Source organism: Glycine max, chromosome 3 (genome assembly GCF_000004515.6).
Source record: "Glycine max cultivar Williams 82 chromosome 3, Glycine_max_v4.0, whole genome shotgun sequence".
Taxonomy (NCBI): Eukaryota; Viridiplantae; Streptophyta; class Magnoliopsida; order Fabales; family Fabaceae; genus Glycine; species Glycine max.
In genome coordinates, this window is record NC_016090.4 from 34,091,575 (window position 1) to 34,162,299 (window position 70,725).

The following is a 70,725-nucleotide window of genomic DNA, read 5'->3' on the forward strand; positions in this document are numbered from 1 at the left end:
CGCTACCTCTGTCAACACTTGCAAAAACAACCCCCAACAACAGCAACCGGACCAAAGTGGAAAAAACACAGCTTCAAACATAAAAGAAATCGCAAACCAGTGCCAAAATAAAGAGAAAACTGCCAGGGGCAGAATTGCCATTTAAAAAATTTGCTGGGTGCACCAGCAATACTGCTGGGTGCATTTAGTAACACCCATCTAATGGCCCACCAGGTTAAAAAATGGGCAAGCCTAGTCCCATGCCATGCATCCGATCGAATGACAGCAAAAGTAACCTTCTTCTTCTCACTCAAATCTCACGCAGTCTCTGTTCCAATTTCAGCTTCCCTATGATGACTCATTATCATTCCTTGCCCACCATGGCCAACACTTCCTCCAACCATATTCGCTTTCTCCTCAGCACCTTGAACGAAGTCAACTTTGACTCCGTTTTCCATCAACTCTCTCAGGTCATTTCTTCTTCTATTTTCCTCCTCAGAACCCCATCTTCTTTTTCACACTTAATTTTTTTCTAGGTTTCTCTCGAATTTCGTGTTCGTTTGTGTCCTTGATAAAGTTCCCCTTTTTTTATTTCTCACGTGGGGGTTTTGCGGAAAATACCCCTTTACAGAATCGGATTTTAAATTGAATTCACGTGCTTGTGTGCGTGTGTCTGTTGAATGCTTTAATTCTGCGACTGTGGTGTGTGCGGCTGTTGAATATGTTGTGTGTGGAAATGATTTTTGTGATTTGTGTCGTTGGGATGTTTTTAGGGTTTATGTTGTTATTGCCTTTTCAATTGTACTTTTTATGCGTATGATGTTGAAATGCTACATTAGGTGTTGCTATCTTCCTGTGACATGGAGAATAATCAATATAGCATTTTACTATTTTTTTTTATTGTTCACTATTGTATTTTAGTAAATTGGAGTATGAAATGATTAACTGTTGAACTTTGCCCTTTGTAAAGATGATGCTGTGTGTACTGATAATCAATATTTTTTTTTCTGGTGTTTTGAGTTTATGCACAGCTGAAGAGCAGAGGGATTCCTAAGAGAAGTTAATGGTTTTAGTGAACAAATATAAAAATATAATATGCTAAGGCTGTTGTTTTCTTGTTTGATAATGGTCCAGCATTCCATATTCTTGCTCTAGGGGTTCGTAATATGACACGTTTCACTATGATTTGTGTATATCTGAATGCTTTATAGACTTGCACATCTTTGTTTATCTCCTGTCTTGCTCAGCCCACACTTTTTGTATTTTGTTCTCCTGTGAATTACCCTAATTTAGTTAATCTTGGTGGCAGACCTTAGTAGATTGCTTTGGGGTGCTCTTCAATTTTTAATCAATTCATATTTGTAATCTTCTCTGCATTGTCATATTATTGACATGTAATTTCTTCCGCTGGCAGTTCACGGAATTTGGAACTACTGGATGCATTTTGCTGCTTCAAACTTGCTTGGATCACTATGGTTATGTCAGAAGAGATATGAAAGATGTGCAGCATGAACCAATTCTTGGGGCAGTCATTAAGCACCTCTTGGACAAACCAAACTTCAGCACAGTGTTTTCTGAGTCAATGAAGAATATAGAAATTAATGAAAGCTTTTTAGAAAGTTTTTGCAATGGATTGCAGTTATCTTTATTGGAAAAAATTATAAGCAGTCTTGCTTTATCTGATTCTGAGAATTCCGATGTCAGGCTGTGTGGTAAGTATGAAGTTAATTTATAGTTTCAGTTCTTTCTTATTGTTTTTCCTACGTGCATTTTACTTGACAAATAATGTTTAGGTAAATGCTAATTTCATGGCCATATATATATATATATATATATTTTAATTTTGACTGGAAATGTGGCTCATGTATAGGCAAAATTTTTTGCATGGCTCAAATTGAGGAATTGTGTGCCAACCCCGGTTATCTGAGTTTCCATGAGCAAATTCACAATGTTATCATGTTCCTAAAGCAGTCTGAGGGTCTTTCCAAGCACGTGGATTCCTTTATGCAGATATTGTCACTTGTGCAGTTCAAAGACACACCACCTTTTGTCTTGACTCCATTGCTTCCTGATGAGATGCATGAGGCTGATTTTTTAAGGTGGTAATTTATTTAGTTATCCTTTTTGAATTATATGGCGACTGTGATACAGTTATGGTAAAAAAGTCATGGTAATCACATATCACTGACTGATTAACATTTTATTAAGTTAACTACTCATCATTCTGTCAATAATATTGAAAGCTTGTTTGATTTAATGACTGAAATAAATGGTTAACACAAACCCTTTTAATCATTAATTAAATTTAAAATGTGGGTAAAATAAAACTGGCAACCACTTTTGAATATAATTGTATGTTTGTTTTATATTATTAATTATTAATAATATTTAATTCAATCAAGAGATTATGATGTTGCTATATCTGCAATTGATGTTTAATTACATGCCTGCTTAGTAGCTTTCCCTGTCTCTTTACAGGAATATGGAGTTGTTCCATGACAGTGGAGAAAATGATTTTGATGCTATTTTGGCTGACATACAGAAGGAAATGAACATGGGTGATATCGTGAAGGAACTAGGCTATGGATGCACGGTGGATGTCTCACAGTGCAAGGAAATATTTTCACTCTTCTTACCTTTAACTGAAAATACACTCTCTAAATTGCTTGGTGCTATTGCTTGTACCCATATTGGGCTGGAGGACAACCAAAACACATACTTAACTTTTCGTGCAGCCCATGGATACAATGTGCCTGAGTTGCCACCGCTGAACTCTTGGAATATTGATGTCTTGATTGATACACTTAAGCATCTTGTGAGTTTTCTTTAACAAAACTTAAAATTCCATCTTGTTATAGGCTTGTATTCCAGTTATTAGGACAAATGAAGTAAATGACAAGATGCTTTCATTTTTCTGTGCTTTCTGGTACAGGCACCTCATACTAATTGGGTACGTGTTATTGAAAACCTTGATCATGAAGGGTTTTTTCTTCCTAGTGAAGAAGCGTTCTCTTTTCTCATGTCTGTATATAAGCATGCCTGTAAGGTATAATATCTGAGCTTTACATATGCTTTTCTGGGAGCTTAATTGATCTACATGCAAACTCTGGCATAAAATTCTGAGTGTATGAAAATGATCTAGCAGGAACCATTTCCTCTCCATGCCATCTGTGGGCCAGTCTGGAAGAATACTGAGGGTCAGCTGTCTTTCCTTAAATATGCTGTATCAGCACCACCGGAAATTTTTACCTTTGCACACTCGGGAAGGCAGCTGGTATGGTGACCTGTTTGCACATTGGCTGTTTCTTGTTCCCATCTACAAATTTTTATGACAAGAAAATTCTGTGCAGGCATATGTTGATGCAATTAATGGCCACAAGCTTCAAAATGGACATGCAAATCATGCATGGCTGTGTCTTGATCTTTTAGATGTCCTCTGCCAGCTAGCTGAAAAGGGTCATGCCAGTATTGTTCGATCAATCTTTGATTATCCCCTTAAACACTGTCCTGAAGTTTTGCTTCTTGGGCTGGCACATATTAATGTACAATTTAATAGATTCGTATTTGTTGGTTCTCCACAGCATCCCATTTTATGTCTTTTCTTGATATGAAGTTTGCATTGTTGTTCTTGCAGACTGCCTACAACCTCTTGCAGCAGGAAGTATCTCTGATTGTTTTTCTCATGATTGTAAAAAGTGGTGTAGGCAGTGGGATGATTCTACACCTTTGGCATGTTAATCCCAATCTGGTATTGAGAGGGTTTGTTGATTCTCAAAACAATGATGCAGACAGCATTGTAAGAATTGTGGACATCTGCCAGGAGCTAAAGGTTGTTCTCTTGTAAAGTGTCTATTTTTCATTTTGGATGTTTTCTGGATAGATAGATTTCACTGTTAGGTATCATTATTATTCTTGTTAGGTATTATTATTTCTGGATATCCCTAACTAGGAGCATCTGGCACCAAAGGAATAGGATTGTCTTCTCAAATGACAATTTCAATGCCAACAAATTGATGGAGGATGCTATATATTTCTTTGCTGGACATGGTTTAGAAACTGGGGAAAAGGATTTGACTTACCTTTCTATTACTGGTCCAGTAATATCAGGGATGCTTTTTGTAATGAGGGGGGGGGGGGGGGAGTATGCTATAGGTATTGGGTAGTCATATACCAAGTTTACAGTCAGATGTATGGTAGCCTAATTCTTGTACTGCTGTTTATATCTAATATATTAGTATTTTTGCTGATAAAAAAAATATTTTTCTTGTTTGAATCTAAATTTTGTTCAATTAAGCAGTTCTCACTTTTCTTGGGTCCCTTTTGTTACTTTGCAATAAACTTTTGACTTTGGTTTAATGCTAATCTTTTGTCTTTGTTTTTGTTTTTTTTGCCTTTTTTAACCTATGTCATATTTGTTTACAGATTCTATCATCTGTGGTGGAAATCATGCCCTCTTATTATAGTATAAGGTTAGCAGCTGTAGCATCAAGAAAAGAATTTCTTGACCTTGAGAAGTGGTTGAGTAGCAACTTAACTACATACAAGGAAGCCTTTTTTGAGGTAATAATGCCTTCCCTCATGCCTTGATGTTTTAAGTTTTAAAGACAGTATTACATATTTATGCAGTCTTTTGGCCTTTTGTATTTTTAGTTGCACTCTGAACTTATTGTAGCAGAAAAGTGTTTGACATTGTTAGTCTTACTTTGCAGGAGTGCCTCAAGTTCTTAAAGGATTCCCATTTTGGTGGATCACAGAACCTTTCTGGCAAATCGTTTCATCAGTCTGGTGCTATTCTGAGTCTATATGCTGAGGCAGCTGCTACCATCTTGAAGGTTATACTTCAATAATTTGGTTTCTCTGCCTGTCCTAGCCTCATTTGATTTTCATTTTTACTGTGGGATCTGACCTTTTCTGATTACAGGTTCTTAAATCTCACACCGACTTGGTTGCTTCTAGACAACTTTCTGAGGAGTTGGAGAGACTGCACGTATCTATTATAGATACGAATCCAAGGCTTCAAAATGGTGGGACAGCTGATTCATCTACTTCTGATGGATATGCGGATGACATTGAAGCTGAAGCAAACTCTTACTTCCATCAAATGTTTTCTGATCAGTTAACCATTAATGCAATGGTACAGATGCTCGCTCGATTCAAGGAATCTTCAGTGAAGAGGTGATATTTTTTAAAATTTTCATCTGGCCAATCCATTACTGCAAATACATTGTAGTGCTGTATTATTTTTGAAGCTGTAATAAACTAAAAACTTGGAAATTTTTTTGGATGTGATAGGCAGTAATTTTTGTATTGAGGTTTTTTTTATGCTCACTCTATCTATTAATGGTCAAATTCATATCTGTATGTTTTTGTCCCTTGCTTGCAAATTCTGTCAAAGGCATCTTATGTATTCTTTTATCTCTACAACTTTAGATACTAGATATTGAACTATCTACTTTTGAATATTTTTGCAAGTCATTCATTAAAAAATGCAGTAAATATTATTTGATCCTTGAACCTGTTGAAGATCACAATTGTTAATCAATTATCTAAGTTTTCAACTTAATGTTATATATGATTGGACCTACTAAAATTCTGTCTTGTGGGCTGTAACTGATCTGTATATTCTTGTCCCATTGTAGATTGTTACGAACATGCTTGAGTTGAGAATGTGCCTGAATTCTTTATAATAAGAAAGTTGAATCTTACTATGTGGGTTCATTGTTAATTAGGTATATTGTTATGATATTTAATGTAAAGAAAACTTTAATTGGAAGTTTTACAAGAATTATATATTAAGGAAAAGGTGTGTAGGGAATGTTTATATGATCTCTTTGATATCTTTTGTTTCCAGATCATGTAATTATTATTTGGTCTACTGTTAAGTGCTAAAATCGTGTCAATGTTGGTGTGAGTTAACAGGGAGAAATCAATTTTTGAATGCATGATTGCAAACTTGTTTGAGGAGTATAGATTTTTCCCAAAGTATCCTGAAAGGCAACTCAAAATTGCTGCAGTTCTCTTTGGTAAGTTTTGCTTTTGGCATTGCAGATGGTGAAATTTAAGTTCTTTTTTATGATCACCAATGTATTGGGGTTTTTGATTGTGTTTCAACTAGGCAACTTTTGATCTGAATTGGTAAATTGCAATTTATGGATGATGTTTTGAATGGTGGTTTATGTTCGTATGTGTTCATCTTGTAAGCATTTTAAACTTTGGGATTGAATCTATCTTGAGCTTGAACAAGAAATAACCGAATTCGATTATGAGCCATGCCTTTTTGAGCTTGATTTAAATTTGGAGATTTTCCAAATTTTTTAAGCAATTTAAGATGTTGGACTTTGAGGTAATGAGTGAATGACTACTAATGAATCATGTCATTTAATTAGTAATATTAAATATGTGTCTAAGACTCTAATTTAATTTATTATAATGAATGTAGAAAATAAATTATATATAATTGTGCAAACTTGAGCCTTTTACCAAGCCTACTGGAGCTCAGCCCATATTCATCCTTTTGAAATACTTCATTCCTGCACTGCTACTGTTTGACATTTCCTTCACTTATTTGTTGAGGTGTTTTTATTAAACATTAAACATATCTTTTCTGTAATTATTAGTGCATACATTGAACTGAGGTGAGCTATTATATGCATAAGGCAACATAATTGCATTTAGATGGTAATGTGTTTTAGTAATTCTGCTTGCATGTATGCAAACATCTCTTGCATGTATAGTGCATACAAATTAAGAGAACTTCTTTATCATACTGGTGTGTTTTTATTAAACTTGATGTTTTTGAGCATGCTCACTACTTGCTTTAGCTATCGTTATCTTTGCACGATTTTGGAATTATATGCGTATTCTCTAATACCTTCTTTTTTTAATCATTTTACAATCCATTTTTGTTTTTTAACATGTTTCAGGTTCTGTGATCAAGCATCAGCTTGTAACTCATCTATCTTTGGGGATTGCTCTTCGTTATGTTCTTGATGCATTGCGCAAGCCTGCAGATTCGAAAGTTTGTGTTGTTTTGAAGAGTGAATTTCTTTCAAGTTTTCATTCAATATCAGGGTTGACCTTGCTTTCATATGTTACAGATGTTTTTGTTTGGAAGTCTGGCATTGGAACAGTTTGTGGATCGTCTTATTGAGTGGCCTCAGTATTGCAATCATATTCTTCAAATTTCTCATTTGCGCAGTACACATTCAGAAATAGTTTCTTTCATTGAGCAGGCTCTCGCCAGGATTTCCTCTGGTCATTTGGATGTTGATGGGGCGAGTCATGCTTCTGTTATTAGTAACCATCATTCTGCACAGGCTACAATAGGACATGTGGAGGTAAAAGTAAATTCTTTTTTCCCTTTGTATTTGACCTGTATGCTCTTTTCTAACTTAAGGCTCAAATTTAAGATTTTGATTTTAATTTTATGTTTGAATCTGTTGTGTGCTGTGATGTTAAATGAGTTCTGCCACCCACCTTCAGTATATATTTTTTTGTAATACTTACAATTTACAAACCATTAATTGTAAACATTTTATACTATCTTTGTTTTCTTATATCGTCCTACTGGTATCTGAAACTCTTCTTAAACTAACCTGGATGTTTGTGCAGACTGTTCATTTTTTTGTTATTAACTCGTCTGTTGTTTAGCTTGAGCATTAGGTAAGATTGGTGTGAGCATAGCTTTCGAAGTATATTTGTATATCCATTGTGTTTTTATTAGATTAGATGTTGAGAGTATTACGTATTTCCTTCAGTAACTGATGTTTTCATTTGATTAGATATGGTCATATGGAGTATTGTGTATTTCATTCAGTAACTCACTGAAAAATTGTTTTATAATCTCGTTCATATTATAGTCGTTTGCTTCACGTATGGCTGGAAGCCCAGCTAGATAGCTTTGAGTTGTTTTTGTTACCCATTTACGTGTGACTATCCTTTTATGATAGGTTGTTAATGATTATTCTGTGGAGACCTATTGCAGTGGTATTTGTTTTTCTGTGCTAATTGTAGGGAAAGAATCCTTATTAATACTTGTCACTTGATAAGTTTATAGCTGAATAACAAGATTATGTTCTGTCTTTATAATAGACAAGTTATTTGCTTATCCTTTCACTTTCTGTCTATTTATCTGTTTAAGTTAACAGTTGTTCATGCTGTATCCTTGTAGCAGCTCAGTGGCTCTAGTGTTATACAACCTGGGCAGCAACATTTGTCACTGCAGCTTCAACAGAGACGTGAAAATCCCTTGGATGATCGTCACAAAGCTTCTGTTGGTTCATCTACTGATGTAAAGCCATTGTTATCTTCTCTAGGGAAATCTTCAGTACTAACACCTACCGATGCTTCTAGTACCAATAAGGTATAATACTTTTTTTAAAAGCATGACGTGAATGATGTGCCTCTCCCTCTCTCTCCCTCTCCCTCTCGTAGTCTTCTGTATTTTTGCTTTTATTGTGTTAGAGACATACAGGTAGCTGAGAAGGCTACTCTGCAATTCAGTTAAATAAGCTGTTAGAATCTATTGTAACTCTTAGCTGTTGGTTGTTACATACTCTGATTTTCATATAGTTTCTATTGAACTGCAAATTTTATGTTATTTTCTCAAAGAATACACTCCAGTTTATACTAATTCAATTTCTCTGTCTCCGATGCTTTATTGTATTGCTATTTGCTCATGCTCATATTATTTTATACTGGGACTTAATTTTGTTGCTATAATTGCAGTTACATAGCACAGTTAGCACTTCGTCAATGCTATCTTCATCTTCTCCTGGTTTTGTTCGTCCTTCCCGTGGAACTACTTCTGCCAGTATATTTCTGTTACTCATGAACAGTTCCTCTTGATTAGCATAAAGGCATAAATATTAGCCTTTATTTCTGCTTTCATTTTCTGAATATATGTTTTGCTCCTTTGATATGTGCATCTGATGTAGGGTTTGGATCTGCCTTGAACATTGAAACTTTGGTTGCTGCTGCTGAGAAAAGAGAAATTCCTATTGAGGTGATCTAGCCTTTTACAATAAATTGATCGGATTGGCTGCTTTCTTGAGTTTTGCTAATGGATTTGTTCAGTTGTTTAGATTCTCAATGATTTTACATATCTGCTTGCTTACAGATAGTTTTGAAGTGTTTCATTTTTTCCTGGTCCCTGTTTTACTTTAATTTCTTATGCAAATCTAAATTTGGATTTCATTTGCTGTAATTTAACCTTCATTTTTATGCTGTTTACAGGCTCCGGGGTCAGAGGTTCAGGACAAAATATTATTTATTATTAATAATGTTTCGGCTGCTAATGTTGAAGCTAAAGCAAAAGAGTTCACTGAAATTTTGAAAGAGCAGTACTATCCTTGGTTTGCACAGTATATGGTTATGAAAAGGTTAGATTGATCAAAAATCATGTATCATGCAATTGCTTGAAAAAAGTTGCATCCATGTAGATATGAGCAAGGGTATATATACGGTGCAGATAGGGAGTGTACTTGGGGTTTTACGGTGATTTAAGTGCTGCAGGGAAGTTTAAATCTGTTGGGTTAAGTAGAGAAATAAAGAGCATAGGGCACTTAAACAGATATTAGAAACTCAGAAATTAGGTTTTGGATCTTTTCTAAGTCCTGCTTTACTTTGTTAACCAGAGTATAATTAGGGTATAAAATCACATGTAGTATTCTTGCGTCATGGACTATGTTGAATTCAGTTTACTTTGTGTATAATTTTTAGGGTATATTTTGCCATTTCTCTCAGTGAATTTTAAGTGTACTAAATTTGCCATACAAAATATACTGAACCAAGAATTAACTGATTTTGTTGACTCAGCTTAAAAATGGAAATAATGAGTATTTTAGATGAAAGAAACAATCCAATTGTTAATATTTTGCCATTTCTCTCTAGAGTGAATTTTAAGAAAGAACTGAATGTTAGAAGTTGAGAGAGAACAGGAAGTCATTAAAACTCATGATCTGAAGGGAGTTGCTTGGGGAATTGAAGGAGGAAGTTTTTGTTATACTAGGTTTTTGTTCTTATATGATAAATCCTTTTTTGTTTCAATTCCCTCTGTTTTTTGGCACATCCTACAACACAGCTGCTATATTTATCCTTTTCTAATTGATACCTCCATTTACTTCCGCTTATACCAATTGATACTTCTTTCTAGAGCAAGCATTGAGCCAAATTTCCATGACTTGTACTTGAAATTCCTGGATAAAGTTAATTCAAAGGCTTTGAACAAAGAGATTGTCCAGGCAACTTATGAAAATTGCAAGGTTTGAGCATTGTTACTGTTCCCTGCTTGATTGAAGTGAAGATGTGTAAAATTTTTGAAATAATACTCGATGTTTGCATATTCTTCAGGTTCTCTTAGGATCAGAGCTCATAAAATCAAGTTCAGAGGAACGCTCTTTGCTTAAAAATTTGGGGAGCTGGCTTGGAAAGTTAACAATTGGCCGGAATCAGGTTTTGAGGGCTCGTGAAATAGACCCAAAGTCTTTGATTATGGAGGTATTTTCCAAATTAAATATATTTCAGGAGCAGATGACATTTCAAGTGAACATTTGCTTATCGAATTGCTTTTCATGTTGCAGGCATATGAGAAGGGGCTAATGATTGCTGTTATTCCATTTACGTCAAAGGTATATTTAAGATGTGATTATCTGTTTCATTGATGTTATTCAATAGTGTGCTACATTATCATTCAATTTTGTTTTATAGGTCCTTGAACCATGCCTAAACAGTCTTGCATATCAACCTCCTAATCCTTGGACTATGGGCATTTTGGGATTGCTTGCTGAGATTTATTCAATGCCAAACTTGAAAATGAACCTCAAGTTTGACATAGAGGTTAGTTTGTTTTGTTTGCTTGTTGGAGTGTCTTTGGCATAATTTTGTCTCTCTTCCAGTCTTCCACCTATTTATTGCGTAATATTTGTGCTATACAGGTTTTATTCAAAAATCTGGGTGTTGATATGAAGGATGTCACACCAACCTCTCTCCTGAAGGATAGAAAAAGAGAATTTGAAGGAAATCCTGATTTCTCTAATAAAGATGTTGGGGGATCTCAATCACAAATGATTACTGATATAAAATCTGGCCTCGTACCTCCAGTAAATCAAGTGGAATTACCACTTGAAGTCACCAATCCATCCAACACGGGGGCTCATCCACATATACTCTCTCAGGTTTGTTCTTACATTCTTTTTTTTTTGTTAATTTATAAATTGTAAATTATTTATTGGAATATTTCTGGGTGGATAGTATGCCGGGCCTCTTCATATTTCCTCGGGAGCATTGATGGAAGATGAAAAGGTTACACCTCTGGGATTGTCTGATTCACTTCCCTCTGCTCAAGGACTGTTACAAGCAAATCCTGGCCCAGTTCCTTTTTCTATTAGCCAGGTTTGGATCTCAAAACTTGTTTCCCCTCTTTGTTGAACCATTTTTAGCTTAATTGCATGCTATTTTTAAGCATAACCAATTACTACTTCTTGTGTTTATAGATTCCAACACAGATACCTAATATTGGGACTCACGTTATTATCAATCAAAAGCTCAGTGGTTTTGGGCTGCAAATGCATTTTCAGAGGTATGGTGCTCTGTTTTGCTTCTTGTTTGAATCTATATGTCTGAGTTACTATTTTTATTTTTAATTTTTAATTTTTTTTACAGAGCTGTACCAATTGCAATGGATAGAGCTATCAAAGAGATAGTGTCTAGTATTGTGCAGCGTAGTGTTTCCATAGCAACACAAACAACCAAGGAGCTTGTTTTAAAGGTTTACTTATCAGTGAAGCCTTGCTTCTAACTGCTTGATTATTCGTATTTCCTATTTTAATCTTTGCTACAGTGGACATATTTAGGATGTTATGGTTTATAATGTCACTTTTTTTTTAATGTTGTCAATATTGTTTTTACTGTTTGATTAATTGTGTTAATATAGAAATAGCTGTTGTAGTCTTGTTTTAACTGGATGCCTTCAACAGACAAAGCTTGTACCCAGTTTGTTTTGCTTGAATTTAATTTATGTAATTAATTTGCAGGACTATGCCATGGAATCTGATGAGACACGCATATTAAATGCGGCACACTTGATGGTCGCTAGTCTGGCTGGAAGTTTGGCTCATGTTACGTGCAAAGTAATTCCCTTAAAATGATGTCTATATTGTTGCTTTATATCTTAACAAATTCTTTTAGGATTATATGCTTTTAGGCTCAATTGTTTTATTTTCTTTTCCCTAATGTATCTCTATCTCTTCTAGGAACCATTACGGGCATCAATATCTGGCCAACTGAGGACTTCACTTCAGAACTTAAATATTGCTAATGAAATTTTGGAGCAAGCTGTGCAACTTGTCACCAATGATAATCTTGATCTAGGCTGTGCAGTCATTGAACAGGCTGCTACCGATAAGGTTAGTTGCTAAATTTGTTTGTCGTTATAGCTATTTGTGGCAGTGTCGGCAGGGGAAAATGTGCTTTTGTTGCTTCTTTTATTTGGTAATATTATAAAAACAATTAATTTTATTAGAGAATTTGTACCTTATTCTAGATGTTTCCGTTGTTGTAAATACTGCATAGCATTGGTATATGTGAACTACCAATTGATCACCTCTGTAATATTTTTGCGTTTGTAAGAATGAGTATTTATCAATTGTATCCTTTCTTGTATGTGATTATTTGATTACTTTGTGAAACACTTTCTGCATTATAATTAACTGGTGAAACAAAAAGGGGATGGAGTGAAAGTGCATCCATAGGTCACAATTTATTTTGACCTTTTGTTTAAATGTATTAAAGTGTACTGAACTAAAAAGAATTGCAAGGCTGCGAAAATAAGAATATGAAGAAGAGTACACTAAAAAGGCGCAATGCAAATTGTGTAGGTAATGGATTTTTTTTTATATGTTCTATCTGTTGGGGTCTATCTATAAGGTGGTTTAAATCCATTATTGAAGGAAATATAGTATTTTCTAGGTTTAATTCTTTGACAATCCTAATAATACACCTTATGTATGTGTTTTTTTAATCTTAACGTGCATATAGTTTTTGGTGTATGCTTGGAGTTTTGTTCAATGACTGGTAGTGGCAACTGCCATTTCTCTACTGATATTTACAGTGATAAACATTGGTTAATAATAATGCAAGTTTTTCTTAGTAAGTCTTGATTTGTTTAATCCATTATTTCCTATCTTGTTGTCATTGATGCTATATACTATTTTATAGGCAATAAACACCATTGATACAGAGATTGGTCAACAACTCTCTTTGAGAAGGAAGCATCGAGAAGGTATGGGTTCTACATTTTTTGATGCAAATTTGTATCCTCAAGGTTCTATGGGTGGTGTTCCAGAGCCTCTTCGCCCCAAGCCTGGTCAGTTGTCCCTCTCACAACAACGTGTCTATGAGGTATGCATTTGTCTAGTGTTAAATGTTTGGTAGGATTTAATACTAAGAAGAACAGTACAGTGTTTAATTTCTGTTCATTTATATTTAGGACTTTGTTCGGCTTCCCTGGCAAAGCCAGTCTAGCCCGAGCTCACATTCTATGTCTTCTGGTGTTGCTGTTCAATCTGGCACTGGTCTTACTGGCACCAATGGTTCTGTATCAGGGCAGAGTAACCCTGGATACCCTGTCACCACAGGTTATGAAGGAGTATCTCGACCATTAGATGATATGACAGAATCAAATTTGGCTCCACATTTTAGGTCCCCACTTTTTGTTCCCTATGCCTATGTCTTTGTCAGTCTATAATTCTAATTTTATTCACAATCTGCATTTAATGTTTCAGTGCTTCCTCAATTAACATTAGAGCAGCTGACAGTGTTTCCCAGCATAGTTTGGAGAAAGACTCTGTTGCCTCATTTCCTTCAGCTGCTTCCACCCCTGAATTGCATGCAGTAGATTCTTCTGAAGTGAAAGTGAGAGTTTTACATGAAAATCATTATTGCATGTGTTTCTACTTTGTCATGATTGGTGCCTAAATGTGTTTCCTAACTATGGCAAGGAATCTGGAACTTCTTCACAGCCACTGGTTACATCAGGTGCTGTGGAGCGCCTTGGAAGTAGTTTTTTGGAGCCTTCTCTCACAACAAGAGATGCCCTAGATAAATTCCAAATTGTTGCACAAAAGGTTGTTACTGATCTTTAGATTCTTTGGATATTTTAATCTGTGTATCCCATTGTAGAAGGTTATTGACAGCCTTTGTGCTATATTGGTTTCAGTTGGAAGCTATGGTCAGCAATGATTCCAGGGATGGAGAAATACAGGTATAATGCTGTGGTTCACACTTTTTCAAATCATACAGTCTTTGCTGTTATGCCTAATATGAATTGCTATTGCTGCTATTGTTTTTTTACCTTGATAATTTCTTTTCCACGTTTTAATATCTGTTTTGGGTTCTTATGTTTAGGGTGTCATTTCTGAGGTTCCTGAGATCATACTTAGATGTGTTAGTCGAGACGAGGCAGCTTTAGCTGTGGCTCAAAAGGTGCACTTTCCTCTGCTGGGAATTTTATGATTCGTGAACTTTGCTGAATGTCTAATGCCATATGTATTATCATAAATTGATTACTTCAGCAGTTTCATACTAATTGTCTGTCCTATGTTTGATACTACTCTCAATTGAAGGGATTGACAATTAATAAATTTTTAAACAGGTTTTCAGGGGTTTGTATGATAATGCATCAAACAACATTCATGTCACTGCTCATCTTGCTATCCTAACTGCCATTCGTGATGTTTGCAAGCTTGCTGTCAAGGAGCTTACTAGTTGGGTATGTTTTGTTTCACTGACAAGTCACATATTCTTTATACTTGAAGCTTTTTTAATAAAATTGCATATTTGGAAAAAAATTATTGATTCTCATTCCTTAAATTTGATGGTTTAGGTATCTTCTGTTTGCAGATAAATAACAAAATATTTTAAGGAGAGAAACAGTAAATGATTGTTACAAAATATGTTTTTTATTTGCCCTAAAATACTCCCTTTTGTTTTTTTATACAAGAAGCAAACAACTAATTCATCAAAACCAATGAAAGTAGTTAATTAATTTATTCAAAAAATACCCATAGAATTAAATTGTTTTAGTAGTGATTATAGTTAATGACAGTACACATAATCAAGAGATAATTTTTTCTACTGATGAATGGCTTGTATTTTTAATATGCCTATGAATGCATCCACTTGTATGGGAAAGAGTTAGTGCTTCATTAATAGATTTCAAAATAAATTAAGGAAATTAGCAATTAATACATCTCAAAGTGGGTGTATGTTTCTTATTATTAGGAGAAAAAGATGCATTCATTTTTTTCTCATTTAAAGGACTGGAGTCTGGAGGGAGTACCATCTAGAAACAGTTTTGTAGACATTGATGTCTTAGTTATATTATGGATATGATAAATCAAGGAGCAAATGCAGCCAGCTAACAGCTAATATTCCAACAGTAACATTTGCTCGTGATTTGCTTATAAATTGTGTATTGCATACTCCTTGCAGGTAATTTACTCGGAAGAAGAAAGGAAATATAACAAAGAAATTACTGTTGGCCTCATCCGTAGCGAATTGCTAAATCTTACTGAGTACAATGTTCATATGGCCAAACTTATTGATGGAGGAAGGAACAGTATGTCCAAAGAAGATATCTTTTATGGTTTTACCTTTTTCTATATTATTATAATTATAGTTATAATTATAATGAAGCAACTTCTCTGGATGAATGTGCAGAGGCTGCAATGGAATTTTCCATTTCCCTTCTTCAAACTCTGGTTGTTGAGGAACCTAAAGTTATTTCAGAACTTCACAATCTTGTTGATGCTTTGGCAAAGGTTTGTATTTGTACATGAGTCTCTGCATTCCTTACTGTGCCTTCAATTCCTTACAATATATTATTTTTCAGCTTGCTACAAAGCCTGGATGCCCTGAGTCATTACCACAGCTTCTTGAAATGATCAAGAATCCTGGTGCTATATCCTCTAGTAATGCTGGAAAGGAGGATAAGGCAAGACAATCAAGAGACATTAAGGTCATAAGAGAAATTTGGTTCAGCTACCACTTTTGTTCATCCTAATTTGGTCGTCTGGTTTGTTATCCATGATTGTTTTTGGTTTTTCTGAAATCTGATTTTTTTGTTACCTACAAAAAAAAAAAAAACAGGTGCCTGGTCTGTTACCTGCAAATAGGGAAGAGTTCAACAGCATTGATTCTATTGAACCAGATCCTGCTGGGTTCCGGGAGCAGGTATCATGACATTGAAATTGATTATAAGTTTGAATTTTTTTTGAATTACTTGCTGAGATAATCCAAAATTGTTGCTAAATTATTTGAGTCATAAAAGAAAACATTGAATATATTTGCAAGTTGTGGCTATTGTAAGAACAATCTTGCTCTGAATGCGGAGTATATGGCAATGTAGTTTCAGAATGATACTTTGAAGTTCAATAGTTTTTTCTTTCTAGATTGCTTGCCTTTTATTTTTCCTTTGTTTAGCAAAGGGACATCAGCGTAATTTCCTTCTTTAATTATCTCTATGCTGGACCAGAAACTAAACTTGAACTCCTAATGATTACTTATTATGCACATATTGTAGGTTTCCATGTTGTTTACAGAATGGTATAGGATATGTGAACTTCCTGGTGCCAATGATACAGCTTTTGCCCACTTTATCTTACAATTGCATCAGAATGGACTACTTAAGGGAGATGATCTTACGGATCGCTTTTTCCGACTATTGACGGTGACTTTCTTTCTTCATGCTGGTTACTCTTTTCCACTGATGACCAGGATTGTCAATTTAATCTCTTTCATTGTTTTTTTTTTCCCAGGAACTAGCTGTTGCACATTGCTTATCCACTGAGATGATTAATTCAGGGTCACTGCAATCTCAACCGCAGCAGACAATGTCATTTCTTGCAATTGATATTTATGCAAAGCTTGTCTTCTCAATCTTGAAGGTTGTCAGCTGTATATCTTTTTCGTTTCTCTTATTTTCTTTTGGGAAGCTTTAGCATCTTAGCTGTTTGGTTGGTTGTTGGAACAGGGATCAAACAAACTCTTTCTTCTTTCCAAGGTGTGTAATAAACCAAAGTTTGAATGCATTCTCTCTCTCTCTCTGTCTCTCTCTCTCTCTCTCTCTCTCGTGCTTTATTAATTATATAGTTGTGGTCTAATATTTCCCATTGCTTTGTGGCAGATTCTGGCAGTTACTGTCAGATTCATTATAAAAGATGCAGAGGAGAAGAAGGCCTCTTTTAATCCAAGGCCACTTTTCAGATTATTCATCAACTGGCTTCTGGATCTTGGTTCACTTGAGCCTGTTACTGATGGTGCAAACCTTCAGGTGTTTATCACTTTCATTTACTTCTTCAATAGTATTTTATTTGTTTAAATTTTGGGTACAAAAATGGGTTCAACTTGTTAATACCCAATAACATTGTTGATACTGGTTTTGAGTTTGAAACTGTCGAATTTTGTCAGTACTCAGTAGATGATTTTATGATTGACCCATAATCACCTGGCAATTAAGATGGTTATTTTATTTGTGCTGAATTAGTTAATATTACAGACATGTGTGTTTGACTAATACCACTTCATGTTTGCAGATTTTAACTGGTTTTGCCAATGCATTTCATGCTTTGCAGCCCCTCAAAGTTCCTGCATTCAGGTTAGGATTTTCTACTTGTGATTCATAGGCTGTATTGTGGTTTAGTCTAACAATAATGGTCTTTGAATGTAATGTAGACTTGTTAAGTGTTTATGTGTTCTGTTATCATGGAATTTCTGTATTCATTTAGAATTCCAATTCCTATTTGTGGAAAGATGAAAATATTGTTGGTTAGAGATCATTTACTTCTAGTTTACTTTGTTGGATCTTTCCTTGCTAAATCCATGCATCTTTTGCTTGATGTCCTTGTAGAGAGACCTTAGTTAGAGTTCTTCTTTAGCATGCTTTCATGAGGTTTTGGTTATGGTGGCTCTTATCTAGGAATTGTAATAATAGAATTTTAAACTTTTGTATTTATGTTGTGGTGAACAATGATAGTTTGATAACATTCTCTTTGTACCTAGATGAGAGAATTACAATATGCAGTTAGTTTGTTACCTGTACATGTATACTAATGTCCATAAAGTATTTTGTTCTCCCTGGCATTGCATCTATACTATATTTGAGTGATTATGTATGTTAATTGTCCTGATGCTAAGTTTTTGTTGTTTGGAGTGAGTATCTTTTATTAAGTTCATTTGATAATTTTTGTCTGTAATAAATTGAACCTAATGGCTCTCTTTTAACAATTATTTGCCTGTGAAGTCTACAAATCACTTATTACCTTGTATATCCATTTTTAATACTTGTTTTGTTTGATATTGTTTTAAAACTTGGTTCCTTTGTGGGAATGTTTCATCAGTTTTGCATGGCTTGAGTTGATTAGTCACAGGAGCTTCATGCCAAAAATGTTGACTGGTAATGGTCAAAAAGGTTGGCCTTATATCCAAAGGTTGCTTGTAGATCTGTTCCAATTTATGGAGCCTTTTCTGAGGCATGCTGAACTTGGAGAACCGGTTTGTCTATATCTTGGCCTCAATTATTTGCTTCCAACTGGGTCTATGCACAATAATGCTTCTTACATCTACATTTTTTTGTTAACTTTTTTATGACCAGGTTCGTGTCCTCTATAAAGGCACACTTAGGGTGCTCTTAGTGCTACTTCATGACTTCCCGGAGTTTCTCTGTGATTATCACTTTACCTTTTGTGATGTTATTCCTCCAAGTTGCATACAGATGAGGAATATCATTCTAAGTGCATTTCCGCGCAGTATGAGGCTGCCAGACCCATCTACTCCTAATTTGAAGGTCTTAGAATCTCATACTTACCTTTAAACGTTTGTTTAAGATTAAGGAAGCATTAAGTTGACGTAGTTGATGTGACTGCCTTGTGCTTCTGTACACAGATAGATTTGCTTCAGGAAATAACCCAATCGCCTCGCATTCTTTCTGAGGTTGATGCAGCACTTAAAGCAAAGCAGATGAAGGCTGATGTAGATGAATACCTTAAGGTCTGTCCCCATCCCTCTTTGAATTGGTTTGTTATTATAATTCAGTAGAATGATTATGCTTGTTGCTTGTATATAATTTTTGAATTATTTTTGCTGAAGATTTTCTTCCTTTCATTTATCTAACTGTTCACTCCAATCTATTTTGTTATCAGCCTCTGCTACATAATTGTCTTGCTTAGCTTATTTTTTTCTTTTTACTTATGTTTTATTTACAAGTGTTCAATCAAATTTCTGCAGACAAGACAACAGAGTTCGCCATTTTTATCTGAACTGAAGGATAAGATGCTTCTCTCACCCAATGAAGCAGCCTCTGCTGGGACTCGATACAATGTGCCGTTAATTAACTCCCTTGTGCTATATGTTGGAATGCAGGTACTTTAAATTGGAAACTTTTAATATTTGCCTCTGCATTAATGAGTCAATAACCACATTGAGTTTCAAAATTGTTGAAGTTTGTGTTCTAAGCATGTTAGAGCATAATACTATAAATCTTTATTGATTGGAGCATATTTATATCCTTTCTTCTTTTTCATTTTATTTTTGAATATGTAGACTTGTGTAATAATGCAATTATCTAAATGATGCATAAAAAAGTTGTTTCTTTTATAGTATTTATATTAGTAAATGTGTCATGAGCGAACAACTTCTTTCATTAGGACAATGATTAAACATTGAAGATTTGTGTTGAATTTATGTCTAGCTTGCATTCTTCGAGAGTAATTTCTTACTGTATTTTATAAGCTCGTGAATACAAGAGAAAATATTGGAAAGCATAAGATGGAACCGAGAAAGACTAAGCTACTAGAAAATAGAGAAGTTCTGATGTATGAAATTGTGATTTTATTCCATTGTTTAAAAACACTACAGAAAGATATTTATACAAGCTATTTGTAACTGGTAATTACCAGTTTAGACTAGAAGACCAACACAAATTAGTAACTGAGTTGTGATTAACTATAAGTTGTAGCTGTAACTAGTTGCTCTTACCAATTTTTATGTTTTGGTATAGGCAATCCATCAGCTCCAGGGACGAACTCCCCATACACAAACGTCAGCAAATGCTTTCCCCTTAGCCGTATTTTCTGTTGGTGCTGCATTGGATATTTTCCAGACACTAATTGTGGACTTGGACACTGAAGGGCGCTACCTTTTCCTAAATGCTATTGCCAACCAACTGCGTTATCCTAATACTAATACACACTACTTTTCCTTCATCCTTCTGTACTTGTTTGCAGAATCAAACCAGGTACATTTAAACTTGTGGCATTTTTTTTTTTTATGTTTAGTTCAATCAAACAAATTCAAGTCAAACAAATTCAGTCAAACCTGTTTTGTGCTTCTAATAAACTTGTGTTTCTAATTATGTTTTATATGGTCTGGATAGCATATATTTAACTGGATATTCTTGTTTTGACATAGCAGGAAGTTATCCAAGAACAAATTACTAGAGTCTTGTTAGAACGCCTAATTGTTAACCGTCCTCATCCCTGGGGTCTCCTCATTACTTTTATTGAGCTGATTAAGGTATATTCTTTATTTTGCTTGTGTAATTTTCTCGTTTTGATACAGATTATGGGTATCCTCCACAGGTTACTAACCAAATCTCTTATTTTCTCTATGCAATTTTTCTTGTCTTTTGCCAGAATCCTAGGTACAATTTCTGGAACCGGAGTTTCATAAGATGTGCGCCAGAGATTGAAAAACTTTTTGAATCGGTGTCAAGATCTTGTGGAGGTCCAAAACCAGTGGATGATAGCATGGTTTCGGGTTGGGTCTGATTGTCCATTGTCCATAGTCTTTTCTGCTTGTTAGTTCTGTGTAGGCTAGCTAACCATGTTAGTTAGGACTATTTATACACTCTTGTTAATCTAACAGTGCTGTTTTTACATTGTAAATGACGTTTTAGTTTTAGTGAAAACTCTTCTTTCAGATGTTATGACTACGTACTTGTTTACATTGCAGCATGAGTCTTAATTCCATATCATACATACATGTTTCCATAGCTTTCAATTAGACAATTCCTATTTAAATGGATAAAAGTAACTGAGGGCTACAAAGTACTACCTCTGTCTTTCTATACAAGATCTTTTTTATTTCATTGATTCTCTCCTTTATAAGATTCTCTTCTAAAAGTCTAGTACATTAATTATTATTATCCTATAGTATCTTTAATTAGTGTATTTTCTCTCCAAACAATAATTTTTCCTTGGTGAAAAACAACTAAGGGGAGAGAAATGAAGAATAATTTTGGAAGAACAGTATAATAATTGATAAATTTAATGTGATTAATTAAATTAATCACTTTTTTAATGGGTTTGAATTAGTTGAAAAAGTCATATATATAGATATAGTAGTATTGGTTAAGAAAAGCGTTTGCTATAAATAAGCTTGTTAGTAAGTTATTAATTTTAATTTCTAACTAAGCCAAAAGTTTATACCTGCTTTTTTGCGAAGTCTAAAAAAAAAAAAAAAAGCCTGCAATTTTGAAGGTCCGAGACCTAGTTAAAAGGTGTAAATCCAGAAGAGAATAATCAAAATTTAGTGAACTTTAACTCACGAAGAACATTCAACCTATTTGTTAATTGGAGAAACAACAGTTTCTTTTAACAAAAAGGTGGTGAAGATGCTGTAACACAATCTCCCTTATCCTCTAGCCCTTCTCAAGATATTCGAGGATGATGCCTTGAGAGTGGCATCTTCAGCTTCTCAGCTAAGGTAATTTGTACACATAAAAGTTGCCCAACATCACCATTTGAGCATATATAAACTCTAACCAACGTTTTTCTACAAGATGAGCCACAATACTCTATTTTCCATTTGGAAGGTAGTAAACAAGGGACAATCTTTAACATAATGGTAGGTGTGAAGCCCAAGAAATTTGTGAAGGGGAGTGAGTCTCAGATGTTTGCATCTGTTGAAATCTTTTCATTGTTGATCGCCTCAAGTTCAGCTTCTGCTTCTCTGCCTTTTGCCTCACTAGGCATATTTTCTTCTGGGTCCTGGCTGAAGCCCTAAATTGTTTTCTCTCAAGCTCATTCTGCAATCATAGGAGAGGAATGATTAGTGGAAAAAAAGGGGAACAATGAAGACATGTATTTTGCTCAAGAGTCTACTTGTGTTGCTAATATGACATAAAGTGACCTAGCCCTTATCGAAATCATGTCATGGAAAGTTATAAGGTTAGTCTAGGGATGAAGAGAGAAGAGAAGGAAAGAGATGTGGTGGGTTCGAATGGGTTGCTAACAAAAACTAATAATATTAATATTTACCGATAAAAAAAACAGGTCAAATTAAACATATGAGGACATATTGTTAAACTCGGGTTCTTGCTGCCTATGATCATCATGTGAAACTTGCAACTTTATACCATTTACTAAGAGTTCAAGTTTGCATTATGTTTAACCTTCACAGCATTTGAGGGTTGATGTACACAGTCCAATGTAAAGTAACCGGTTTGATCTTGCAAAATTAGTGGAGGCTTGTGCTTTGTTCCTCTAACTTCTCAAAGGATATAACTTGTGTTCAATATACATATTTAAATACCATATAGAAGGAATAAGCTTACATGCTTGAATTGCTTGTGCTTTGTAGTTTGTTCCTTTATCTTCTCAAAGGTTATTATAACTTATATTCGATATACAAATTTAAATATCATTTAGATGGAATAAGCTTACATGCCTGAATTTTATCCATCTTGTCCATAGCTTTTCTTGTTTGCTGCAATTCCCAATCATTTATAGCGTTTTCCTTCCTTCTCAACCTATTAACAGATTAATTATCATAAAAAAAATTTGCCTTGTTAGTGTCTCAATCACAATCACAAACAAACAAACAAAAGTAAAGGATTGAGAGTTTTATGCTTTGTTATGACTCACTTGAGCATAAGTTCAACATGCTTGGCCTTCTTACGTGCATCTCTTTCATCTTCTTCCTGTTTCCTCCTTACGATATCATCCATCATTTTTGTGTGTTCATAGCCTTCACATTTTGGGGGTTTATATGTGCAGGCATGGCGGGTTTGGCCTTGGAAAAATGGACTCTCTTCTCTAACACAGGGTAATGTTATGTTGTGAAGTTCATGTTCTTGAGCTGCAAGGTAGGTGTTGCATATTGCTGAGAGTCTCGAGTCTTCTTCTTCTTGGCTTCCATTTTGCCCCGAATGAACAGATTCTGATCAAAACATCATCAGATTAGGCATTATGAGTAGTATTTAGAGAGTGTTTACAAAATTAATTTTGAAGTAATATAATTAATGCTCGACTTTTTAGTATTTAAAAGTAAGTTAGTTGTAAAACTTAGTATAATTTTTTTTATCTATAGTAAAATTTACTTAGTTAATTCAATTCCATCGATTTTAAAGGTAGAATCAAACATGCTATAGAAAGTACTTAAACTAAAATTATGTTAGTTGGTATTTCAACGTGATTCTATATTATATGAATAGAAAATCCAAACATGCAATACATGAGATGACATAACAAACCTGTAAGATGGATAGAGGATTTGCAGAACTTATTGGCATGTTCCAACCATTCATCAATATCTGAGAGGCAAGTCGACAAGTTATTGTTGTTGTTGTAGTCGTCAACTTTGGAAGTGGCGATGCCAAAACTCTGGAATTCCAAAAACCAAATAGGTTATATAGATTGGTGAGTCCATCATTTTTGTTTAACGATGATGACATAATGAACCAAACCATTCAAACATATTGAATCAAGAAAATTCGTGTCAATCAATGACATGAAAACATGGAACATTGGCAAACATTTTCAAGAATCCAGAAAAAGAAATAGCTAGAAAGAAACAAAAGGGCACCAAGAAAACGTATGAATGTGCAACATGTCATTGATAACAAAGTATATAAAGGACAAAAGTTGATTGTAGTAGAAAGATTCATTGGAAAAAGAAGCAAAAAAGAAGTTTTTCTTGAAGGAATGTTGATTAATTGTACGAACCTGGTCTCTTGGAGTGGAGAACTCAGTGGCATGGTGTGAATAATGGGAGTGGCTGCAAATGGTGGAGGGAGATTCTTGCAGAGCAGTCACGAGAGAACTCATGCTCCATGCAGAGTTTTTGAAGCTTCTTGCTAAACAAGAAGAACAAGAAGAAGAATCAGATTTGTTGGAGCAAAAAATGGACATGTTGGATTCCTTGTGTTGCGAGTTGCGACGTGTGTGTGCTTGCTTTGTTTACAACATTGCCAATTCAAAATAGTCTTCTATAGACGAGTTTAGTTCCCATGACTTCAAATTTTTAGGAAACAGAGGGTACATGGACGTGGTTACTTATTTATTGTTTAAATATGTTTTTTTTATATATATTTTTTTCAGTTTATTACTTAAATAATATTTTGTTTTATTTTACTATTTAATATTTTTAAATTTTTACGTTCGTTAGTTTAAATTTTTTAAGTGATGATGTAAAATTCTGTTAATTTATTAAACCATCACTTAATTAATGATGTGACATTATGTTAGTTTGATATGTCATTTTTTAACGGATTAAAACAAATAACTGATGTTAAAAGATAAAATTTAGAAATGTCATATACTAAAATAAAAAAATAAAAAAATCTTAGGTAATAAATTGAAAAAGGGATATATGAATGGAAAATATATTTAAATATTTATTTATTATTTTGTAAATGAATAAAATAAGATGGTGATTGGAGCCATAGTTATTATAATTCTTAGGAAAATGTTAAGTATATTGTCTATATCAATATGGGAAAAGTGACTTGTACTTACACTTAGTATCATAAGAACAAATTTGTAGTTAGTTTTATGTATAAATATGATATAATGAATAATTTTATTTTATATTATCAACTTAAAAGTTTTTTTAACATGATTTTTGATTCATTGACACTTTAAATTTTTTTTACAATCAATCCATAAATTTTAAACTATTAATGTAGTTAATTTAACATGAAAGTATGAAACAGAATAATAGCTTTAATAGATGGTTTAGAGAATAGTTATCAGATAAAATGATATAAAAAAAATTCGAGAGTAAAGAAAGGTATTCCTACTTCCTTTATTATATATAGTTATTATAGATTACAATAAAAAATATAAAGTTATTGAAAACTATAAATCATGTTTAAAGTTTTATTAAATAAGATATGCAATTAACTAAATTTTATAATTTTTAACAAAATTCAATCAATAATAAATAAAATATATTTTAAAATTGTGTTAAAAAGTGTGCCTCAACATTTTCTTATCACAAAATAAGAAGTTATATAATTTTATTGTGAACATTTTTATTAAAAACTAATAGTATTTTTATTGTTAACAAAATATTATCCTAATTAAACGATAATAATTATAATGCATTGTATTGTATCAATTACAGAAGAAGAACGTATACAATAATAACTACATGACATACAAGAATTTTGACCTTCAAAATTCAAAGGATAAATATCCATTTTAATGTGTTAGTATGAGGCGAGAATAAATTAATCCTAAAAATATTAAAAAAATTAAATTTAATTCTTAGATGTAAAAAAAAATGAGAAATTAATCTTATGCATAATTTAATAATAAATTTATTCATAAATTTTATAATTTAATGTCAAATTGATCATTAAAAATATAACTTATTATTAAATTGATCATTATAATTTAATCAGCAAAATGATATCATAAATTTAAGTATAATGATTGAATCAATTTGTGGCATTTTATACATGTTAACTAAATTTTAAATTTTTTATCAGCACTGAAGGAGTAAAATGGATATTTATGCAAAATCAAAAGGTCCAGTTGTTAAAAGAGAACAATGACATACAGGAGAGAGAATGCTTTTTCTTCAATCTAAAAACTAAACTACTGCATTTAGCCTTATAATATATATAAAACAGAAAACAAATAATTGGTCCACATTGTACATGGCCTATAAATGTGGGTGACTAATTGATAAAAAGAAACTAACTCCTATTTACACATCCCTATATAACAGAATAATAAACCAAATAAAAACCAGAAACAGTAAAAGCAATTGACTACAACATTATTTTCCCTCCCTTGAACTATATGCAAAAAGAAAACAAACATTTAGTTTACCACTGACGCATTAACCATTCCTAGCATACTCCGTAATTTCAAGAATTGTTCTAACTTGAAAGGCTTTGTCATTATGTCTGCAACCTGTTCTTGAGAATTACAGTAGCTCAACTCCACAACTTTGTCTCTGGTCAAATCTCTAAGAAAATGAAACCTTATATTGCTTTTGTCGTGAAAATCAAAATTCTTTGATAGTTGTATAGTAGAATTGTTGTCACACTGAATCAAAGTACTCTTTTCCTCCTTATGACCAAGTTTCTCTAAAACCTTTCTTAGCCAAACACACTGACAAGCACAAAACACAGCAGCTATGTACTCAATCTCAATATTAGACAATGTCACTACAGACTATTTCTTAGAAGACCATGGAACTGCTCCAGAACCAAGTAAGAATGCAAAGCCGAAAGTGCTCCTGGGATCATCCAAATCACCAGCAAAATCACTGTCAGTGTAAGCCACAAGATTTGTGCAACCACCTTTTTTGTAGAAAATTTCAAGCTCAGTTGTATCTTTCAAATACCTTAATATTCTTTTTGCTGCAAGCCTATGAGATTCAGTTGGACAAGACATGAATCTACAAATAAGACTCACTCCATACATCAAATCAGGTCAAGTTGCAGTCAAGTACATTAGACTGCCAACTACCTGTTTGAACAAAGTTTCATCAACTTTGGTTCCAGCTTCATCCTTTGACGATTTCGTGCCTGCAACAATAGGATTGTTTACTGAATTGCTTTTATCCATTCCAAACCTTCCTAAAATTTCATGAGCACACTTTCTCTGACACACAAAAATCCCATCTAAACTTTGTACTACTTCAATCCCAAGAAAGTATCTCATCATCCCCAAATCAGTCATGTCAAATTCCAACATCATGGAATTCTTAAAATCATCATATGTCATACCCTAATTTCATGCGCGGACAATTGTTTGTCGACGTGCGGATTTTTGTTGGTCACGTTGAGTTGCTTAAAGCCAATTGTCGTGCGATCTGTAAGATTTTGCAATGTTTCTGAAGGAAATAAGCCAAAAACTCAAAATGGGGGTGAACTGATCAATTTAGGGGGTGTTCTTTAGCCTTGGGCCCATCTAGGCCCATAAGGAAGCTTCAACATGAAGCAACCAGCTCGCCTGGGCAAGCATGTTACTTCTGACTTAAGCCACCTGCTTGCCTGGGCGAGTTGAGCTTGCCCGGGCGACAAGCTCCTCCTTTATTTTGGCTATAAAAAGGCGTGGAAGGCTAAGGGGAAGGGGTTCAACACCTTTGGAAATCATATTTCACTTAAAATTAGTGAGGAGAAGAAGAAAGAAGGAGAAAATCAAGGCCAAGACGCTTCCGTAACGCTTCTGTGATGTTTTCGTGATCGATTCCGTGAACGTTCTTCGCTGGTCTTCATCTGTTCTTCGATCTTCGATCGATTAGTTTTCAATTTCGAAGCTTTGAATTCATTCTATGCACCTTTAGGGGTCCATTCTTGCTTTGTATGTCTTCATCTTCATTATTCTACTTTCGGTATTCTTTTTCTTTGTTTTAAGCAAGTTTCGACCGATCGTTTAAGTCGTAAGCTCACTTAATCAATGTTAAAATGAATTTGACTGATCATTCATGTTGTAACCTCAGTTAATAAAAAAATAAATAAGTTTCAACCGGTCATTTACCTCGAAAGTTCTCTTTAAATAAGTTGAGAAATAATCAAGTGAAACTAAGGCTAAAATCAACTCACAAATCAAGCTTTTTCCCGCAAAAAGGTAATTTGAAACCGTTTCAAGGTCCAACGCCTTAACAGTCCTTTTTACTTTTATCGGTTAAAGTGAACCATTTAAAAGTCTAAAATCAACACCTCGCATAACTTCTCTTGCTTTTTAAAAGAACTACATAGGTCTGAGTTCCTCATCGCAATTGAGAATACGTAGGAGAAAAAACATCACTTTTGTCGACCCCAAAAGATAAAAAACATAAAAATGGGAAAATAAAATAAGTTAAAAGTCATGATTTCGCACATTTGATTAAAGGTTGTCGTCTCTTGTGACGGACGTGTGAGGTGCTAATACCTTCCCCGTGCGTAAAAACAACTCCCGAACTTTTTATTCTTAAAGTTCGTAGACCCGCTTTTTGGTTTTTCTTACGTTTTCCTCAAATAAACGTTGGTGGCGACTCTGTGCATTTTCCTTCCTTGGAAGACGCACCCGTGAGTCTCGCATCGCCCTCCTGCCAAATGGTAGGTTGCGGCATCATACATACTTTTATCATTTCCAGTATATATTAAATCATCAACATAAATACTTACTATTGAAATTTTACCTACTTCCTTCGACTTTGTACGTGAACAGTGTGTGTTCACATAAACACCTTTCGTAGCCTTCTCGAACAAAGTAAGCCTTTATCTTGCTATACCACGCCCTTGGTGCTTGCTTCAAGCCATACAATGTTTTTCTTAGCTTGTAAACTTTTCCTTCTTCACCTTTCTTCTCATATCCCAATGGTTGTTGCACAAAGATTTCTTCATTGAGTTCACCATGAAGAAATGCACTCTTTACATCTAGCTGAAAAACATCCCAATTGTTTTGTGCTGCCAAAGAAAATATTAATCAAATGGTGTCAAGTCTGGCAACTGGAGCAAAAACTTCAGTATAATCAACTCCATACTGATGTGCATACCCCTTCGCCACTAGCCTTGCTTTGTACTTGTCTACCTCTCTATTCTCATTAAGTTTGGTCTTGAAAACCCACTTAACTCCAATTGGCTTCACCCCTTTTTGTAGAATAGTTAGCTCCCAAGTCTTGTTCTTTTCTATTGATTCAATCTCTGCCATCATTGCATCCCTCCACTTCTTACTCTTGACAGCTTGTTTAAATGTAAGTGGGTCACCTTCAGTGAGCATTATCCTAGCATTCAGACCATCTTCATCTGACAAACCTTCATTTGTTACATAGTCTATTGCCAAGACGGTGGTCCGCTTACCCTCCCTTCATTCAGAATTGGTGAATCATCTTTAGTTGATTCACTAAAAAAAGAACTAGTTTCACTTGAGTTTCTTGTATCAACATCACTGCCTTCTTCTTCAATGTTGTCTTCTTCTTCATTGTTTTCTATTCCCTTTTCCATGTTATTCTCATCATCATCATCGTTCCACTTTAAAACATCTGATCTGCATTCTTCATTGCCTTTGCCCCAATTCCAGTATTCATCTTCTTGAAAAATCACATCCTTGCTAATGATGATTTTCTTGGAAATTGGATCATATAATCTGTATGCCATTGATTCATCACTTACTCCCAAGAAAACACACTCCTTGCTTTTGTCATCGAATTTTCTTCTCTTCTGGTCTAGGACATGTGCATGATCTACACACCCCAAAACTCGAAAGTAACCAACCATTGGCTTCACATCGCTCCATGCCTCTTCTAGGGTTTTGTTCTACACAAGCACAGTAGGACATCTATTGAGGATATGCACACTCCATTTTACAGCTTCGGGCCAAAACATTTTAGGAACATGCTTCTCAGCTAACATAGAACGCACCATGTTCATTATCGTTCTATTTTTCCTCTTTGCAACTCCGTTTTGTTTAAGAGTATAGGCTACAGTCAATTGTCTACTAATGCCTTGATCTTTGCAAAATTCTACAAACTCATTTAAGGTAAATTCACCACCTCTATCTGTCCTCAAAGAAGCAATATATGCATCAATCTCTTTTTCAACATGAGCTTTAAAATTTCTAAACATGGAAAAAGCTTCTGATTTTTCATGTAAGAAATAAATCCAAGTTTTATGAGTGAAATCATCAATAAAACTTAGGATGTACCTTTTGTTGTTGTTTGATTATGGTTTAATAGGCCTGCATATGTCTGCATGCACAAGTTGTAGCTTATTTGATGCTCTCCATAAACTCTTCTTTGGCATAGAGTCTCTGTGTTGCTTGCCAATTAATCATTCTATGCATATCTTCTTCGGAATCTTGACCAAAGGCAGCCCATTTACCATCTTCTTATCAAAAAGTGTCCTCAATCCATTGTAGCCTAAGTGACCAAACCGACAATGCCAAAGATGAGATTCATTTTCTGATACAATTTGGAAACATGAAAAAGATTTTGGTATCATGGTAGCCAACAAAGAAAACATTCTATTTCCACTCATATATGTCTGCATAATTAATCCTTTCTCAGGGTGATATACCCTACACTTCCCATGTTGAATCAAAATAGTCAAGCCTTTTTCTTGAAGTTGCCCTATGCTCAATAGATTATTCTTAAGTTCAAGAACATAATAGACACCTGCAATTTCCTAAGTAAATCCATTCACTTGCATATGAATGATACCTTTTCCCACAACAGCCATTCTAGTGTTATTGCCAAGTTTTACAGTTTGGCTAAAGCTTTCATCCAATTCTGAGAACCATTCCTTATTTCCAATCATATGATTGTTGCAACCGAAGTCAAGGAACCACACTTTTTCCATCTTGGCTTGCTCCAGTTCAACAAAAGACATTAATAACAATTCTTCATCATTTTCCTTTTCTAATTCAACATGATTGGCATTTTTCTCCCAATCAGGACACTCATATTGATAGTGTCCTAACTTGTGACATTAGAAACATTCAATAACAACTTTATTGAAGGATTGTCTTCCCCTTCCTCTGCCTCGACCTCCTCTGGATGAATCGTTACCTCTACCTCTACCTGCTTTGTCTTCGTGGGAGATCTTCATAACTTTCTCATCCTCTATTCATGAACAAGAAGACTACTTTGCAACTCATCAATAGTCATCATGTTTAAGTTGTTGGATTCTTCAACCGAGCATACCACATAATCAAATTTTGAGACCATTGATCTCAAAATCTTTGTAGTAATGACTGTTTCACTCATACTTTCACCATGAGCCTTCATTTTGTTGGCTATGGCTAGAGTATGAGAAAAATATGCATTCACTGTCTTTTTTTCCTTCATTTGAAGAATCTCAAAATCTTTACGTAAAGCTAGTAGTTAAGCCCTTTTGACACTGGTTGAACCTTGAAATTTTTGCTTCATTGAATCCCATATATTTATTTTCATGTCCCTCTTAAGGATTGTTTCAAGGACTTCACAATCTATTGCTTGGAAAAGATAATTCTTTACCTTTAAGTCCTTCAACTTTTGCTCCTCGATCAATTTGCTTTGTGCCTCCATAGGCTCTATTCCATCTGCCACCACCAATATCCTATTTTCAATGAGATCCCAATATTCTTTGGAGCGGAGAAAATTCTCCATCAACATTGCCTAATGATCATAATGACCACCAAACCTTGGAATTGCAGGTTGCACAAAACTGCTACTACCACCTTCTGTCATTCTTCTCAACTCCTTCTACTTAAGAGAAAATTTGCAGTTTCTTTTTTCACTCACACTCATTGTTTTTCTCACATGCACTCAATATTAGACCCCTAGAATGGAGCTTTGATACTAATTGTTAAAAGAGAATAATGACATACAAGTTTTGAAAGAGAATGTTCTTTCTTCAATCTAAAAATTAAACTAAATAAAAATCAGAAACAGTAAAAGCAATTGACTACAACACCAGTGTTTCAGGGTTTGGTTGTGTTATTTCCACTCTATTCATTTTCACCTGATTCAAAGCTTTAGTATGTTGTGTTTGGTGTAATGAATTTGAGGTTTGAATCAGTGTGGCGTTTAAACCCTAAATTGAGTCACCATTGTTTCTTCTCCCGTCGTAGCAATCTTAACTCTCCTTTCGCACCTCCTCGCATTTTCTCTCTTCATCCCACCACCACTTCCTTTCTCGCATTCGCAGCTTCGAATAAAGTAGAAGGAGGAATCGAACTTGAAAACAACAATGATAACCGCACCGGAGCCGAAGAAGAATCATGAAAGCAAGCTCTGGGCACGTTTCGAGAACAAGCCTCGAAGATTCGAGAAGCTTCTCAAGAAGCGCTGAGAGTGGTGTTGAAGAATGCCACAGAAGAGTTGAGGTGGCGGCCAAGGAAATCGGCGATGAAGGCAAACAATATCTCACAGTAATTGTCGAGAATTCGCCTGAGGTCAAGGAAGTCGTTCAAACATTCGTCTCTCCCAATCGCGAACTCAAGCGAGATTTCTCAATTTCGTGATTTCTACGTTGGTGAACCTTACGGTATGTAATATCTAGGGGTGGGTAAGCGGGTCGGCCCACCCCGCGTAATGCCCGCCCGCATAAGCCCGCATTGGCAGCGGACCAGGCCAATCCGCCCCCGCTTCTTACACGGACCAAATAAATTGGTCCGCCCCTGCCCCGCGGACCCCACGAGTCAAACAGTCTGGTCTGCGGGTCTAGCTTTAAAAGAATTTCAATTTTAATAAAAATACAATATAATCAAATTAAGTTCAATACAAATGTAAATAAAATCTCCATAATTAGTCAATTACATCAATAAAATAAATAAATCATACAAAAACTCAATTCATCATGTTTATAACTTGCAGATCAAGAGTTTCGTGGTTCATTCCCTTATCCCATGATGTTATCATATAATAATAGACAAGTGAAGTGTGATGGGTGTAGTAAGTTTGTGAAAACAAAAGTATCTCTGCGACAGAATTGAGAAAATAGACATAGAATTTAAGAGTTTAACAACAATGAATCAACCCCAACAAAAATAGGATAAAAACAAATTCTAGAGAAAGAAGATATGTACTTTGCGTGGTGGCGCGGTGGTGGGCCGAGGCTGTGCCGCTGTGGTGTGTCGCGTGACTGCGCGAGTGTTAGTCGCGCTTTGTCTTCTTTGTAAGGGAAAGAGTCGTATGACATGCGAGTGTGCGTGACTACGTGGTGGAGAAAAACTGTGAGAAGAAAAAGTATTCTTAGTATGCTACAATGATAACTACTAAATATGATATGAGCTATTTTTTATAATAAAAATATATTGAAATATATTTAAAAATATTTATTTAACAATTATTTTTTGCTTAAATGATAAGAATTGATATTTTTATTATTTATGACTTGGAGAGATATGAAAATGATAGATTAAAAGAGAAAAAGATCGAAAAAATATCAAAAAGGAAGATTTTTTTATCACTTATCTTTTTTATAATAAAAATATATTGAAATATCTTTAAAAATATATATTTAACAATTATTTTTGGCTTAAATGATAAGAATTGATATTTTTATTATTTATGACTTGCAGATATGAAAAAGATAGATTAAAAGATCAAAAAAATATCAAAAAGGAAGATTTTTATTATTTATCACTTATCTTTTTTTTATATTAATCTTTTATTTTTCTTATCTTATCTTTTTTATCTTTATCATCTTTTAATTTAAATCTTTTATTTTTATCTAATATATATTTCTTTATCTATTATTTTAAAAGAAAAGTTTAAAGTAAAAAAAGAGAAAATCAAATATAATATAATTGGGTCAGGGTTACACAAATCAAACCTAATACGGACTGCGGGCAACCCGCGGACCAAACCCGCATAGTCCGCGGGTTAAGCAGGGCGGACCCAAAAATATGACATAACCATGGACTGTTTAAAAAAATTGGTCCGTAACCCGCGCGGATCGCAGGTCCCGCAAAGCCAGTCCATGGACTTGGGCCCGTTTACCCACTCCTAGTAATATCAACATCCATTTCAGTCAAATCAAATATCTTCCGTGGATGAGAAGAAAATAAAATGAAGTAGGTCAGTTTGAAAGGAGTTATTTACTTTTTTTCAAAATTTTTTTACCTATAAACAACTAAATCCATTTCTGAGACGTAGATAAATTGGTTTTTACAAGAAAATTTTCAAATTTAGTCCCTAAATACATAAAATTCTAATAAATTAGTTCTACGTATAATTTAATAACAATTTGATTTTTAAACTTTACATCTCATCATCAAATTAATCCTTAAAAAATATAATTTATTATTAAATTAATTTTTAAACATTACAAATTACAAATTGATGATAAAATGATCTCTATATTTAATGAGAGGATTAATTTATAACATTTTTTACACTTTTATATACTAAATTTATATTTTATTGTTTAGTTATCCATTTGTCATTGTATCACACATTTTTTTGAATGAATTAGCTATTTACTCATATAAATAAGTACTTGTGCAAATGTTTAGGAAAATTTATGAAAATAGTTTCAGTATACACATTACAAATTACTACTAATATGATTTTTAAAATAATTATGATAAAAGTCAACAAATCTATCATATTATAAAATATAAAACTTACACTCTCTCATATTCTTTATAACATCTCTAAAAAAAATTGTAGCTTATTTTAGTAAATTTTCTAGTACATATTACAACTTACAACTGATAATAATTTAACTCAATTTTTTCTTGAATTATAGAGACAACCTACGTATAAGTGTTTAATTAAGGTGTTTAGTTCTTAATCTTCAATTACAGCACTTCAATTTTTAATACAATTTGTGTCATCTAGCTTCTATATAGTGTGTAAAAGAAGAATTTAAATTGTAGAAGTTCAATAAAAATAAAATAAAATCCTTTGAGAAATTTATCCAACCAGGTCATATCATGGCCATAGCAATGCATTGCCTAGTTTAATTAATGTTTCTTTGCAATTGCAGGTTTAGTGCTTTCTGTCGGGGGATTCGTTTCCTTCGTGGTGACGGGAAGCATTGCAGCGCTAAGGTTTGGGATAGTGTTAGTTGGTGTCCATTTGGCTCTAAGCGTTTCAAGCCTCAGGGCAAACAAAAAAGGACACACAACCTTCTTCTTTAATGCTCAAAGGCCAAACCGGTAACAATGCGGCCTTACGATTATTGGTTTAATATGTAAAACAAATTCAGCCTATTTTTGGAAATTTGATGATTTTGTGTGTTTGTTGGACTTGCAGCAATAGCAACTATATTGTTTTTGCCGGAGATAAAGATTGCTACCTGCAGAGGTTAGATCATTTTATTTAAGTTTAAATATCTTTTTAGTTTTTATAATAATTTTTTTTTGCTTTTTTGTCCTTCCAAAATTATTTAAGTTTAAATACCTTTTTAGTTCTTTAGATATTGTTTTTAACCGAAAAAATGTTATTTAAAATACTATAAAAATAAAAAATAAAATAAACATAATTTGTCAAGATTAAAAAAACAATTTTACATGGATAAAAATAAAAAAAAACATTAAATTACAATAACTAAAAAATATTTAAGTCTTTTATTTATTATTGGATTTGTACTTTGTATTAAAATTTATCAAGTTTAACATTTCTAATGGTTTTCTGTTATTGTCTTCCTTTCCTCAGGGGTCACCACTTGTAACTTACTTCACTTCGTTGATCAGGTTCTTGAAAACTTACTCTTGTTAACATGAATGGTTTTATATAACAACGTTTTTTGGGGAATGGCTTGGTTATGAGGTAAAACATGCTATGAGCCTATGATGTTCTACAGGCACAGATTGTTGAAAATTACATTTTGGTCCGAAGCTTAAAAGTTGAGACAGTTCTTGCAAAAAAACAAATTCAAAACTTGGCCAATTTATGTTTGTGTTTGACCTTTGGAATTCTAATTAAATTGGAATGTGATTCATCCCATTCCTGTTCTCATATCCAATGCTATATGATTTTTACATTACTTAAAGAGTGAAATTAGGAATTTGGCTTTCAGTTTAATAACTTGCTATTAATTCAGCTTTTCATGTGCTCTTTAAACAAAATATCCTAAACTAAGATTTTGATACGTAGCGTGAAGAAGGAAATGTTATGCTAGGTGATTTGAATTTCATATCCTTAGGTTTACTTCCATTTCTCAATGTTTTCTAAAATTGGGAATATAAGAAAGTTAGGCATATTCTTCGTCTGGGATTTTATTTTCTTCTCTTGTCATTTATCAAAACTTGTTGAAAAGTTTATCCAAAAGGGCTCTTACTTTTTTATGTTTATTTGTTTCCTTCACGTAATTGTTTAAGGGCTTGATGACATTAATGTATGGTTTCATGCATGGAAGAATTTAACTTGGAAATCTAAATCTAATTCCATATTTATGTATTATTGTGATTTTTCAGGATACTAATAGATATCTCATTATGGTGTCTTGGGAGAGAAACCCGTGAGATGAATTAAATGCTTAAATATGTCCATGCTGTTTTTATTCCTCCAAATTTAAATTTGTTACTTTCAGTTATTGAATTTTGCAAATTGCTTCTTTAAGTCCCTTTCTATAGTGTGTGCCAAACAACTCGCAAACTGTGACAGTTTTTTACCGTCAAAATTTGAATTTGTATCTTAAAATTTAAAGTATTTTTTGTGATTTAAAACTGCTACAAATTGTGAAAAAAACCTCAACCCCCCCCCCCCCCCCCCTCTGAGGTTGATCAGATGAAACAATTGTTGTCATGACAGGCATCACAACCTTTTTTATTGAGATTCCGCCACCGATGCTGGTTTCGGTGTCGAAGTAGGTGGGGATGCAGAAGAGGAAGAAGAAGAGACTTTGTCCTTGGTAAAGACGATGGGGGATTCGACAGCACGTGCCACCTTCCTCGACAACAATGGTCCTGATTAATAAGAAATCACAAAAACAAAAAATCTATATAAAAAAAACCCGCATATATTTTACATTTGATTTTCAGATCTTATAAGTATTACAGTATGTGATTTATAGTATACTTTAGAAATCGTATCTACTTTTCCCGCTACATGAGATCCTTAAGGGTCATGCTTCAAGTTTTGCAATCGCGTCACATAATTCATAGTTATATTGAATAAGAAATTTTAGTTAGATTCTAATTTTTTTTATTAGCTGAAAAATTCATTTGATTATTCAGTAAATAAGTTTTTTTTTATTAGATTCTAGTATTTTTTTAAACATCTTTTGTAAAATGTTAATTTCTATCTTTTAATTTTTTATATTTTTTTCTATTTTTATCTTAAATATATTTATTAATTTTCTTGTTACTTTTTTTAAAATAAATTATGGTATTATTATTTTTTGTTATTCTATATTTTTAAACTACTTCAAAAATTAGTTTTTATCGAACACTTTTAATTTAATAAGTTAATTTTTTAATTATTATCTAGCTTTTCAACTTTTAACTAGTTTTATCAAACATAATTATAATCATAGCCGTCCTATTGACTACATAGTATAGTAGGTTTAGATACATGTGATAGTTGTGCTAACTTAATTTAGGACAAATCATAAAGATAAAAAAAAAAATCACCATAAGGATACTTTCTTTGGCTTTTTTCTTTTTCTGTTTTTGGCATCTACTTTTATTAATAAGAAGCAAGAAAGAATTCAGAATAACATGTGCATGTTTTATGGATAGTTTTTGTTCTTGTCCTTTAGTACATCACAAGAACGAAGGAGGGAGAGGTGTGGCGGTGTGTGAGGTTTGCAATTTGTGACAGTTTTTACCTGTAAAAACTATAAAATTTAATTTTAAAACCAATTTTTGGCAGTAAAAAATCATTACGTACAATTTACAAATATTTAAATCTGTTAGGCATGCAGCGGCACGAAATTGCAAGGTCTAGTAGAATTCTGAAGAGTCTACCGGATAAAGTCATGGAGGTGAATGATGGACCAATCTGAGAGAACTTTGTCTTGGAAAATCTGCCAACAAGTGACTGCGAAGATAGTGCCATAGTCAACCTTGATGTGTCTCCGCAACCAAGTTAGTAAATCTTCATTCTGATTCTGGGAAACATCCAAGTGAAGCATATTCCAAATTCTGTTAGCTTTGGGCCAATGAAGCAGAACATGAAATATGGATTCAACAGCACGCTAACCATAATAAGTGGCATCAATCCGTTTATAAATGTCATAACGTGTTGTGCTCACTGAGTCCCTCGTTCTGGATCTCCGCGACCTTCCGCCCGATCTCGCGCATTATCTGCTGCCGTTACTTGTCCGCCTCCGAGAGATCGCGGCACTCCGAGGTGGGGAAGGGGCGGCGCTCCTTCGGCTTCTTCTTCTCCTCCGCCTTCATCGTGATGAAGCGGTTGAGCATCGACTGCGCCTTCTCCTCGTTACGAGCCATCTTCGGAGAAAGAAACCCTAACTGAATGTGACTGAAGGATTTGGTTGAGAAAGGAAACCCTAACTAAGTGTGAGTGATGAAGAATTTGATAATGATTAGGTTTGGAAGAACTTGGATGAGTAGTGCTCAAAAGCCTCTGTTCTGTGTCTCTATCCTTCCTTGTTCAAAATCTAATATGTTCAGTTCGGTCCAAAAAAAAATGATTTCTACAAAATATTAGAAAATTTTGAACTATATGTTGTTACCTTTAAAAGTTTTCCACAAAATAAAAGAAGCATAGAAAAGATATACCATACTTTAAATAATATCTATTCTTCTTAAACTAAAAATTTTCTACCATAATTATTTTTTAAAATAATATATATTCTTTTTGAGATTAAAACAAATAATTATTGTTATCTTTAAAAAGAATAGATATTATTTAAATAATTATTGTTACCTCTAAATATCTATTCTTAAACTAAAAAGTTTCTACCATAACAACTATGCTTATTATCTAAAATTATTTTATTTTATTTTGCAACATCTTTTAATCATAAATAACTCTTAATATAATTTTATAAAAGTCAATAATTTTATCATACATCATAAATTATGAGTGAATAACATTGGAATAAAATTTATACTATTAGCATATAATCTTTTTTCTCTTGTTTTACAAGATAAATACATAATTCAATCTTGAAATATTTTTCGATGACATATGAATCAAAGATGAAACATAAGTTTTTGTCTTTGTCTTGAATGCGTAAAAATGATATAAATTTATCTCTTCTTAGTTTGGCCCATAAAGATAACTTTTTGTTGATGAATTAAAAACTCAAATTGTCAAAATAAAAGATTGATGTTGACTCACAAAGATTAGATTGTCATTAAAATATAGATGAACTATTTTGTCATTTTTGAATATTATTTAAAGAAATTACAAAAGTCATAATAAAATTGCCCCACCCCCCCCCCCCCCCCCAAATGTATATTAACATCATAATAAAATTTATAAACAAGTTTAATCATAATTGCATAATAATAAGTGATTTTTTTATAACAAGTCATAAATAAATAACTATTATGAAAATAATAAATACACACAAATAAATATATACTTTATTACATAAAAAAGTTGTAAAAATATATTATTGTTAATAATTTTGATAAATAATTAATATGAAAAATCAAATGATCTAATTTATTAATTAAAGATAACCAATTGATTATCCTTAAATATATCAAAATTGTCATATATATCAAGATATTATAAACCATAAGATTAACATATCCCAACAATATAAATTTAGTGTAATTTTTAAACTTACACATGATATAAATGATCTCTTAAGTATATTTTAAAATTTAATTTGATCATTGTTTAAAATAAAACAACAAAATCCTTTCCAACATATCAGTTAGTTTATTTTGACGAAAATCAGTACTTTTTACAATGTAAAACATTATATTTTATAAATCAATTACTTGACAACCGATTAAAAATATCTATTTCCATCAAATCATTAACAAATCAAAGAAAAATAATATAATTGTTTTATTTTAAAACCAATAGTATTCGACTAAAATTGTTTATAACTTAAAAAAAATCTTATAATATTAAAAAGTACAATGAAATGTTTTAAATTGATTTCATATCACTTTTTAGTAAAATTTATAAATAATACATCCATCAAACAATCTCAACTAAATCTTGAGATTTTACTAGAATTTTTTTTTTCTTTTTCTTCAGGTTGTTGGACTTTCTTTTTTCCCATATTTTTTCTCTATCTGTACAGACAATATAGACATTCACAATCATGTCCACTACTTAATAATTTCCCGTTTGTACACAATTCTAAGCACAATAAGTGCCTGAACATGGTAGGGTAAAAGGATAACCCACGCCCCCTAATATCACTAATGCTTGCATTGCAGATGTCAAAATCGCTGCTATACTTGCTCAACCCGCTCCCATATACGAAACTAGATTCATCTTTCCAATTGACCACACTCCAATAACATGCCTCTTCAATGTATTTAAATTCACATCTTTTAAAATTTCCTGTAATATGACTCCAGTAATATGAAATTCACAAAGTCCTTTCAATCAAATCTTATAAATTGAATTATTACATATATTTATGAATTAACTTCAAAAGGTTTTTAATATATTTTTATTTTTATTAAAATACTTTACTAGCCAATGCATAATCCAGAAAAAATAGATATCCATTTGTTATTCCCGCTCAGGTGGCGTATGACTAGTAATCATCATTAAATTAAATGCTTTTACATAGTACTGAATACTGATTCTACTGAAATGGGAAGTCAATTTTACTTACTACACATGATTTTTAAAAAGATTATTTATACATGAAAAAATAACTAAAAATAGAATTATCAGTCATTATAAGAAAAAAAATTATTGCAAACATTTTAATTTAGTCATTATAAATCGCAATACCAATTTTATCCTTTAAATATATATCAGAAAAAAATTAAAAAGACCTACAATTTTATGTACCCATGCAAGAATCATGCATATATCTCCTTATTATAATGATTATATTTTTAGTAAAAACAAGTAACATTAGTTTCAGAACAATTGACTCTAGATCTGCCCTGCAAATTTACTATACTACATAATAAAATAAATTCCAGTAGACATATGTACATCATTTTTTTATAATGATAAAATTTCATAAATAATGGTACATTTAGTATATGTTACAAATATGTAAATTATTCCTCCTTATAGATATATGTACAAAATGATAAAATATATTATAAATAACAAAAAATACTTTACCATTATTTCAATAATTTTCTTTTCTTCGGCGGAAGAAATCTTATAAGTAACAAGTAATAACATTGGTCGATTACGAAGTTTATGCATGAGATTAAAACAAGGCGCATCATAATAAAACACGGCAAAATAAACCCATAACAGACAAAACGCAACAATGCAATATTTCATGTTACTAATAAAAATCACGGAATAAAATAAAAGATACACCTCAAAGAAAAACCACACAGGTCATTTATAACAAACCTAGTTCTATTCAACACATTGAATGCAACATGAAAAGTAAAACAGTTGTTTCAAGCAATTTAAGTATCGATATATTCAGAAAGAAATTATACTTTCTACGCCTTCGTTTTAGAAAAAGCAAGCATACATAATTAATTAGCTTTCTTTCTTTTATTAAGAGGGAGGAGAGAAGATGCAATAACCTGGTTACTATCTACCAAAGAAGCAAAGATTCAGAAAATGAGCAACAGCCCTGTTTAAATCCCAAGTTTAATACACAAGGTTTAAGGCTGCAAATTTCTCTAGTAAAAACCCAGAGTCAACACACTTGCCATTCAACTAAAACAAGGATAACATATTAGACATAATACACTGCAACATACCTTCCAGTCCATCGAAGCCAACCTATTCATTTGACAATTAAGCAGAGCTACAAACAAACCCATAATCAATATGACTGAATTGACTTCATCTCTTAGACTCTTACTTCGGAAGCAGGATTTATGTAGAAAATTAAACATCCATAAAACACAATTTCAATGACAAAATTCAGTTTCTTCTTTAATATAAACATACAACATTTTGCAAGTTTGAAAGAAATCAGACAAACCAACAGGATGTCATGATTGCCAGAAACAAAACTGCTTCAGCAATAACAAAAAATGAACAAGTTTGAAAGTCGTGATGATCAGAAGCATCATACAACCATTCAAGGTGGCATTCAGTGCATACAAACTTCACATATTTGGTAGAAGAAATAACAATTATTTTCTGAACATAACAAATTTTGGGGAATGTTAATTTGTGAATAGGTAGAAATAAAAGTTTTCCACCTTGGAAGATAAGAATTGAGAATAAAATTTCACTGTAGGGATTAACTATAAAAATTATGATTTTAGAGGGGTATAAAACTTTGTTGGGAATAAACATACTGCTTTCAGGAAAGCTGAGTAATAAATAAATATGTTTTATAATCCTGGGAATATCATCCACAAAAGTGAATTAATTGAGAATAAAATATTCTATGTGTCAAATGCCACATAAGGGTAAAGATTTTTCAAAGCAAGTGATTAATCAGTCCTTTGAGAATAGAAAAACTAGAGAAACAAAAGAAAGAAAAAAGAATTTGCCCAACTTTGACTTACTTCAAAATGACAATTTAAATGAGCATCATGACAAAAAAAAGATTCAAAATATGTTAAAAGAGAAAATTGAGCCCCTAAAAAAAGAGTGCATTCTTTGTGCTTTTCTGTTGGAAGGAGGTAAAAGGTTACATCAAATACCTAGTTAAGGAACTCTACTACATAAAAAGATTTCTCAAAATGTGGGAACTTTACAAGCAGATCAAAATCAAACTTAAATGAAAATCATTTGTATTTCTTCCTTTTTAATTTCAATAAACTGATTAAACCTGCAAAATAATTGCAAAGATTTAAGTGCACAACAGAAGAAAAATGAAAAAAAAATTATAATTTGGCTTCATTCCATTTTATCTTTTCAAGGGGAAAAGGTATATTATGCAATTTCATTTCAATGATTACATAAGAATGAAAAAGTAAGAAAAAAATAGAGCAATAAAAAAACAAGGGGAAACGGTATCAAATAACTATATAAAAACCATCAAACAAGTCGAGAATACTAAGTTGAAACACAATGGTACACGCAAACATAAATATTTAAAAATATAATTTGTACCGATAAAACTTCAATTCACGGTACAAAAACAGTTCCGTACGATTTTTTTGAAGATAAACCAAAGTCAAAATACTACAATATTTTGAAAGGGAAGAAAATAAGAAAAAGCAGGTGGCGAAAACAGAACTCCATTTGGTAATTAAAATATTCTGATCAGTAAGTAGCATTTCATTATAAACACGCCAATTGCATCAGCTCCTTAAACTTCAGAACTCAGAAGAAACGCCAGGCCAGTAATAAAAGACTGATGCACTTATGTGGAATCTGCAAAATGAATAAAAAAGCATGAAAACAATTTAATTGGAAAAAACGGGCCCAAAAACCAAGCTTTAGCAAAATTGGCGGGGAACTATTGAAACTCAAACAGCTAGCTCAAAATCATTTGATTTTTCAAGATGCTTAGAAAATCACATTTGGAAAGGTTTTTAAAAAAACTGTGTTGCAAACATTCAACATTATTAGAAAACAATAAGCCAACAAAATGTAGAACAGTAAAAAGTATACTACAGTGAGAAAAATCCAAGAAAAATCATTTTCCACAAGTCTTTGTGACATAAACACAGCCAAGTAGTCCATACAAAAAACTAGGAATTCCATGCTGCCTTCAGATTCCGTCCTCATAGAAGATTTTCTGGTGGGATAACTGGGAAAACTTGAAAGTGGAATTGGTAATATTCCACGAAAGGGCACCCATGACAATAACATTGATCCGAGGGACTCAACTACAATCCAAGACCAAGGATTATGACCTAAAATGAATGAGCTCATCACCCTCTCTTAACTGAATTCTCTCATGGTAGTTGATCCATCATCCTGTCAATCTCTTTTGTTCTTGGTTGTTTCACACTGGCAGTCCAATCTGTTCTTCAGTGAGTATATCACAAACTCCTCATCCAAACTACCAAGACCTCCCATCTTCAAAACATTGACAAGAAAATCACCAAAGAAGCATATCACACATTCCTCATCCAAACTACCAAGACCTCCCATCTCCATTGTCATTCATCCTCCATGTCCAGTGACATAGATGGAAACACCTATACTCATATCAACGAATATGAATGAACATATACCATTATGTTCCACGCAAACAAATATAAATTATAGTAAAGCACAACAAGAAGAGGCTACCAGGCATGGCAAAAACCAAAAAGAATGACCAATGTCAGTTCATGCTAAGCATTCAAAAATACATCATATTCGACACCCTAAAAGTTGGCACTAAAAACCCTAAGAATATACCCAACAAAGAAAACCCACTCCTTTGCTTTCACTTCCTCCAAGACCTACCCTATTCCCTTCTACAATTAAACACAGTACCAAACAGATAAAAATAAGGCCAAACAGGAAAAGACATCAATTATCTACACAAAAATGATCACACACCATACCTAGTGCCCCATGTAGGGCGCAGCTCCACCACCATACTGCCCTCTTCCAGATCCACCCTGCCCTATCTGCTGATTCTGATTCGGATACGCAGCCTGTAACCCCACCTGATTCCCATATCCTCCAACAACACCGGGACTTATATTCGGCTGAGCACTATAACCACCACCCTGCACCGCAGACCCTGCAGCAGGCACACCAGGGTTCACCGCAGCACTCGTTCCAATACTCCCCAACAAATTCGTCAGCCCCAACGTCCCCTGTGACGCCAGCAGGGCCGTCAACGCCTGTGCCATTGCCGGATTCAACGCAGCCTGCGCAGCTGCAGCAGCCGACGGATTAAACCCAATCCCCGGCCCAGCCGGCGCCATCAAGTGCCCCGGCTGCACCGCCGAACCACCACCACCATAACCCGCAGCAGCATTAGCACCAACATTACTATTCCTCTGAAACTGGGCCCGCTGGGCGTGCGCATTAACATTCCCGTGCTGCTGCTGCTGTTGAAATTTCCCGGCCTTGGGCCCATCAATCGCCTTCTGGCAATGCAAAATGTGCCCTTCGAAATCCTTATGAGGCTCTTCCAACGCTCTCCTCGCACTCTCCGGATTCCTGTAAACAAACAAACAGAACCCCTTAGGTTTTCCGGTGGCCTTGTCAAGCCCCAACGGCCCTTCCTCAATCTCCCCGAACCGTGAAAAAAACGCGAGAAGCTTCTGCGGATCCAGGTCCGCACCGACGTTGCTCACGTAGATCTTCTTCTGTGTGTACTCCGAAACCGACGACGACGGAGCCGCTGAAGGCGCCATCGGCGTCGGCGGCGGGTTGCTAACCGGTCCGATGGATGCCAGCTGGCACGCTGTCATGCGGTTGCCGATCTTCTTCTGCGGCTCCTTGAGCGCGTTTTGCGCGCCGCGGCGCGTCTTGAAGAGGATGAAGCCGTAGCCCTTGGACTTGCCGGAGACCTTGTCGGTGACGGCCTTGCAGTCCTCGATCTCTCCGTACTGCCGGAACGCGCTAATTAGGGTTCCGGCGGTAGTGTCCCAGCCCAATCCGTGGACAAATATCTTCCGGTGCACCGGATCTCCATCCGCCGCCTTTCGGATCCTCTCCTCCACATCGCGGTGCTTCGCCGCCGCGTCGCAAAGAAGGTTCAGAAGCTGGTCCTTGCCCAACGGTTCCAGAAGTTTCGATATCGGGATGTCGTCTTCGTCTTGCTGTTGCTGCTGCTGTTGTTTGACGACGTCGTTTTCTTCTTCTTCTTCTTCTTCCTCCTCCTCTTCTTCCTCGTCCTCCTCTTCTTCTTCTTCTTCCTCTTCGACCTCTTCCTCTACCTCTTCTTCCTCAACTTCCTCTTCGACTTCTTCGTATTCTTGAGGGGGATTTTCGGGTTTTGGTTGTTGCTGCTTGAGAGGTGGCTCGGTGGATAGAGAAGATTTGGGTGCTACCTTTCGCTTCCTCCCCATCGGCGGCATTACTAGGGTTTTTTTTTTCTGATTAGGAATTTTAGGTATCGACCATTCTCACTGTGATACTTTATATATATATATAATTATTTAGCCTCCACAACTTTATCTTTTTAATTTGCTTTCCCGGGATAGGAAATTGAGGAGACTGTTTGGATTTGGGCCTTTTTTTTCTCGTCCACAATATTTCTTCAAATCAGTATTTGGATACTTTATTCATGGTTCATTTTTTAAATCATTAGTTGTTTTTGATAAATAGAGGACTTCGATGATATTTGATCTTTATCTTATGGTTAGAGTTTAGACCATGGTTTTTAGACTTTGTTTAATCTCATGTTTGGATTGGCAGGACCTTGGTTTGAATTTGTATCCCAAACTTTGATATGGAATACTATGATAAAAGTGTACGTCACACTTGATTCTCCAGTGGGTAAGTCCTTTAAGGTGGATATAAGGATAGTTTATGCTTCAAAGAGAATGGTTTGTACAAATTGTTAGGCAACCTTTGGTTTATTGTTAATGTGTCTTTTATGATCATACAACTTGGGACTGCTCAAAGCATATGGCAACAAGAATAACCTTGACGGATGGAGGAGAAATGTCGGAAAAGATCACGATAGTCATGCAAACCCTAATTCAGATTTAGGGAATGAGATAATTAATAAGAAATACTAATTGTAATGAAACATAAAAGGATTATAATATAATATTGTTTTGATTAGGTAAAAATTCAATTTTGTTAGTAAAAAAAGTATTGATTATTATTTGGTAGAATTGATGCATTATGTTCATTTAATTGTATAATGAGGTTACAATATTAATAATTTGGGGTTAACTAATAAACGACAATTAAAAATGCATTTATTATTTTTTTTAAAAATTTTGTGTTTTTTTAATGTACTTAGAATTACTAAAATATTCATTGTCTTTTTTATTTTAGGGGGAATTTTGGCTTATTGTAAAGATATCGGGGTTACATATATTAATAATTTGGGGTTAACTAATAAATGACAATTAAAAATATATTTTATTATTTTCTTTTTATTTTATTTTAAATTTTTGTAAGTTTGTAATACACTTAAAATTATTAAAATATGTCTTGCCTTTTGGGGTCAAAATTTTGGCTTGTTGTATTCTATTTTATACAATAAAGATATTAATAATTTAGTGTTACATCAATTTGGGGTTAACTAATAAATGACAATTAAAAATACATTTATTATTTTTCTTTTAATTTTTTGTGAGTTTTTAATACATTTAGAATTACTAAAATATCCCTTATCTTTTTGGGGAAATTTTTGGTTTGTTATATACTACTTTATATAATAAAGATAACAACAATATAAAGTCAGAAACAACTATCATTATTGTTGTCTTTGTGTTGGTATCATCATTTGTTGCATTTCATGGCCTCAAAGATAGAAGTTGCTCTTGGTGCCATTCCCTTTGATAGTCCCACCATGTGAGTTTTTTTCATTTCTCCACTTTCTTCTCTATCCTTTGCACATTTTTACCCTCCATTCTTCTCTTTCTTTGTTTAGTATTTGTTTGTCTTGCAAAATTCCTTTGTGGTTGGTCAGTTATATGTTCTAATTTCCTTTGTTATTGTGCAAAAATCTTGAAAATATTACATTTTTATGTGGTTAGGCTTAAAAGGTAGTAAATTTTTACTAGCTTGTTTTCGGCATAGTGGAAATGCGATATCACATGGCCATGAAAATTGGAGAGTTACTTTGTTGGTATATTTGCTGGTGATTCTGTGAAGATATATGCCCATTTGAATTTCAAAGTTACCTATTTATTTCTATAATGGTTTAATTAATGTGTTAGTGTGTGCGCATATGATAAGATTCCATGTATTTTTTGCGGGGATATAATGCATCCTTATTTCCTTTTTTTTAACAATCAAAGGTTTGACCTTTTTAATGATTGAGGCAGGAGCAAAACATGATAGTACCATATTTCTTTTTGTGATTGCTTATTTATTTAGTTGTTTATATATCTACTATTTGTTTATAGTTCTTAGAACTCACATCTTTTCTCTTGTATTCTGTGATGGACAGATTTGACAAGATCATCAATAAGGAAATTCCTTCTATTGTGGTTTATGAGGATGATAAGGTGTTGTTAAATGCTTGATGGAGTCTCCAACTTCACTTTCATGATACTTTTGAACCTTTTATAATGTTTAATATATTAAATAATGCTTCAAATGCCACACCAACAAGAAATGGTAGCATATAGAAGTTTGTTATCCAAAGCAAAAGTTTTCCAATAGTTATGTTTTGTTTTTCCAGTTTAAATGAAACTCATGGCTCTTGTTGCTTCTAAAGTCTTCTTGTTAATGTTTCATTATGCTTTAGAGTCTATACTTATTGATTAGGTAAATGTGTAAAATAGTTCAATAGATGTTCCATGTTAAAAGAAATCGAGCATTGTGATATGCTATATTTGAATTAACTGCCTTAAAAAGAAATTGTTTTTAGTTTTCTTGTTGGGTTGCACATGGCTCAAATTCACAAGAGTTTAAAAAGGTTACTGATCAATTTATACCAGTACTTATATTTTTTTTCTTATTATTGTATGTATATGGATATTTTGAATTTTCATTAATCTCCTTATGTTAGTTTTCTAGTGCCTTTATATTCTTGTTTTGTTTAATGCCTAGTCAACATTCCTTTAAATAAGTAAAACCAAGCCTCCGAAACTAGAAAAAATATTTGATTTAAAGGTGTATTATATCATTTCATCTTTTATTTTCTGTTTAACAAGTCCTTGTCTTTAGGGACATAGCTCCTACCCATATTCTAATCATTCCTAAAGTTAGGGATAGGTTAATGGGTTTGTCCAAGGTATTTGTTAATGCTTTTTTTTTGCGTCTGTAGACATATTATGTTGTCTCCGATATTTATTTGAAGATCATTTATATAAATGTGCTTAGTATGCTTAATAACACTATTTATTATATATTATATAAAGTAATAAATATTTATAATTAATGTAAAAGTAACATATGATATAGGAAAATTCACATCAAGGATAGATTTTCCTTCAGTATCAACATAGTGATAGCAGAAAGACTTAATTTTTCTGATGAAAAAGATTGTGCAGCTTGCACCCTCATCTAGTAATATTGCTTTGAAGTTGTTATTTGGGGACTTTATGACTTGGGAAGTTACTTCATTGAATCCCTGAAAGTTTGTCCTTATGTGCCAACTAACACTACTACTGTTTATTATATTGTGGTTATGAAGTGAGATGTGTGATTTTGGATCCAAACTTAGTTGTGTAGATATATGGAGTTTATGAGTGTTGCAGTCATTTTACATTGCTTTGTAAATTATGTGTATTTTCTTCTATTAAATTATTTATGTTGATTATGGATGCTAAATCTTTATTAGGACATAGTCTAGTGCTTTACTAACTACCATGATTTATTTTGCTATGAAATGGTTCTTGGTAATTATGTAAGATTTTTATTCATAGAATCTCATTTTAAAATCTGGTTTGTCTTGTATTTGAAGTTAGGTTCTTAACTTCTTATATGGATCATTGATACATATGTATGGTTTTTGAAGCCTAAATAGCTTTTTGTGCTGAATCTAGTATTCTAGTTTGAAATTCTTTACCTTGTATTGCACATAAGCCATGTTGTCTTAGTCTTGCATTTTTTAAATTCAAGCTGTAGGCAAGCTATATACCTCTGAAATCATGATTTTTTTTAGGGAAAAAGGTTCTAAAGCACCTTTGTGTATGTTGTGTAGCTTGTCTTTATAATTGATTCTTTGTCATTGTTATCCCAACATATTGTTAGCAAGATGTTATATATAATGAAAATACCATTGAGAATCATTACTTGATATTGCCTTGCTTTGTTTGTATATGTGTTTCATACCAATTACCTTTCCTATAGAAGGTTACGTTACAAGTTCTACATTATAATGGTATTATTGTCACTATTTTTCTAAGAAGTGGAAGAACCTAATTTTTGTAGTGTTACCATTTCATCCTTAGTTGATATGTGTGTTTGTCGATGAGTTAATAGACACATTGGGGCAACCTTTGCTAGATGTGATAGTGTAACGACCCGTCACCTCGTCTCTATGATATCACCACTCTAAACCATGTAAATTTCAATTTTTAAATGAAAAATTCGTTAATTTACTTATGAAAAATGAAAGTAAATTTTTTGCGATATACATTCACCAAACAACACACAATTACTTAAATGAATATATATATATATATATATATATATATATATATATATATATATATATATATATATATATGTGTGTGTGTGTGTGTGTATATGCATATGTATATGTATTAACTCAATATACATCATTAACATAATGGAAGAAAAAGTCATCACGTCAGTTTGGCGGTTCCATAAAAGAATCTCATTTCATGTTCTCTACTGTTGTCCATCTACTCCCACGAATGAAGATTCACGATCATCACAGGTACCAACCACACGGTACAAAAATTATAAGGGTGAGTTTATTAAAAAGAAATTAACACAAAAATCAAATAATCATGATTAATAAGAAAACAGTAACAAATACCATAATTATACACAAACATCCATTGGTCCAACATACACTCAACAAGTAGTCATCAACCTTCCATAATTTCAATCAATCATGCTCAGTATGATGCATGCACCTGACCTCAACTCTCAAATGCAATGTGATATCATTCATCAAGAAATAGCCTAAGCGTGTTCACGCGACACTCTCACTTAGGAAAAACTAGGCAACAAGTGTCAAGATCACCCTTTCATGCACAGGCAACTCCCCCACCCCTCCACCCCTCATGGTGATCAACCTGAGTCTCAAGAGAGTTTCAAACCGAGTGACATGTCCTCAAGTACAAGTATTCTCCCTCATGAGAAACTACAAGTACTTACTGACAAAGTTTATACTATTTCCATGCAATATGAAGTATGAAACATGAACACCATCAATGCATTGACCATGGATTAAAGATTTTAAGTTATCCCCCTCTAGAGATGCTTAAAACTCTTTAACCACTCTATTTCCTCCACCAGAGATATCCATCATGGTCATTGCACCCTCCATGTACATACACAACATACATCATCACAATGACAATTTCAACATCGGCAACATCTCATCTCAATGTCATTATCAACATCCATATCATTTCATCACAATGTCATTTTCAACATCAACATCATCTCATCTCAATGACATTATCAACAACAATAACATCATCTCATATCAACATAATCATCAATAACAACATCACCTCATATCAATATTATCATAAATGCCAACATCGTCTCGTATAAACTATTATCACTATCATCTTCAATAACAACATCATTCTCTATCAACATTATCATAAGCATCAATGTCACCTCATACCAATTAATATCATCAATAACAATATCATGGGTAAATCACATTCTGCACACACATACATATATAGTTCATGCCTGAGATTCACACCCCCAAGTCTTCAGACGATACAAGTTTAATAAAAACAATTATGTCATTTATCAATAACAGACTCATCGCATCCCATTAGCCAAAAACATAGTTTTTCTTGAAAACCAACATACAAAGGGACAAACATGCATTCCTATAATTGGGTTCCCTAACCCCAATTATGGTATCAAAACCATAAAATTATAATAAACTCCCATCACCTATTGTTAGCTCTCCATCAGTTCCTCTTTGCGTCACTCAAAGACTTCTCTTGTTCACGTTTGTTAGTCCAAACACAAGGTTCTATATACCAAATTGAGAGAAATTTAGTATAGATTTCAAAAATAAGGTTAATAAAAACATTCAAGGTCAATTACCCTTGTCAAAACATAAAGGGCTAAAGGGTGTTATGGATTCTACTATAAGGAGACATCATTTTGAAATTTTGATCACGCCAATGTGATCGGGGTTCAACGAAGGTCACGATACTAACATCGGTTTTATAAAAAGATAACTTTTACAACGTCCCATTTTCAAGAGTTTTTCAAAGTATAAAAACATCTTATTACAGTACCCAAAACACAAGAGACACTAAGAGAAACTCAAATTAACTAGGAGAAAAACTTAGAAGTCAAGATTACCTTAGAGAAACTATAAAAGAAAGGATTGAGGGCTTGTTCTCCAACGAATCCTTGAGGTGAATTTTGAGGATTCCACTCCAATTAAAATGTTCCTCTCCATGTGGTGGTTCGACAACAAGCAACGAAGGCTTGTGGTGGCCACCGATGGTCGTGGGTGGTGAAGAAGAAGGTGTTAGGGTTTGAGTGGGCGTTTGGAGAGGAGAAGAGCGAAAAATTATGTTTTTCATGTTGAAGAATGTATTTATAATCTTATAATCTGCAAATCTCGCTTAGCGAGCTCATCTCACTAAGCGGGAATCTACTTTTGAAGCTAAGCATGACTTTTCACGCTTAACACAATTCCTCTTGGGTTGGGAATTATGTCGAGCGTGACAATTCACGTTGAGCGCAATTTCCTCTCGGGTTGGAATTGCGCTCAGTGCACTTCTCGCCCTAAGCAAGAGGTAAAAAATTGTTACTTTGCAAATCCCAACATTCAAACTGTGGGGACCTGGGTTAGGAACATACAATCCAAATTTGAAGATGATCCAATGATTAACGAATCCAAGATTGCGGTTTTACCATAACAAGTTTAGGTAAAATTGGAAATCTCATAATTTTAACTTAGGTCAATAAAACTCCACATAACTCAACATTCACATCAAGCAAATCACACATGGCTAATTCACACTACACCTCAACTCATCCAAGTCAATCATATAATCAAATAACACGATAAATACATTTAAACATCGATTTATAATTAGTAAAATTTTAGGGTGTTACAGATAGAACGAGACGAAATATAACATATGGCACATTTTGAAAATATAATATAACATATCATAAAGAGTTAAAAAGTTAAACATTTTTGTTATACTAAAACGGGTAGAAACAAGGAGAATAAAACAAAATCGTTCCATTCTACTTTACCATCTTAATATATTTTTCTTTTGTGGTTTCTACTTTACATTTTCATACTCATGGTTAAGCTTTTCTTGAGGAGAGAAAAAGGAAAACAAACTATATGTACATGTATTTGGGGATGATAGAAATTATGCACAATTATTCTTAAGAAACTTTTTTATTTATTTTATTTAAATTGGCAAATCAAACTAAATGTTGAACCTTTCTATGCCTTGGATCACCACCTACAATTGTTTTACATTTTGTCCTGGTTATGTTTGTCTATGTTTGTAAATTCATCTATTATGATATTGTTTCCAATTTCTAGGCTGAGGAAAGGCACTGTGAGATTCTAGGTCACCTTCTATACACCGCTAAGCTGGATGTAAAGCAATAAGGTCTTAATGTTGGCTTCAGGATTGTAGTTAATGATAGGCCAGATGGGGGTAAGTATTCTTCTCCATGTCACTGTAGGAACATTGATCAACCATATATTATTTAATTTATAGGTTCTTGTGGTGTTTGTTCTGAATTTTTATTGAGGTGATAATTGGTTTTTGGTAGGCCAATCAGTTTACCACATTCATGTGCACCTCAATAGGGGACGACAAATGGGTTGGCCCCTTTTCTGAAAGGTCTCACAATATGTCATTGCCAACATGCAATAATGTTCTTCTTATGCAATATATAAATAATTGTTTTAAATGACTAAGTTGTGTCTTCATGTTACACCAAGGAACTATATTGTTGTGGTAGATGACCTATAATAATTATGTTTAAACTAGTTTGTCAAATTTATGCTAAAACCATACTGCAAAGTCGTTTATGAATTATGGTTGTTGATGGCATTTAAGTGTTTCCTATGCTATGTTATAATTCATACACCAACATTGGCAACATCATGTTTAAGACACAAATCATTAATTATTTGCCACCTAGTAAGCAATCCATTGGATTCAAATGAATCTTCAAAATTAAACATTGTGCTGATGAATATTGATGCAGATGAAGTTGTTGACTATTTTGAAACTTTTTTTCTCATTGTTATAAAGCTTTCTATCATGCATTTAGTGTTTGCTTTAGCTAGAATCAAGGGTTGGTTCCTACATTAACTTGATGCAAACAATCATTATTACATAGGGGTCTTAGTGGAAAGTACATGAACATGCAAACAAGTTTTTAGTCCATTCATTCTAATCGAGTCTGGTAACTTATTAAGTTCTTACCACTAACATTTATAACAAAATTAACAAACTAACATTTCCCAATAAAAAAAAGTTATTTAAATTCTTACTTCTTATATGGTTCAAGTAGGCCAACAAACAACAGAGTCATGCATTGTGTTGATGAAAATTGAGCAAAATAAAACTTGAGTGGTTCATACTTTTTCTCCTATTATAAATCTTATCATCACACATTTAGTGCTTGATTTAGCTGTAACCCAGGATTGGTTCCTACTCTTTCTCCAATTATTCTTACATTATCCCTATATGATACCTTCAATCGAGATTTCGGTCTATCCTTGATTGTTATGGAGTTTATCTGTTTTTTCCTAACAAATTTATCAATAAATTCATCTAATCTTTAAAGTTTCATAATCACCAAACTTTTAGGCCCTTTATATGTTACACATCCTTTGTTCGAACAAGATACTTGATTAGGGTTACTATATATTTTAAATAATTTATAGTATTCATTCTAAAAACATATATATTATTTTGTGTTAAATATATTTTTTCCTTGATTTAATTAATATATTATTTTAACATTACATATTTATTGGATTTATTAAATATATGTTGTTACTTACATTTTTATATGGGTTTTGATAATTCTACTCCTACACAATAGGGTAAACACATGTTTAAAAAATATTTTGATGCCTAAGCTAGTAAAGTAAATACAAATGTGAGAAAGAAAATTAGAATATGTTTCTACTCATTGTGCCCCATTAAATAAAATGTAGTTCTTAAAGATCATAGAAGTCAAGATCTTCAAAATGGAAAAAAGTTATTTCTCAATAATATAAGGAAAGTAGGATAATATGCAGAATCTTATAATAATTTCTGCTCAATTATCACTAAAGATCTCTTTACATTAAAGATCACTAATAATTGTTAATTATAAGTATATTTTGGGGTTAAATTATATAGAAATTTGTAATTTTTCTTTCCTAATTCTTCCTTTTTGAGAAAATAATTGTTAAATTGATATCATTTAAGTTTTTGTGTAGAGAATATTAAAAGTGATGAATTTATGATGCTTAGCGAGTAAAATAAAACCCAAAAAAGTAGGATAATTAAGGAAAACATGCTAATTAAGGAAAACATGCTAATTAAGGAAAGAATGACTAATTAAGAAAAAACAGACTAATTAAAGAAAACAAATTAATTCAAGAAAGTAAAGGTTGACTTAGCGGGAAAAGCCCACTTAGCACCAAGCTAATCTGCACCTATAAAAGAATAAGAGAGAAGAAGAAAAAACATACAGAGTAACTCTAGTAGGCTAAGTTCTCAATATTCTCATCTTTTGAATTTACTTCTATAATATTATTGAATTCTCTAATTTTTCTCTTTAATTAATCAAATTAAATTCTTATTTAATTTCTCCTCTAGTTTGATTTAATTTTCTACCAATTTAAATTACGGTTTTTCTCATAATCTTTCAAATCAAATTTTCTTTAACTTCTTTTACAAATAAAATATTCATCTGCCAAAGTATAAACAAAGTTGTTATGGGTTTGATATTCGGACTCCCATTTTAACTTTATTACTTTGGACAAATTAGTGCACTTCTCAATCCATCAACAAGCTTTTGGCGTCCTTGCGAGAAACTTTGTTCTTTGTAGTATTTTGGATATTCTATTTTTAATTTTTATTTTTCCTTAATTTAAAAAAAATCAATTTTCATTTTTTCTTTATTCACTCTTAATTTCAATTTTTAGTTTTAATTTTTATTTTCTGCGATAGCATGCACGGTAGTGTTTTTTTTTTCTCTTGTATGCGAGAAAACAATATTGTCCCTGTAATATCTCATTTTTTCATAAAATAAATTAAAAATGATTTTATTTAAAATAAATAGAATTTTAGGAAAATAATGAGCATTTTGTAATTAAATAAATAATAAAAATAGTTTTATTAATTAAAATAATAGTTTAAGGTGAATAAAATAAATATATGTTTATAGAAAAACAATATTTTATTTATTCATTTGAGAGGGAGTAAAATAGATTTTTTTTTAATATAAAAGCATAAAATAAAGAAAAATAGAGTAACTAATAGGCTCAGAGCTATAAATAGAGACGTAATAGGTCACTTTTTACATTTACGACACGTCTATACGCTCTCTCTTCCTCTCAAATCCGTTTTCCCTTCTTCATTTTCCAAAATCCATTATTTTTCCCACATACACTCAAACCTGTTTCAGTAAAACAACGATCCCAAACTCTTTAACTGTTGGATGGTCATGAAGTTTGAGCACGAGGTTCAAAGCTTATTTTTGCACAAATCTACCTTTGGGATTTTCGAGATAATGTATATGGTGGAAGAAATTTCCCTCGCATTGAGTTTTCTCTTTTCTTGCATACACCCAATCTTGTCCCAGTAAAACTACGATCCTGGACTTGTTAACCGTTGGATCATCGTGAAAATGGACACCTCTTTTGGACCTCATTTTCACATATTTTCACCATTGGAATTTGTGAAATAATGTTTTTGCAGAGAAAAATTAGTCCCGCACATTGACAGTGAAATGGAGGCTACAATCTCTTATCCTTCTTTGTAACGCTTGGAAATCCTACCAGAACAATCAGAGGAAAAACTTAAGGAGTCTCACGAAACCACTAGAAATACTGTTATCACTATCGGACTACACCCATGAGTCCGCTTAGAGGTAAGGGATGAGTTTACCGCAATTGGGATTAGAATGAACATGTGTAGGGGTCCTTAGAGGATCAAATTGAGGTTTATTTTGAGATGTTTATTGTATTGTAATTCTTTCTGTATGATTATGTGAAATTGTTTGAGGGGTTTTACTCCCCGTGTTGTGAGAAACATTTTTGTATAATTTGTTTGTGTTTTGGATAAGATTGGCATGATAAATAGTTATATTGGGATCATGAAATTGTGTACAAGTGATAAATTGTGGGATAACATGTTGTTTTGAGATTATAACATTTTTATTGAGATCGAGTACAAGTGCAAAGTTGAACATGTGTTAATTTGCAAGATACACGTAAACATGTGATTGTGGATTGTGACATGTGAGATGTTAAAATTGTGGACATGAAATTTGGTTATGAATAAGTGAGTGGTTAACACTTGATGTGAGAATACTTGTGTTGTGAGTTGTGAATTATACAGTAACTTGACTGGTGTTTACCTTGAGAAAAATGTTTATGTGTAATGTTAAAGGGAATGTGTAGGATTCCTAGTTAGGAACCTAAAGTGTTAAATTATAGCACAATGTGTTTAACATGTTTGAAACATGAGTGTGAAGTTGTGTGTATTGTATAATTTATGAGCAGTGTCTGCATGCAAAAATTGTTTTAGGGGTTGGACCTGAATCAGGAAGGTGAGACCCTAATGAATTCTTCGAAGTCTAGGTCTTGGGGGTAAAGACACTCGGTTTGAGTGCTCCTTTAAGCCTATGTTGATCCCATATGGTTGAAGCATTCTTGTAAAACAGAGTGACCCTAACTGATCACCTTATGATTTTACTTAGTGAAAGTGACCTGACATACTCATTATGTGGTGTGTCTTGTTATGTACTCCTAACCATCCCAATGTGATTTTTCATTGACATGGTACCACATTGCATATAGGCTTGAATCTTAGTATAATTGTTGCACAATGCATGCTAATTGTTTATTATGAAATTGATGAGTGTTATTACATCTTGACCCGAGTGTGTGATTCATGTATAATGTGATGGGTGATTGAAAAATGAATTTATATGATAAAGTGGTGAAGTGACGTGGATTGATCTAGTCTTTGTTTATTTGTATTTTTTTTAGAAATGTGATAACTCATTCCATGTATCCTATTTGTGTTTGGATCTTGTGATGATCTCAAATCTTGTGTTCGTGGGAGAAGATGACTAGGTGAACGACTTTAAAGAACCTTGTGCTAGAGGATACTAGGACACAATGCTCTGATAGAATGTGACATTGGGAATGAGTTTTTATTTTAATTGCATGATGTTATTTTATTTTATTTTACCTCATTGATTTAACAAAATTTCTTTTATAAACTTTGACGACCTTGTTTTGAGCTGGATATGCTTTTAATAGGTTTTATTATTAATAGTGAAGTGAATCTGAACCTTTTTCCCACGTGAATTTGTTTATATGTATTTTTATATGTTTTATTTATTTATATGTATGTCGGGGTAGAGGGTATCATAATGTGCATGGCTCAAGATAATGCATCTAAAAAGGTCAACTATATGACCAATCCACACCGTCAAGGGTTCCATCATTGAGGGCCTCCAAGATACCATCAATGAGGAAATTTCTCTCAGAATCAAGGCTAAGGTTGGAGATCCCATCTTGGGAATAACTTCAACAAAGATCAAGGCAGTCCATCTATTTGGCCTCCCAATCAAGGGCCTGATTTATATGAGAGAACCACCAAGCTAGAAGACATTTTGAATCAGTTTATGTAGGTTTCTCTGTCATATCACAAGAGCACTGAGTCCGCCATCAGGAATCTGGAGGTACAAGTGGGCAAATTAGCTAAGCAATTGACTGAAACGTCCACAAGTAGTTTTGCGGCCAACTCGGAGAACAATCCCAAGGAGGAGTACAAGGTAATTTTCACTAGGAGTCAGAGGAGGAAGAATGTAGAAAGAAAAAAGAGAGTTAAGAAAGTATTGGAGGATGTGAGTAATGAGGAAGGAGAGAATAAAAAGAGAGAAGAGGATGAAGAAGAGAAAAATAAGAGTAAGGAGAGAGGTGATAAAGTCTTGCCTATTAATACCAAAAGTCAATTAGCTAGGGAAGCTAGAAAAAGAGATACCCTTAGTCTCAGTGAAGGACATCCTATATTCCTTGGTGCCATCAAAGAAAGACAAGGAGCAATATTTTGCTCGGTTTCTTGACATCTTCAATAAGCTAGAGATCATCATTCCCTTTAGATAAGCATTGTAGCAAATGCCCATGTATACAAAATTTCTTAAGGACCTGCTCACAAAGAAGGGCAAATACATAAAAAAATAAGAGCATCGTGGTGGAAGGTAATTGCAGTGTTGTGATCCAGAAGATTCTACCACAGAAGTTTAATGACCTAGGGAGTGTGGCCATCCCATGTTCTATTGGGGAGGTGTCAGTGGGTAAAGCTCTCCTTGATCTAGGGGCAAACATTAATCTGATGCCCCTATATATGTGCCAGAGGATTGGGAATCTGAAGATTGCTCCCACCAGGATGACACTTCAACTAGCAGACTGATCTATCACCAGACCATATGGTGTAGTTGAAGACATCCTTGTCAAGGTTCGCCAATTCACTTTTCCGGTGGACTTTGTGATTATGGATATAGAGGAGGATTATGACATTCCCTTAATATTGGACAGACCATTCATGCTGATTGCAAAATATGTTGTGGACATGGGAAATAGCAATTTGGAGATGAGTGTGGAGGATCAAAAAGCCACCTTCAACTTGTTTGAGGCAATAAAGCATCCTGATGATAACAAGACTTGCTTTAAGGTGAAGGCAATTAAGCAAGAAGCTGACCTTGTTAGGCAGCACTTGAAGTCTAAGTTTCTAGAAGAAGATGAAGACAAGTCAGTTGAGAATCCAACAAACCCTTCTAGTGTCTTCCCGGGGCCAAGGCAAGTCAGGACCCGAACCACTCTAGACACTCCACCAGCTCCACCATCGGTAATTCCTCCTCCAACCTCCTCTTCTACAGCTGGCAAGCCTTTTCCCTCTTCCTCTCAACTGGAGTAGCTCCTCCCCATGCTACAAAGCCTACACCATGGATAGTACCTTTTGATGCACAACCTTCACCAGCTATCTCTTCAGCAGCCAGTGATAACACTAGAGGCATTACTATCTCAGGCTGCCTGGCCAGGAGTTCAGTTTCCTTCTGTAAGGGGGGTGATACCTCTAGTACTCGTAATGATGATGCCATACAGGATTGAGGCTCATTTTGATCAGGATTTTTCTTTATATGTCTTTATTTATTTTCTTTTGTTTTCATTTTCTTTTATTTTATATTCATTTTAAATTCTTGTATTTAGGACAATTTAAATTCAACATGAGTATATTTTAGGGATAAATTATATAGGAATTTGTAATTTTTCTTTTCTAATTCTTCCTTTTTTAGTAAATAATTGTTAAATTAACATCATTTAAGTTTTCGTGTAGATAATATTAAAAGTGATGAATTTGTGATGCTTAGTTAGTAAAATAAAACCCAAAAAGTAGAATAATTAAGGAAAGCAAGGCTAATTAAGGAAAGTAAAGGTGGGCTTAACGTAAAAAGTCCGCTTAGCACTAAGCTAATTTACACCTATAAAGGAAGAAAAGAGAAGAAGGAGTAAACACATAGAATTACAAGAAAATACAATTCCTTATAAAAGACAAAGATTAGAAGAAGGAGAAATAATCATTATGAGTCATTCCTTCCTTTGATCCCTTTTCTTATCTTATTCCCCTTCACTAAATATTCTCCTCTTGCAATTGTAAAGCCTCATATGACTGTGAGAGACTAAACCTCATTTGTTAGGAACTTGGCAATCAATTACTCTTGATGTAATTTCTCTTCCTATCTATTTATGAATATTACATTTGCATTATCTTTTCTTGTGCTTAATAGTATTGCTTCTGGCTTGATCATCGATTTGCTTGGTAAGTTTTAGGGGTAGCATTGGAAGACGTTATTTTCTAATAGAACCGGGAAAAAGTATCTAAATAAAGTCATCACTAAGGATATGTTGATATTTGTTTAGCCTGTTATACATCTCTATTCTTAATGAAATTTACTATTTTATCTCTGCAAATTAAGAAATTTGGGAGAGAAAATAGATAAATTAGGCTCTTTCAAGCGGGAGACTAAAGTTAGAGTATACTAGTAGACATAGGTGTAAATTGGAATAATTATAAATAGAGAAAAATCATTAACATTACATCAAAGAGTAGCTTTGGTTGGCTAAGTTCCCAACATTCTCATCTTCTGAGTTTACTTCTACAATTATTATTGGATTCTCTAATTTTTCTGTCTTTAATTAATCAATTTAAATTCTTGTTTAATTTCTCCTTTGGTTGAATTTAATTTTCTACTAATTTAAATTACTATTTTTCTCATAACCTTTTCAAATCAAATTTTCTTTAACTTCTTTTACTAATAAAATATTTATCTGCCAATGTACACAAAAAGTTACTGTGGATTCAGCACTCGGACTTCCGTTTTAACTTTAGTACTTGGATGAATTGGTGCACTTGCCAATCCATCAACCCTCATAGCAACATAAAGTATTATTGTTAAATGCTAATCAATGTTTATTGGTTTGAGTAAGACATATTATTTTCATTAAAATGATTGATATATATTAATTAATTAAAATATAATACTATTAGGTAATAGAATGTAAAAGCATATTGATTAATTGCATTAAAGGACCTTCAAATAGACATGGCAACGAGACGGGGCAGGGACAGGTATTGCCTCCCCAGTCTCCGACCCCGAATCCCCAACATATATACTTGTACTTGTCCTCGATACCTGAGGAGTTAAAATTTATTACCTCATCCTCGTACCCGTCGGGTATCGGGTATCCCTGTCCCCGGTTCAGATTTGTAAAAATGTTTTTTTTGTAAAAAAATTATATTGAAAATCTGATTTAAAAAAAAATTATTGTTACACATTTATTTTTAACTACTTTTATTTGCAGCGTTTACAAAAATCATCAAGAAAAGAATCTTAAATTATGTAAAAATTATAAAAAAAATTAACAAGTAATTAATAAAATTTTAATAATTTCATCATCGGGCAAGTACGAGAATGAGTATGGGACGGGTAGTGACATCCCCATCCCCGACCCCGACCTTGATTAAAAAAGTCAGGTAATCCCTGAACCCGAACCCGCACCTGGTCAACTTAGGTATTCCCCATCAAAATCGGGACGAGTTTGGGTGGATACCCACGGGTATAGGTTTCATTGTCATGCCTACCTTCAAATGATGTCATTGTTAGAGGAATGGGTTTATCAATGACATAACATTAGATTATTGATGGCTCAAGGCTGGCAAGTCTGATCTAAGCTTCTCATATTTTCCGAAAACAAACAGAACAATAGATTTACATATGCAGATATGCTAATAACCTTGGTTGCACTCGTGTCTGAACTATTTTTTGTGTTATCAGATGTTCTACAACTAGAGTTGGACATGCAGGCAATCATGCCCATGAAATCCCTGTGAAGCCCACATTCAACTCATTTTTAGTGAGTCAGCATCCACTCACACATAATCCATGGACTCATTTTTAGTGAGCCCACATCTACGCCCAACTTCTTTCTTTGTAACTTTTACTAAAATACACAAGTATAAGTGTTTTATTTAAAGTAGGTTATAAAAATCCCACAAAGACATGTGAACTAGTCTGTTTAACCCGTGTGAACTAGTCTGGTTAACTCGTGAGTTAAACAAATTGAGCTCAAAAGACCCACAATTCAATGATGTATTTTTTTTATCATTTAGGTCCACAACAATCTGATTGTAACCAGAGTATCCATCCAAGAAACAATAAAATGATTGTCCAGCTAATCGCTCAAGCATTTGATCCATGAAGGGAAGAGGAAAGTGATATTTCCTTGTGGCATCATTCAATTTTCTATAATCAATACACATCCTCCACTTCGTGACTGTTATTGTGGGGATCAAATCATTTTTCTCATTCTGAATTACAGGCATGCCACCTTTCTTAGGAACTACCTATACAGGGCTAACCCATGCACTGTCAGAGATGGGATAAATGAGGCATGCTTCCAGCAATTTAAGCACTTCTTTTTGCACTTCCTCCTTCATAACATGATTCAATCTTCTTTGCGGCTGTCTTACAGGCTTGTACTCGGCTTCCATATTAATCTTATGCATGCAGTAGGAAGGGCTAATTCCCTTGAGGTTGGAAATATGCCATCCAATAGCTTCCTTGTGTTTCTTCAAAACCTCCACTAGCCGAGATTCCTCCTCCTTTCTCAAGGAGTTACTGATGATCATTGGACTTGCTTCATTCTCCCCCAAGAACACATATTTCAAATGCTCTAGTAGAATTTTTAACTCCACCTTGGCCTTCTCTGCAGGAATGTCCTTCTTCAAATCTTCAAACATAACTTTTTCAGAAGAACTTCCTTCCAATCCCTCTAATTCTTCCAGGCAGTTCTGCAATTCTTTTTCTTCCTCTTTTGTTAGACAATTTGTAGTATTAGTTAGTGCTTTTTATAATGGGGACTGCAATACCATAGCTCTAGCCACCATGTCCACCTTATGCTTAATCTTCTCTAGTTTAAAATAGGCTTTGTGGTCACTTGGATGCTTCATTGCATCGAACAAATTGAAAGTAATCTTTTGATCATCTACACTCATCTCAAGGTTACCTATTGCTATATCAACCACACAATTGGCTGTCAACATGAACGGACAGCCTAAAATCACAAAATCTGCACGGAAAATGAAGTGACACACTTTGACCAATACATCCTCAACTACACCATATAGTCGTGTGATTGAGCGATCCACTAGCTACAGTGTCATTCTAGTTGGTAGGATCTCCAACTTGCCTATCCTTCTACACATGGATAGGAAATCAAATTTATACTAGCCCCTAAGTCAATAAGCATTTTTCCAATTGACACAACACCAATTGAGCAAGGGATAGTAACACTCCCTGGATCTTTATATTTTGGTGGAAGGATCCTCTGGATGACAGCACTACAATTGCCTTCCACCACAATGTTGTCGCTGTGGATGTATTTGCCCTTCTTGGTCAATAGATCTTTGATAAACTTGGAGTAGAGTGGAATTTGTTGCAAGGTTTTTCCAAACGGAATAATGATTTCCAATTTCTTGAAAATATCAAGCAAATGAGCAACGTGTTGTTCCTTGTCCTTCTTAGACGGCACCAAGAGATATGGTGCTTCCTTTCCAGGACTTGGGATAACCTCCTTCTTCTTCTCTCTTGCCAACTCACTCTTAGTCTTTTTCTCCTCCTCACTATTTCTTTTTTTGGCATTTTTTCATTTTTTTCTTCCTCAACTTCTTTTATTTTTCTCTCCTCCATCTGATCTTCTTCTTTTTCTTTTTATCTCTCAACTCCTAACTCATTTTCTTCACTTATCCTACTTTCATTCTCCACAATGATCTCTCTATTACTTCTGGTCATAATAGCCTTGCATTCTTCTTTAGGATTTTTCTCAGTGTTAGCTCCAAAACCTCCAGAAGAACTCTCAGCTATTTGCTTGGCCAGCTGTCCCACTTGGATCTCCAGGTTCTTGATGGTTGGCTCAGTGCTCTTATGATTAGACATTGAAACCTGCATAAACTGAGCTAAATTTTCTTCCATCTTGGTGGTCCTCTCATACGAGTTAGACCCTTGAGTAGGAGGTCTGTTGGAAGGTCCTCCTTGGTCTTTGTTGAACTGGTTCCCTGGATGTGACCTCCATCCTTGCCTTTGATTTTGATTGAAATCCCCTCCTTGCTAGTAACCTGAAAAGCTGCCTGAATGAAATCCTTGTCTGTTTTGATTCCCCATGTAGTTTACCTCTTTGGCTGAATCATCTTGGGGTATACAACAGCCGGATTCATGAGCTTCTCCACAAATATTGTAGCCTCCAACCTGTATAACTGCTGAATGAGAGGGCTGAGCTACTTGTAACTGTGTTGGCAATTTGCTAAGTGTTTCTATAAGTGATTCCAGCTACTTGGCTAACAGCTTATTCTGTGCCAACAATGCGTCATGTGAAGAGAGTTCCAACAGGCTTCGTTTGGTGGGTATATGTGTTCTATCACGCAAAATAGCATGGTCACTAGTAGCCATATTCTTAATGAGCTCCATTTCTTCCTCTGGAGTCTTCAACTTAATTTTTCCTTTAGCAGAAGCATTTAACAATTGCTTGGACTATGGCCTCAAACCATCAATAAAGATATTCAATTGAATATGTTTAGTGAATCCATAAGTAGGTGTCTTCCGCAGCAAACCACAGAATCTTTCTAGTGCTTCACTCAAAGACTCATCTGAAAACTAATGGAATGAGGAAATAACTGTCTTGCCCTCAACTGTCTTTGATTCAGGAAAGTACTTCTTCAAAAAAATTTCTACTACTTCCTCCCATGTCTTCAAGTTATTCCCCTTGAAAGAATGCAACCATCTCTTAGCTTCACCAACCAAGGAGAATGAGAACAAGCTCAACCTTATTGCATCTTCTGGCACTCCTGCGATCTTCATTGTATTGCAGATTTCTATGTAAGTTGCAAGGTATGCATAAAGGTTTTCATTGGGCAGACCATGGAATAGATTTCCTTGAATCAGCTGGATCAAGGAATGTGGATAGGAAATATTATGTGCTTAGACTTCTGGCTGTGCAATGCTTGTGAAAAATTGCGGCACGGTGGAGCTGGAGTAGTCCTCAAGAGTAACCCTATGTGGTTGCTCGTCGGCCATGATCTGAGCTTCCGATACAACAACTTCGGATTCCCTCAAGTTTGCTGGAAATGATGAAGATGATTCGGATGAAAGAGTTCTCTCGGTGCTTGAATTAACTATTCTGTCCTGCTAAGCCTTTCTCCTTCTTTCTGCGTTATTTCTCCTGCAAGTAACTTCAATCTCCAAATCTAGTGGAGCTAAATCCCCTGTTGAAGAATTATCTCGCATACAAGAAGCAACTAAACAGAGCAGCAGCTAACCAAGTCGAGAGAAAAAAAATTGAATTCTAACTATTCACACGAATTAATCAAAGAATAAAGAATAAATGTTTCCAAACTAAATGATACTATCTAAGTGGAAAGAAAAAAATTCCTCGGCAATGGTGCCAAAAACTTGTTTGTGTGTCGGCAAGTGTACCGATTTGCACAAGTAGTATATAAAATGGTAAGACCGAGTATCGTATCCACAAGGAATTTGTTTCACCTAGACCATGTATATTCAGTATGTAAACACTTATAAGGATTGAAATAAAGCAAATGTTGAGTTTTGTACTATAAAATCCATTTGAACAAAAATAGAATATTTAAAGCTATAACAAAAATGAAAACTATCAAGTTAAAAGCGTTAGGGAGTGTCCTACTGAATTTCTCTTGCTGTATAAAATGTGTTTTTTTCTATTTAACATTATCCTAGTGTTCTCACACTAAGAAATTACTCAAACCATGTTTCCTCACATAAATGAGCCTAACTCTCTTTAGCCTTTGTTCTTGATTCCTCAACAAACTTGTTCTAAAAGAGTTGCATTAAGCCTACAGTGTAAAATAAACTAGATCACTGCACTCTATTCCTAGACATACAGATTTCTAGCTTGCTCTATCAAGTTCTAAGGTTTTAAAGTATTTGTCCAATACTAAAAAGCCTAACTACACATACAAATGGGTGATCAAGCCACAAGCATGTAAAATAAGCATAGATAGAAGCAAAGAACACAGAAAAATAACATTAAATAGATAGTAATAGTATTAGATCAAGAGGTTTAGTAGTAACTCCCCAACAAAGAGGCTTAGCCTTCCATTACAAGCAAAGCTTCACAAAACAAGAAGAAAACTATTTTTGGTGAGAGAAAAATGGAAGAAAATGGTGGAGAATGTCTTCTCCAGCCTTTCAACCCTAAATCTCTCTATTTTTCATGAAGCTAAGCTCTCTTTACTGCTCTCAACCCGTTCTTTCTTGAAATTCTACCAACTTCAATGTTTTAAAGGCTCTTGGACTCTTCAGCTTCCGAAGGCTCGCTTAACGAGCATGTCTCGCTAAGCGAGAGTAAGTGAAAATTTGCTAAGCGAGCATGGGCGGCTAAGTGCAAGAAGAGACAAGGTCCTCGCTGGGCGGGTTGGTTGCGCGCTGGGCGTGCGGATCTCTAACTTATCCTCTTCTAGGGTTTCCCATCCGCTAAGCGAGCTGGATGTCTCGCTAAGTGGATGCATCTCGCATAGTCAATCTGCCTCGCTAAGTGAGTCATCAACAACTTTTACCTTCTCTTCTTTGGCCTGAAACTGAGTTGGATTTAACATTAGGTCATAAAATTGGAGTTTCTACTCTATAAAATCACTCAATAAGAAAAATATGTACAATTTCTACAAAAAGAACCATAAATTGGAGGCACATTGCTATTTCCTTGCAAATTTTCAATACCAAACTAACTTATGAATAACAACTAATAGTAGCCCACAAACCCATTTGTCCGACTCTAATAATGAGCTTGAGTGCAATCTATTTGTTTTATTTGACAACCAACTTGTTTTCTTTCACATGTTGGGTTCATTTTAGGATAAAATGATATCTTTAATTTCAATTTCATGCTCAAGTCAAATATCAAATCTTAGGTATTAATTAAAAAATTTAAGTGTCGAATCACTTGTATCAATAATTTTTTTTGAACACTTGCCCTTTAATTCATAAGAAAAAAAGATATTGATTAGTTAGAAAATTATTTGGCCTAATATATATACTATAAACGCAATACTACATATAAACAAATATATAAGTTATATTAATACTCAAAATAACAAATATGAATTTAAAAAAAAATATTTTAACATAAATAACATTGTAAAACGATACATATCTATTTAGTACTAATAAATATATTTTAATTAAGTTGTACAATATAAATAATATTATATTATTAATTAAGTCAATACCATATATTATTTATTATAAATAATATTTTATCTCTCATAAACCTATAAAAAAATTGTATGTATGATTAAATTACATTTTCCATTATCGAAACTCACCTGATTTGTTTGTGGAACACTAGGAGTGTGTTTTGTTGCGAAAAAAATAAGAGAAAAAAGAATACAAATTTAAAAATATGTATAAGTCGTATACCTCTATCACTTTATTTTAATTCAAATATTTTTTTCTTATTTTTGATTGCTGAATGAACAAGAAGACAAATGCTTGCACTTGCACAGTGCTTAGTTGTTTGTTGGGTTAAATTAAAGTATAAAAAAAAACTTGGGTTTTGATTCTCCATGCCATGGCTTCTCTTGTACTTCCTCTCTCTCTATTTGTGCGTCCCAATATTAGAAACCAAGTTTCCACTGTTGCTGCTTCATCATCAGATATTAAAGAAGATACATCAACTTGGCATGTGAGATGGGAAAAGCAAAGAGAAAATGATGATCTAGATAATGGGTTGGAGGATATCATAGGATAGAAGATTCTGCAAGAGCCAAGAGTTAGTATCCATTTGATATAGTCAAAAAGAGATATATGTATTGGTCATGAAAATCATCGATTTGTGATAAATTATGATTGTCATCCTTGCAAAATGAACGAGTAACATTGTTCAATTTATCATTTTCTGTCATTTTTCTTTAACTATCAACTCTTTTCTGTTCTGTTTTTCGTATGTGCTTTGTTTCTATTTATAAACTGAGATATAATGCATACAGCATATTGAAATTTTACCACATTATTTCTGCTTTCTCCCTTGATGCTTTACGTATGAAACCTAGATAATTCCGTGGTTTGAAGATACGATGTTTATGGGTTGGTTGTCTAACCTTTTTAAAAATTGATTAGAAGAATTTATAAAAAATTGATTTATTTTTAGATGTTTTGTAAAAAGCATTTTTTTTAAATCTCAAAATAATAAAAAATCTTATTTATTTTAAAATTAAACAAATTAACTATTTTTATAGCGCTAAGAAGAATATTTGAGACAAATTATGAATTTGAGATGATCCATTACAAGTCAAGCTTTGATGGTGTATCTGTAGAACTCTAGCGCTTACTTTAAGCTTACAAGAATTTGAGAAGAATCTTATTTTTGAGTTTCTTACTTTAAGCTTGTTAGACTTACTTAAAGGGTTCTTATTGTTGTAATAATTGTTTCTTGTGTAATGAGGCATGAGAGATGCTTCTAAGCTAAATCCTTTGATTTGCAGTGTTGTTATTAACGAATTGCATTTAGGATTCTATGTTTTACATCTATGAAAGTCTCAATATGAGTAGAGTCAGCTCAACGTGGGACCTAAAGCAAATTCTGAGATTCTGAGACTTTTTTTTTTTATATTTTAAATAAAAGAACTATAGGTTAAATTTTTTGTCAATTTATGTCACATGTTTTATTTATAAAAGCTAATAGTAATTGGTAAAGGGGAAAGGGAGAGTATAGTTCTTTATAAAGCATATTAGCTTCATTTAGCAATTATCATATGCTAAATGAGGGATATTTTTAGAGATTTTTTTTCTAAAAAAAATAACATGGAGGGGATGTATAAGTAAAAGGGGCTGCATTTATCAATTATTATATGCTAATTCAATGTTGTTTATCCTTATTAGGCTTCGATTAAGGTGACCTCAGCCCTTTATTCAAATGAATTTATAATTTTTTTTAAAATAAATATTTTATTCAAATGAATTTCTAAAATATTTATCTATTACAACAATAAATTCTAAAACTTATTAGTTTCTTGAAAAGGATATTTAAATAAAATATGAAGGGGGTGAATAAGTAAAGGTGACAATTGCCATATGCTGATTCAATAACATTTATCCTTATTGGGTTTCAATCAAGGGGGCCCAAGCCCTTTATTCAAATATATACCTATGTATTCAATGATATTTAAACATATTAAGCCTCGATTAAGGTAGCTCAAGCCTTCTATTCAAATGAATATTTTGAACGTTTATCCATTGCAAAAATAAATTCCCAAACTTAATTTCTCGATAGAGGATATTTTATAAAAAATTTAAAAATATAGAGGGAGTGTATAAGTAAAAATGGGAGTCGCATTTAGCAATTGTCATTTGCTAATTCACTGACGTTTATCCTTATTGGGCATGAATCAAAGTGGCCCAAGTCCTTTATTCAAATACGAGTGCTGCTATTTCTACCTCAATTCTGCTCTTTCCACCTCCATCCTTCTCAAAATAGGCAAATGAACAATTCTACCCTTCTATCATTTCCCTACATATCCTTCCCCCCCTCTCATCAAAAGCAATCCTACAGTGCACCCCACCCTTTTCCCCTTCTTTTTTCGTTCTCTACCTACTTAACCTCATTTTGCATCGCTTGTAACCTCATTTCATGGCACACTTTAGGCCTTATTTTCATTTTTGCATGTGGTTGTCATTAGTTGGCCTTCATTTCCATTTTCGTTTGAGGTATTTTTATTTTACATTTAGATCAAATAGAATAGAAATTTCATTTTGTTGAGAGACAAAATAGAATCGTGATTCCATTATATGTATGGGGTGACACATAACAGAATCATAACGGAATGTATCTGGTTTGGACCTAACTCATCTTTATAAAACTAACTTATAAAGTGAGAGTTGTTATCTAATTATATATATACTCTAATTTGGTAATATCACTAGTTGATGTGTGGTGATGGAGTTTCACCAAATATTTTGAGGGGGCTAAAAGAATAAGACATTAATGTACTCAAAATTATAAATAACAAAATTTTGTAACTCAAAATTAAAAAACAAATTAATAAGAAATTAATGAAAAATATAAGCACATATTAAACTATTCCAATAGAGAAAAGATATTTCATATGATTAAGATAAGAGACAATAAAAGCTTTGTTATTTTTTTAAAAATTAAACTTATTATATATATATATATATATATATATATATTAATATGAAAAAAGTTAATAAAACTTTCACTTTTAAGTCTAACAACTACATGATCTAAGTCAATTTTCGTTCTTTTATAATGAAAAATTTGTGTTCAATTCTTACTTTGTGTGAAAAGCTCCACCACTATTGATGTGTATTACTAACACACACCCCTCATGAGTTTGCATGACTGGACATCTAATTTGGTCATATTTCTAGTTGATGTGATATTTTCAATACACACATCCTCATGTTGAGGATTAATCATTTCAAAAGTAAAATTTGTAAGATTGAATATTTGTGGATGATTCA

The 70,725-nt window shown here is 33.5% G+C and overlaps 2 protein-coding genes and 2 pseudogenes across 9 annotated transcripts; 3 read left to right on the top strand and 1 right to left on the bottom strand.

Moving 5' to 3' along the window:
• Positions 1-254: 254 nt before the first annotated feature.
• LOC100803794 (CCR4-NOT transcription complex subunit 1) lies at positions 255-20,952 on the top strand. Of its 6 annotated transcripts, none has more exons than XM_006576684.4 (51): positions 255-449; positions 1,394-1,691; positions 1,850-2,078; positions 2,458-2,794; positions 2,912-3,025; positions 3,122-3,253; positions 3,330-3,521; positions 3,614-3,808; positions 4,402-4,539; positions 4,689-4,811; positions 4,901-5,154; positions 5,899-6,002; positions 6,903-6,997; positions 7,077-7,322; positions 8,150-8,341; positions 8,707-8,791; positions 8,916-8,983; positions 9,214-9,359; positions 10,133-10,241; positions 10,330-10,476; positions 10,560-10,607; positions 10,687-10,815; positions 10,914-11,153; positions 11,230-11,370; positions 11,472-11,557; positions 11,641-11,746; positions 12,012-12,107; positions 12,231-12,383; positions 13,195-13,377; positions 13,466-13,677; positions 13,761-13,890; positions 13,977-14,102; positions 14,195-14,239; positions 14,383-14,460; positions 14,630-14,746; positions 15,469-15,595; positions 15,697-15,797; positions 15,869-15,994; positions 16,126-16,209; positions 16,559-16,705; positions 16,794-16,922; positions 17,009-17,038; positions 17,162-17,308; positions 17,571-17,632; positions 18,375-18,528; positions 18,629-18,820; positions 18,919-19,023; positions 19,261-19,395; positions 20,033-20,269; positions 20,446-20,547; positions 20,667-20,952. In XM_006576684.4, the coding sequence occupies exons 1-51, from the start codon at positions 330-332 to the stop codon at positions 20,799-20,801; spliced, it is 7,227 nt and encodes a 2,408-aa protein (XP_006576747.3). In that variant the 5' UTR covers positions 255-329; the 3' UTR covers positions 20,802-20,952. The 6 variants fall into 6 exon arrangements, with proteins under 6 accessions (XP_006576747.3, XP_006576752.3, XP_006576749.3 ...); XM_006576689.4 differs by having other exon boundaries at positions 13,998-14,102; XM_006576686.4 differs by having other exon boundaries at positions 7,077-7,316.
• A 10,779-nt stretch (positions 20,953-31,731) lies between these two features.
• LOC113001217 (protein FATTY ACID EXPORT 3, chloroplastic-like) lies at positions 31,732-35,528 on the top strand (annotated as a pseudogene).
• A 5,801-nt stretch (positions 35,529-41,329) lies between these two features.
• On the bottom strand, positions 41,330-45,722 carry LOC100819802 (UBP1-associated protein 2A). Of its 3 annotated transcripts, none has more exons than XM_006576690.4 (2): positions 44,184-45,722; positions 41,330-43,056 (listed from the first exon to the last, which is right to left on the bottom strand). In XM_006576690.4, exon 1 carries the CDS (start codon positions 45,651-45,653, stop codon positions 44,184-44,186), a length of 1,470 nt encoding a protein of 489 aa, XP_006576753.1. In that variant the 5' UTR covers positions 45,654-45,722; the 3' UTR covers positions 41,330-43,056. The 3 variants fall into 3 exon arrangements, with proteins under 3 accessions (XP_006576753.1, XP_006576755.1, XP_006576754.1); XM_006576692.4 differs by having other exon boundaries at positions 41,330-43,829; positions 44,184-45,721; XM_006576691.4 differs by having other exon boundaries at positions 44,179-45,721.
• A 1,328-nt stretch (positions 45,723-47,050) lies between these two features.
• On the top strand, positions 47,051-53,258 carry LOC100820336 (14 kDa zinc-binding protein-like; annotated as a pseudogene).
• The last annotated feature ends 17,467 nt before the right edge of the window (positions 53,259-70,725 follow it).

Excerpts from the sequence above, each read along its gene's own strand:
- LOC100819802 (XM_006576690.4), bottom strand. The coding sequence starts at position 45,653 with ATGCCGCCGATGGGGAGGAAGCGAAAGGTAGCACCCAAATCTTCTCTA.
- LOC100803794 (XM_006576684.4), top strand. The coding sequence starts at position 330 with ATGATGACTCATTATCATTCCTTGCCCACCATGGCCAACACTTCCTCC. Across the intron at positions 450-1,393 it reads TTTTCCATCAACTCTCTCAG|TTCACGGAATTTGGAACTAC; the intron begins GTCATTTCTTCT and ends TTCCGCTGGCAG. Across the intron at positions 3,522-3,613 it reads TTGGGCTGGCACATATTAAT|ACTGCCTACAACCTCTTGCA; the intron begins GTACAATTTAAT and ends TTGTTCTTGCAG.